This window comes from Artemia franciscana, unplaced genomic scaffold (assembly GCF_032884065.1).
Source record: "Artemia franciscana unplaced genomic scaffold, ASM3288406v1 Scaffold_1816, whole genome shotgun sequence".
Taxonomy (NCBI): domain Eukaryota; kingdom Metazoa; phylum Arthropoda; class Branchiopoda; order Anostraca; family Artemiidae; genus Artemia; species Artemia franciscana.
Genome location: NW_027062971.1, coordinates 1 through 59,353, shown reverse-complemented (window position 1 = coordinate 59,353; position 59,353 = coordinate 1). Strand labels below are relative to the sequence as shown.

The 59,353-nt window shown below is 32.6% G+C and overlaps 1 protein-coding gene across 2 annotated transcripts; it reads left to right on the top strand.

The window, feature by feature from the left end:
- The first annotated feature begins 13,253 nt into the window (after positions 1-13,253).
- On the top strand, positions 13,254-58,599 carry LOC136042711 (uncharacterized). 2 transcript variants are annotated; one of them, XM_065727674.1, is made up of 3 exons: positions 13,254-13,689; positions 32,966-33,224; positions 57,569-58,599. In XM_065727674.1, exons 1-3 carry the CDS (start codon positions 13,360-13,362, stop codon positions 57,616-57,618), a joined length of 639 nt encoding a protein of 212 aa, XP_065583746.1. In that variant the 5' UTR covers positions 13,254-13,359; the 3' UTR covers positions 57,619-58,599. The 2 variants fall into 2 exon arrangements, with proteins under 2 accessions (XP_065583746.1, XP_065583745.1); XM_065727673.1 differs by lacking the exon at positions 57,569-58,599 and adding an exon at positions 53,478-54,114.
- The last annotated feature ends 754 nt before the right edge of the window (positions 58,600-59,353 follow it).

The following is a 59,353-nucleotide window of genomic DNA, read 5'->3' as shown; positions in this document are numbered from 1 at the left end:
GCTGTATGTCGTCATGAAGTTGTTTATTGACTGACGTCATGTTTGTCAAGTGACGAAATTACAGACCGGGACACCGGGACACAAATGACGACCGGGACACCGGGACACAGGGAATATAAATAACGACCGGGACACTCAAAGACAAATTACAGACTGGGACACCGGGACACAAATAACGACCCGGACAAAGGAAATATAAATGACGACCGGGACACTCAAAGAGAAATTACAGACTGGGACACCGGGACACAAATAACGACCGGGACACAGGGACACAACTTTAACGTGGACGCCGAGGGGCACAGGGAGGATATATAAATGGCGACTGGGACACAGGGAATGTTGGCGCGAAGCGCCCCCACCAACTAGGTGTTGGAGTGGCGAGTTAGTTAAAAACATATATATATATATATATATATATATATATATATATATATATATATATATATATATATATATATATATATATATATATATATATATATATATATATATATATATATATATACATATTTATCCTATGAGGGAACATGATTACGATTTAGTGGGGATGTGAATGGCCAAGAGATTAAGTGATATTTAAAATTTAAAAGGTGGTAGTGCTGCGGGTGTTGATGGTATACCAATTAGGTTATTTAAGAATTTAATGATGCCGATAATTCCATTTTGATGCCGATAATTGTTCTTCTTTGTAATAAGGTTTTAACGCTAGGGCAATGGCCAAGCGATTGGAAGACATCATTGTTTATACCACTTTTTAAGAGAGGAAACCCGAAGGCTCAAGAAAATTATCGTTTAATTGCACTTGTCCCTGCTTTAAGTAAGGTTTTGGAGAAAATATTAGATACCAGGCTTTCCAATTGGTTAAATAAAAATAAATAGTACATGAGGAACAAGGAGGTTTCGGGACAGGGTATGGGACGATAGATAGTGTGTTTATTTTAAAGGCATTAATAGATAAATATGGAAAGGGTAAAACTAGTATTTATGTGGGATTTCTGGATCTCCATAAGGCTTTTGATAGTGTCGATGGAGAGTTATTGAATGATGCCATTCTAAATATTGACCTTCCCAATTCATTTGTTAGATTGATAATGAGCGTGTATACTTGTGTGAGTGGAATCATACAAGTTGGTAATAGGTTTTCGAAGCTTTTTGATATCAAGCGGGGAGTAAAACAGGGCAGCACTCTTTCACCTAAGTTGTTTAATATTTTATTAATCATGTTGTTAACTTTCTAGAGAATAGAATGGCTCCAAAAGTTAGCCTAGGGACTCAAAAAATATTTCTCTTATTATTTGAAGATGATATTACTTTGGTGGTTAATAAACCGCAAGATCTACAGACACTTTTGAATATCATAGAAGAATATTTGCAGAAAAAATAATTAAGGTGGAATACTGAAAAGAGCAAATTTGTTATTTTTAAAAAAGGAGTGTTGGGGACGATGAAAAATATACATTTAAATTTAATAATAAGGAACTAATTATAAGTAAAAGAATAAAATATTTAGGTTTTATCTTATCGGTAAATGGAAGCCTAATGAGTCATGTTGATGAAATAATTAAGAGAGGTAGAGTGACCATGTCAGCAATATTTAGAAACCCGACGATAATGGAAATTAAAAACCTAAAAATGCATAAAAGAATATTTAACACAAAAATTTTACCCGTGATAGAATATGGAGCAGAGATATGGGGTGGATAAACGGTGCAGCAACTGGAGTCCCTTCAGCTCCAGCACTATAAAAGAGTGTTTGTCTACATCAGACAACTCATTCACAGATTCTGAAAGTTGACATGGGCCTGTTTTCTTTAAAACTACGTAGGTATATTCTAATGCTTCAAATGCTTAGATTCTGGTTGAAGTTTACCAAGAGTAATGAAGATAGACTAGTAAGAGCGAAATGTGAACAGATGTTGAAAAGCGGTTTAAGAACCTCGTGGCAATCCCAAATTAAATTCATACTAGAAAAAGCAGGAGTGCCTTATATATGGAATAATGGTCTTTGTTCTAGTTATATACCAACATATTTAGAAAGCCAGGTACGATTTATATTAGAGAGTCAGGAAATTCAGTATTTGCAAGGGCTAGCTTTAGATTCTACAACCCTGCAACATTATAATCAGGCAAAACCTAGTTTTGCAGAGGAAGTTTATTTTAAATTTATTTTACCGGCTATGGTTCTACGTCGTTGGATTCGGCTTAGGGCGAATTGTCTTAAAATCCAGAACAGACAAAAACGTTCGACAAAAATAAAATGATAGTTGGTCCTAATAGGCGGTATGTTTGTCCCCTTTTTAAAGATGAAGATGAAGACTTGGATCATTTTCTCCGGAAAAGCCCAGTGATCTTGGATCTACGGGAAATTTATTTGCATGGGATTAATTTGATGCTTCCGGGTATTCTGCAAAACAGTAACCGAACCATAATAATTCGAGTGGGAGTGTATATAGATAAATCCTTAATAAGAAGAAAAAGTTTTATATGACTATTTTCTTTTGTTATTAGATTAGGCATTTTTCGCGTGGAATTCTGTTTTTGTTCGTGTTTGTAATACGTACTGTTGTTTAATTTCCTTGCTTGTTTGTTATTTATTTATATTTTAGTGTGTATGTGGCCCATGGGTTTTTGAAATACACTTATCTATATATATATATATATATATATATATATATATATATATATATATATATATATATATATATGTTATGTAAATCATATCATTACATGATATCATTCCTCTTATATAAGATAACTGAGTTTTCAAATTTGATCAGTTATTCATACGACAAAATTTCCGTAGGAAGGTCCAACAAACCAAAATTTGCTGTTGCACTTACTATAAAAGACGATTCCATGGAATCAACACCTAAGCCATCAAACGTCATAAGATGCGAAAATTGAGAACCTAAACCATTAGTTGTGACAATACCGACACGGGAACCTAAAGCCAAGGCCATTGCTAAAGTGTCTGAAGTAATCAAAATCCAAAAATACGTCAAAGATGAAAATGAAGAGCAAAGACACACGCGGTTAGAAAATAAACGAAAATTGGAATTAGAACGTTTCAAAACGAAAACTGAAGATCAAAGACACACGCGGTTACAAGAACAACGGCGAATTAATCTTACTTATCTACAGCATGTGGTTCAAAACAGCGTGCATACAACCAAAGAGTTCATAAACTCATTAAATGTTAGATATAAATCTTTCGGGCCCTTCAACGTTACTTTTTTTACTGTGGAGCCTTCTGTTTTCCAGGGAAAAAATTATAAATCCATGGTTATTTATTTCGCGATTGCTTCTTACATGGTCAAATTGAAACGTCACCATCTCAATTTCCAAATAGATTGGTTTGCCTTTTTTAAGACGTTACTTGCTGTCATAAGTGTCACTACGTACTTATTTGAAAATTGAACTGTTATTCAGCTCTAGCCTCATTAAACTCGACGATTATAGATTCATAAAGGGTTGGAATATATTTAGCTTTCAGAGTAGCTGCAAAATATTACCGCAGTGTAAATTTAGTGGCATATTCATCACAAACTGCTGATAGAGTGGGGCTTGTATGGCGATTCTTTTTTTTTCTAGTCCTACCCCCCACAAATTTTCCTTTCCATGTAAAAATACTGCTGGGTAAATAAAAACATTTTCAAATAATATCTAAATGTACCTCTATAGCCTAAAAGATTACAATACAGATACTGTTATTTAAAACGGATAATATTTAATGTAGAATTCCATTTACTCAAAATATTTAATTAATACAGATAAAATTATTCAGTATTATAGAAATAATTGTCTGCGATTTTATTTGTATCATAATAATGATGTTATTTTTGTTTAATTCCACATTAAATTTAATTAAGTATCTGTTGTAATATCGAAAATAGTGACGCGAATAATATAGATAATGTCACACTTTTTACCAATATTATATGCCTAATAAAAGAATAGTAATAATGAGGGTAATACTGTAGAAATATGGATTAATACTGTGAAAATATAAATTAAGTTAGTCAGTATAGTTATTAGTCACATTGCACAATTATTAGACGCAGAATGAAGGAGTCAGATTTGGATTGTCGACGGTGTTTCCCATTTGCTGTCAGGATATAACTTTGGATGAGTTTGGAGCCCTTGTAGTAGAAACTGCAACTGACTTTCGTCTTTGGTAATGTTTCCTAATGTTTCTTTGGTAATAGGCGCTGGATTCAGGATCCTTTGTCTGAGAGGACAAATTCTTCAATTTGGGACGGGGGTCAGTGACGTGACCCTGTAAGCTTAGCCAGAGTTGACCCAGCTCTAAATGGGTACCTGGAGAAATTTGTGGAAGGTAAACAGGAAGGGTGTGCGAAAGCACAGGAAGGTTTGCCCCCGACCCCCCATTGCACTTCCTGGCTGAAGGGCCAAGAAATGGATATCAGCACCGCTGGTACGGACTGTAAAGTCTAATGCCATATCTTTTACCTTACCTTTTTTTTCCTATTAGTTCCTGAGCAAGAGCCAACCCCTTTCGGTATGAAAATTAACAACACTGATTGACGAAACTTTCTCTGCTGCTGGGATGTAGTCTTCTTGTTCTGCCCGTGCGTCCGGGTCTATGTCAAGGAAATTATATGGAGCATCCATCGTTTGAAACTGGGCCATGGACTTTGCTGAGTCCATAAAATATTCATGAAATATTGCAGGAAAATATTTCAAATTTCTTTCCTTTGAATGTTTTGTTTTTTTAAGTCCGCAGATATTTTCTTTGTATATTCATTCACAGGCTGTTTTTCTTCAACGAGTTTTACTGCTTCCACCTTTTGTTTCTTTGTTTCATAATCTATGGAATCATCGAAAAACACCATACCTACTATTTCTGGAGATAGATACCACAAATAGTTGGCCATCTTCATGGATGTCATTCTGGAAATTGCTGAATTGATTCCCAAATAGTCCAACAGAGATATTAACAATTAATAACAATTGTATGGTACTCTAGCGGTCTTAGAGCTGTCATCCACGCTCTTACATAAGCAAGTGACACGAAGATATAAACATCTTGCAAACCCTTTTCTTCTTTTTTATTCAACCAAATTGCCCTCTGAACATCCAGATTTTCAGACTGTGTATAATCTTCGACAGCCACCGTGCATTGTGTGTAGCCCCAGGTGCAATGAATCGAATTCCCTTCTCTGTAACCGTGCGCAGAAAGATTATAACTAGTTCCAAAAATTCTCTATAATCATCCCTTGGTTGACTTTCTCTAAGGTGACCCTCAGCAAACTTAGTGGTACTGTCCTTTATACCTTGAACTGACGTAGATACAGCATCGCTTGACATTCCTGTTGCAAACCTGGATTGAGTAAAAAACATCCAGTACTTTTGAAAACGAGTGAATATTGGAACTTGAGGAGTAGATGTTGATTCAAGACAAACTTGATATACAGCACTGATGAGTATCTTCATGAGTTGATGCCTACATGCAAGGGAAAAAATCTTCATACCAATCTTCTGTTCCAATAGAACACAAGCTCCAGCCAGTCGACCAGTGTTGGAGCTAGCTGTGTCAAAGCACATTGCACAGATGTTTTCTATGATGCCCAATTCTTCTATTGTATGTTATACAGGTGATGCTTGGGCTTTACCTGTACCACTGGTCTTTTTCGCAACTGTCAATAGCCGGGAGACCCCTTTTCCTGAAACTATGACGGGTAGCCATCAACTTGCTCCTTACTTGTTAAGTGAGCGATGAGCTTGCCATCCCAGTGAACTATTAATGGTACGTTACCTTGAAACTCGGCTTTCAAAGCAGATGACTGTACGGACGAGTGTTTCATTCTTAATTAACGAATTGAATCATGATTAAGAGCTAGTTTAGTTATTTTATGTCCCAAACTTTTGGAAGTTTCACTAATGACAAACATTTCTTTACGGTCGGACATTTTGGTTCTGTCTAGGGTTGCTGTAAGTTGCGGAGTTATAACTACTTTTCTACCTCACTGTCTTTGTGTTATTTTGTATTTATACTATGTATTATTTTATCGGCACAAACTATGAAAGCCGCAACTCAATTTTCTAGTGACCAAAGTCAGAATTGCCCCCCCCCCTAATTCTTCAATAAATATCCAAACACCTATAAATTCCTGAACACCTGTTTTTTTAAGATTTGCCGTTGGGTTTCAACCTGCAAGCAACTTTGATAACCATGTTCCTTTGCGAAATGAATAGATAGATCAGGACAATTTTGCCTGTGATGAGCTTGTATATTCGGTGAATGACTTTTAAGAAAGTTTTGTCATTGTAGATGCAATTTCTCATATAATTGTGAACTGCTCTGTTTTCTATCTGCGATACAATTACGAATAGGATTACAGAAACTGAAATCACTAAAACTATTGCTGAATTTTACGGCCTGAATAATTTGGTAACTACAAAAAATTTCCTCTGTGAATTTAGTTTGAATCCCGTGAAGACAGTAGCGACATATAGCAATGCTGCATTAGTTACTGCTACAAAAGAAGTTATAAAGAAAGGTAGAATTCTCTACAAGAAAAAAGTTGCTCGATTTTACACTAAAAAAATTAAAATAATTAGAATCAAACATTGAAGGTTGGGCTGCTGAATCAGTGTGGTCGATAAGACCAGTTTTTTCTATCACGCGGTGTCTATGGAAAAAGAGATAGGTCGTATTATTTTCTAGAATGAGTTACAGTTATTTAGAATCCATGAGAAATTGCCAGATAATTTGAAAAGATCTCTTATTAGGATTCGTGATAGTGTCACCTATGATTTGATTTTTGTTTACACGTTAAACTCTCATAGAGGCTGGGATACCTCCGATGTAACAAATTTCTTAAGACGAAATAATGAATTTTAATTAAGGTCTGTTTTAGTTCTTTCAGGGGGTTACTAAGTCTTGCGATTTATTTGTAATTTATTAAAAAGTAAACCTCCAATTCGAGGTTCCGGTGTCATGAATGGTCTACGTCTTAACGTAATTGTAAAAGAGGTAAACTTACTTTTTGTTTCAATGCACGTTTAATTATTTATCTCATGTTTAGAGTTCGTTAGTAAAGTAATTCATTAGGGTTCATCGAGATGTTTTAGGATTTGAAACATTGGTAATAAAAATAAGCCATATTTCTAAGATTGCGATTGAATATTCTCCCTAGCCCCAGGTAAGGTTAGAAAGAGAGTGTTTAAAGTTACTGACTGGAGGTGCCTTACCCCTCAAAAGATTTATTTACATATACAGTTTTGTGGCACAGACCGTGATAACTAAATACCGTGAAGGCCAAATCGTGCTGTACACACAACCCAAATGTTAGTGCATTAATCACCCCTACGCTGGTCATGGCTGTAGCTATTCAAAAGCACGAATCAGAAAGGGAATAACTCAGAGTTTGCGCAATACACATATTTCTGACCTGAAGTGAATGATTAAACACTTTCCTAATGCTGTCATTTCTCAAGTCGTTTTATCCAAATCCTAACAACAACTAGGAAAGTATTCCCCGAAAGTCGGTTTAGGACAACTTTAAACTGTTTGATATGCAGCGACTATGGAACATACTTTCATGAACAGTCTGCCGGAATTGAAAATTCCGAATGGACCAAAAGTTGGCTATGCCAAGACTATTTCGTGGAAAAGGATAGTTTAAACAGGATAGTCCAAAAGAGGTAATTACTTTTGCTGATACTTGTTCTAGTCTGCCCCGGACTCCCCCACGTCGTCTATCCGGCTGTAGCCTAGCAAACATTTTGACGGAAATCCAATCATCCACTCTAGCTCCGTTAACTCCAAATCTTCCGAGCAATAATGATCAGCTCAAAGTCAACAAATCTAATACCTCCTGCCTGACAGAAACCACTACTTTTGGTGCTTGCTGTTCCAACCAATCTTCGGACTTGCACTCCTTTCGCTTTTGTCAATGAGACATAAATTGGAATTATTGAGCATAGAAATTTTAGCAATCATAGACCTTAGGTCATGTCTAAGTGAAACCCCATCCATAGTCGTCCAATATTAATAAGGATCAAAATCAGGAAGTAATCTCAAATAATATCTCATACATTAATATGTAATAGTATGGGAGTCACTAACGAATAATATTGCCATATCAAAGCCAAACGAAACTTATAGACAAATTTTCGTAACAGCGGATAATAGTACTGATAACCCGAAATATAAATTAAAATTAAACGAGAAAATACAAATTGTAGGAGGAATGACGTCTCAAGTTTTAGTGACGTCATAAACAAGGGAGGGCAATAACAAAACAATAAATGCCGTAATGTTAGGATACACCCGAAAGGAGCATCCCTCAATTTTAGCGGAAAATCAAATCATTACAATTTAGAAAGATATTGCATATTGGGAATAATTAAGTCTAATTAGCAATTAGGAAAAGCTAAATAAAACAGCATTAGGTGGGACAGGAAATATTTCAAATACAGATATAGAATCACTAGGCAGTCCAGAAAAAAGAATAAATTTTACAAGCCAAGAACAAATTTTACCGAAATCAAAAACCAAAAGATTTTCACAAAGCAGATTTTTCAGCTTTCACATAAGCCGATTTTTAGAAACAATTTAATTTGGAACACTTACCGGAAAATATTCGAACGCAGGTGGGATATATTTTTGGGACTATGAATGCGCTTTTGCAAGATACAAAGCTGATTAAGGCTTAACAGGCCTGATAATACAAAAAATCCATACACAAGGCCCTTCAGTAAGAAATCCCCTGATAAAACCCCTTACCACTAAAAACTATGGCTTGATAAGCATACCAAGGAAAGAGATGAATAAGGAGTCGTTAAAGGAAGAGTTAGGGAGTGGATTTTTCTAAGTCAGAAGGAAAAACAATACATGGAGAAGCTGCCTAGACTTGGTGTGCTAGATGCCGTTACGATAAAAGATTTTTGGAAATTACCACAAACGGATAGGATATAATATTCGCTTGAAGAATCCAAATACTTTACTAGTTTTGACCTAATAGCAGGATATTATTTCAAAGTTCAAAGTGGAAATAACTAAATTAGGATACTTTACGAACATTATAAGATAAGTGAGTTCTTTTTTGAAGTGAATTATTTGACATTTCGCAATAATTTACTTGGAATTATTTTTGATTTATAATTTAGACCTATATTTCATAATTAATTCAGTGACTTTTCTGAACAATTGGCTTGGCAGATTGATCTATAAGATTTTGGCAAAGTAACCCAAATTGGTAATTTGGCAAGTAACCCAAGTAATCCTTTGCAAGATGAAAAGTGATAAGCTCGTTTCGAGTTCAGTAATGAATTTTTTGTCGAGGGCAAAATTCTGTTGGTAGTGTTTCAACTGATATTGCAAAGACGGCCACTGATTTCTTCAATGATGATATGATATTTGAAGTAAAGAAATTGTTGTGGGGAGCTTGCTGTTTTCTCTATTCGGCTGACTGACCACCAAAAACGGACGGATCATTATATGGATATTCTGAAGGTGCTTGAAAAGTATGACGAGAAAAAGATGGACATGTCACGATTCGTTGTATTTGAACCCAACGAAGCACCGATTATCCCTGGTAATTTAAGGGCTGGTTTCACACGTAGGGTTAATAGCAACGCTTGAAATTAGCTAATTTTATCACTATCAATCATGCTACTGCCCAGATGCAGAACTTCAATAGCCCAAAAATGTTAGTGCAGTCTAAACCTACGTATGCCGTGGTATTACAGAACCCGCCTAAAGCACTGTACGATCCGAGTAAGTGGAAGGACTTCTTAAATAGCCTATGTGACCCTTCATGCACAGGTATAGCTGAAATAAGACCAGGAAAGGATTCCTAGGGAATTGCATTAAGGCTAAGCGTATCGGTTAAATTAGATCCTTTATGCTTCTATTTTTGAGTAGGCAGGACCTTCAAAGCGTAGTTGCCTCCTGCGTTAGCATCGATTATGAGCGAATCCCAGTAGTGAGATACTATCCTCTCCCGCCAAGTTGCTGTGAACGTCAGGAGTAAGGCCACATTGCCCCCAGTTGCACAGTGATTGCTCGTTGCTACCACTGAGGAAAGATGGATCAACCAGTAGCAAAGATTCATCTTGTCAGAACAAATACTGCTCCGCACTTTGCGGCTCTTTGGACCACCCATGCTACACTTATATTTGCTCGGTAGCCCCGAAAACACTCTTTGCTAAATGAGTTTCGAGCTTCATGTGATATCTTGAACCATTACTTGCAGTTTCTCAGCAAAGATCCCCTTAATTTTTACACTTATCATTCTGCTGATGAGATTTGCCCAAATGAATACTTTATCACGACTGTCCGTAAAATTTATTGAAATCTGATTCGTCATTGGTTACTTATTCACACGAGGTGCGATCTTCTAGTGTTGGCTGACCTAGTGATGGTATAGCTGTGTATATGACAAATCATTTGAACCCCATTCTGGTTAGAGATTGTGATTATTATGTTGCTGTAAAAATTAAGAACCTTTTATCTTCCGACTGATAACCGTAATGATAGATCTGAACTACTTTTTGATGAGGCTTGTTGAGAGCTTTCAGGTTTAATAGCAGATTTTGAACCCCAAAATCTAAACGTTAAATTGGCAGGTGATCTCGACCTTAACATATTTGATCAGTCAAGTGGACGTGCTATTAGGTTAGGTATAACCTAACCTAACCTAACCCAACCCCCCCATTGCACTTCCTGGTTGAAGGGCCAAGAAACGGAGATCAGCACTGCCGGTACGGACTGTAAAGTCTAATGCCGTATCCTTTACCTTTACCTTTACCACTCATAAAGGGGTGATTTGATAAAGCATACGTATGAAAATGATACAGATTTTACTTATATACACAATTCAGGGCAAACGTCGGCACTCGTTTTCATACTTTGTTCTGATAATGTTATATGGCTTTCGAAGACAACGGTAATTGCTGATTTCCAGTGTTCGGATCCTTTGCCACTAAGAAATTCTCTTGTTTAACCCATTAATCTTCCGGATGCGCCCAATCCAGCTAGTACTAATAATAGGCATATTGTTACCGATTGGAGTAAAATTGATATTTTAGCTTTCCAGTGTCTTAGTGATAATATTTGCAGAAGATTAAAGTTCTGTACCAGCTATTGAGTGATATTTGATGTTAATGATAAAGATATGCAAGTGTTACTCAACATTTATCATGCGGATATTGTGCATGCTTTACGTGTAGCTGAAAAGCATAGTGTTCCAACACGTCGGGTGCAAGCTTATACGGAAAAAGATGAATGGTCAGAAAATTTGGAGCTAGTAGAGGCCTGCCAGAAATCTAAATTCTGGTTAGTTCTGTGGAATGAATGTGGAAATCCTCGTATTGGTGCTTCGAATCAGGTCCTTCTGTACACAAAAACAGTTTTCCTGAATACTCTTAAAAAACACCAGGCTAGTTATATTAATAAATTATCGGTACGTGCTGTCAGTAATCTGAATTTGGTTTGGCGTACACTTAAGAAGACAGAAAAAAAAACGATCTTGTCATAGCGATTTAATATCGATGGGTGATTGGTATGGATATTTTAGTTGCGAGTTTGGACCACCTGATCAGCCTACTGAAGAGAAATTTGAGAATATTCTTGATAAGTGCCTTTCGAATCCTACAAAGAAATTGGGTTTTGTAGTATTACCGTCGATCCTGTCTTCCTGTATATTGAAAGTGAAGAAAAGGAAATCAAGGGGTATTGATTAAATTTGTGGTAATCATCTACAGGGGTGTTCGTCTCTTCTTCTTGAGCAGATAACTTTATTATTTCAAATGATTTTTTTCCTTGGGATTAGTTCCAGATTTATTTTCTGTCGGTATAATTACCCCGGTCATTAAGAACGGAAAACCCGCCGATATTTGTAGTTCATATCGGCTAATAACTGTGTTGCCTATTCTATGTAATAACCTTGAGTTACTGGTGGCTCATGGTATTACTATAAAGTGTTATGCACCAAAGTTTCAGTTTGGTTTCAAAAAAGGCGTAGGGCGTGAGCACGCACACTGCTTTATTCCAAAACTAATAACCCATGCCCATGAAAATGATAAAAATCTTGTATTATCTGGTCATAAAGTGACTATAACGCTTACTCTAGTATTCACGCCCATATCCTAGAATTTGATTGTTTTAGAGGAGTTAGATCGTCTGTGATTAGAGTGACATGAGTACAGAAAAAAACACGAATGAAGTTGGTGTCACTGGAAGCTAGCAAATATGGAGTGATCTAAATCCCTACTGTTCTCTGGATCTGAAGTATATATATATATATATATATATATATATATATATATATATATATATATATATATATATATATATATATATATATATATATATATATATACATATATATATATATATATATATATATATATATATATATATATATATATATATATATATTGGCCTTTGACCTTGTTGAATGGCACCGTTAGTCTAATTATGGAAAAAAAATCCTACCAAAAGTAAAAATGAATAATAATGAAAAATTCAGCGAGAGTCTACATTAATTGGCCAATATATATGCAAACTGGTTGGTTAGGTTAGGTTTATTCCTATTCAAAATAGGAAATCATATCTTTAAATTTATAAAGAGGTTAATTCACTACCTTTCAGATGAGTAAAACCTTGAGTTTTACCAGGATGAAAATTTGAGAACAAAATTTGAAGAAGAGTTGATTAAAGAGTTTGCGAGTTGATAATTCGATGATACTTGAAGCTAGAAAGAAACATTTTAACTGAATAACTTGTATAGTGGGGGATAAAGTTTCTAAAATAAAGTAAGAACAGCAGCGAAGAATATTTGGAAAGATTTAAATCTGGTAAAATGGAAGATTTTCGTTTACTTTGTTTTCTATTGAAAAATGTAACAAGTATCAACAAATAGTGAGGAGGTAAAGAAAGCCTTGAAAGAGGCAAATTACAGGTTAGGATGAAAATCACAAGGAATATAGAAGATTAAACAAGAAAGTAATATTTCATAAAATTTTATTAGCTCAGTATATGATGATTAGATTGCCTGAGGTGGCCTCTGAATATGATTCGTCGTTATTTGAAGCAATATTATAATATGTCAGAGGTAGTTAGTTATTCTTATTTTTCTTCTTATTGGGCCAAAAATCTTTTGATAAAGTTTGTCAGCATTACCAATATACTAGATTTGTAAATCAGTATATATATATCAAAGACTGGCTTTACAGTAGTTGTCAGTCAAGATCTTTATATTTCAAGATTAATAAGTGCTGATCACTCAGTTATTCTATTTCTTTGGAAATGTTATGTCAATGTATTAAATATAGTCATATACCTGTCATGTTTCCTGGATAACCACAGATTAAAAAAAATATATTATGAAGAAACGGGAAAAGGATTTATTTTTTCTTACAATAACTATTATTCTTCTCTGCTTGTTATTTTCAATGAAAGTCAAAAAAGGCTTAAACTGTCTTTCTTTTGATGATATGATTCTAAGAAAAGTGAGCATGGACGATGAGTGCTTAGTTGACTACATACGGAAGTTCAAATTATTTAATCCATCAACGTTACCATATAATTTCACATCTAGAACAGAAATTTATAACATTCACTTTGTTAAACAAAGCCCTTTTCAAAGCCTTAAAAAGGATAGGGATGCCCCTTGGATCGAAGCTCTCATTGCTGTAGAAACTTTTGTGCCAAAGGTATTATTTGAATCTAAATCTTAAGTATATAGGAAGTATATTAAATTTTTTCTATCACGGCTTAGGCTTTCTTAGATTGAAATATAAATCTGAAATTTAATTTATTAATATATTTTAACTTGTGAGTGCTACGATGTGGTTCGTGAAATTTGTCAAAGAAAAACTGTGGTAAGAATTACATCTGTGTACTGATAGCAGTATAGTAGAAGTATTTTCTGCCCATTCTGACTCTATTCAATTTACAACATTTTTAGTCCATATTACATCATTTTAATGTCAATTATCGCTCATTTTCACAATTTTCCATCTCTACATTTAACATGACAACAGGTTCTTGAAAATCAAATTTGGTCTTATTCTTATGCTTATCATAATTACAATATGGGCTATTGACACCACCCCATTAATCTAACCCCCTTTTTAATTGAATTCACATCATTTTAAACTAAATTTTCCAACATTCGTATAATTTCTGATCCTTAGCAAGAAGATCGGAACAAGTTTGTGAAACAAGAATTTGATTAGTTGCAAAATAAGGGTTTAATTATAATTCTTTATTTAATATACTACCAATAAAATATAAAAATTATGTATTTAATGGATAGTTTGATATCAGTGTCTAAATAATCTACTTTATATTTACTTTTGCTTTCAATAGCCTTTGAAATCATACCTGAATGTTAACTTTAAATTTTTTTCAAGATCAGGTGCTATAGAATTAAATTGCTTAGGGTTATATAGAACAACCATTTCAACTTTCAAAGCAATAGTAATAACTTTACTAGTTATTACTGAGTTTATTTTCAAATGTAGTTGTTACACGTTTCATTTTTGTAATCTTGTATTCAATTCCTATGTCTAAATCATCATTCCTAATAGTTCGCTTATATTTTTCCATTTTCATTTCGCTTCAAAAGTTCTCCATTATTAATTGTCAATTCTTTTAAACAAATTTCCAAATCAAAAATAATTTAAAAAATTTGCTATCAATAACTCCCATGATTGCTTTTATTTCTGAAAACATAACGCAGTAAATGTCATATGGATAAGCAGGTACTAGATCCAATAAAAGTTTAATTTCGATATAAGCTCTTGATAGACTTTGATAAATATTCGATTCTTGCTTTGAAACATTTAAACCATATAAAGAATATACTATTTTAAAATCATTGCAACTTTCAATTGTTCAAATATCAACATTTTTTTTATATCTTAGCTGCAAAAATCGTTGATAACACATTTAATAAAATTCAATAGCATCATTGAAATAAGATTTAAAATCTTCCTGTGAATATTTATAACCATTTTCTCTCAATTCAATTCCATTAGTGTTCATATGGTCAAATGCAATTTTGCATAGCCTATAACTGTTAAATTTTCAGATTTTTGTAAGACAACAACAATTCTAATTGCATTATAGTGCCCTCAATGTTAACTCTTTATTCATTTTATTACTCTTTTATAGGTTGTAAACGCTTCTCATCTTAATTGAAATGAGCTGCCTTTTTCTAATCTCGGTTTTATTTTTTCCACCTTATTCATTAATATGGCTTCTAATTGAGTCTCTATGAGTAAAATTGTATGTAACACTGATAATATCCATGATAAATGCATTACATCTACTTTAAAATTTTGAGCTCCAATGTTATAATCACATTGAGAAAATCATTTCTTTTTAATATAATTTGATGTGTAGCGTGCCTAAGAAAACACGATTGATATCTTGACAAAATCCAAATAATCTTGATAATGGTAAATGCATACTAGACACGTAATTTACTTTTGTTTTATTAAATCTTTTGAATAGACAACTATTAAAAACGTTATCTCGTTTTGTTGTAATGGTCCCAAAACCTCCTGCAACAGGTGTAAAAGAGCTTTCAAACTCATTTTTTAAATTACAGAATATATTCAATATTCTAATTATTCAGATCCATCAATATGGCACACATTCATCAGTTATACTCATAGCGCGTAAATTTATTTGTTTTGATTCATGGGAAGATATTGCCTTTTTATAGGAATCTCACAGAGTAGCATTCCAGGTTCTGATTTTGGAGCAAAAATCCAGATCCCAAGAGGAAGCGTATTCCCATTTACCATTAAACCTTCGACTAATGAGAATTGAAAAGATATTTTATCAACATTTCTTGTAGTATTAGGAACTTTAGTACTTTCATCATACTAACTACTTAGTTCAGCTTCATTTTCAAATCCTAAAATAAAACATAAATCACTATTAAACCGAAATTTATAATTCTCTTTTAATATAATAGCAAATTTAAATGTTGCTAGATTGGATGATATACTTATTCGGCATCGATATAAGGAAAATTGAATTAACGAGTTAAGAAATAATTAAAACTCTCTACACCATGCAACCTATTGGAATTAACAACTTTAACCCATTCCTCCTTATGTTTTCCCCAGTATTCAAACATATTGTTTTAAATTGATCACTAATATTGTACCATGAGTACCAAAGTGCGCACTGAGTTAAACTTATTTCATCATCAGTTTTCAATCTAACATGACCGGACTAATTATATAAGACAGTCTAGTTTCACATCTTTTACCACTAATAATAATTGAAACCATCTATTAGAAAAGCATTTTTTTCATAAGACTTAAATTCTAAGACAGGTATTTGTAAATAGTATTATAGTCATGTTTCTTAATAATTTTAGCTTTGAATAATGAATTGAGCATCTCAATAGCTTCATTTTCTACTTCATCCGATGTATTTCTAGCAGCTCTGCTACCTAGCAAACTATATAGTTTTTCAATAATATATTAGCAGTCATGTAAATCTCAGTTCCTTTCTGAGGTAGTTTAGCATCAAAGTTATCTTCAATAGCTATTAACCTTTTTCTGTAGATTTTTACGAACTGAGACTATTTTTTCTAATATACTAGATGTCACACCTTTCATCATTACTTCGTATTCTTGATTAAGTTTTTCTGATTTATTTATTACCTCTATTAAATATTGATAATTGTCAAAATAAAAACTAGGCATTTCAAAATAGGATCCCTTAAGATTAAAGTTCTTATTGATTTCTATCAAAAGCTCATTGTCAATCTCAGAATCGACATTAGCAATGAAATTTGGCCAATTCAGGGATGAAATAGCTTGACTTGAGTCAGTTTGATTGATTACTTTTTAACTATTGCGTCGATGAAAAATTCATCCAATCGTTTGAATAGTTGTTTTAAATTTATGTCATCTTCGTATAATTTATCAGTAATCATATTTGTATTATCATCTTCTTCTTCAATGATTGTAGGACCCAAAACTTTTTAGCATAGTCAAGAAATAAATCTTGCTCTAAGGAACATTCCTGAATTGTTTCTCTTTGTATCTCTCTACTTTTCACTATACTCGCTAATAATATATTCAACTTTATACGATCCATTTTATAGAATGAAAGTTTAATTTAAAAACTTTCGAGAGTTCATTTTGTAAAAACCACCGATAATGAGCTCACCAGTTTTGTCTGACAGTTCTTAGGTCTTAGGGGCTGTATGTTTCACCGCAGCTGTTTTAAACATTTCAGTAGTATAATTTGGTAGGTAACGTTCATCAAAAACAACCTTACTTTTATTAATTCAAACCATATCACCAATATTGAATTTATTTATGCATTGTTATTGAACTTGGAGATCTAGAAATAAATTGGCATAGATTTTGTTTTTGTTTCATTTTTTATTCGCTTTTATTGGTTTAATTTTAAAGGATCAACCATAAGTATTGTTTTATTTGTCAACAAAGAAAATACATCTTTCCAGGGTTTTGTTTGTTATGAGTAAAATATTTCCATAACTTTTCCTTGATTATTTTATTAAATTGTTCAACAGTTTGAGTTTTCAATTCACTTTCAAATGAGAACCAATGAATTTCATGAATCTTAAAAATACGGCTAGACGGCATAATAGTAAAACATTATACTTGCATGTTAAAAAATTGAAAGGGAGTAGCCAATCTGGACTTGTCCCCGTTAGAGATAAAAATGGGGCCACAATTAGTGATAAAGAAAAAGTTAAAGAAAGATGGGTGGATAATTTTGAGAATGTGCTAAACCGAGATACAGTTGCAGGTAAAGATATAGATGAAAATGAAAAAGTTTGTGATACCTTGGATGTGAAGGAAGATTTGTTTAGTGAGGAAGAATTAGCGACAGTACTAAAAGGGATTAAGAAATAATAAGGCCCCAGGTGCTGATAGTATGATTAATGAGTTTCTTAAATATGGTGGCTCTGAGGTTAGGAATAAGCTACTGAAGATTATTAACATGATTTTTGAAAAAGGGAAAGTACCCAATGATTTTAGGAAAACCTTAATTAAACTATTGTATAAGAAAGGTGACAAGAGTGAGTGTCCTAATTATCGAGGCATTAGTCTGGTCTCTGTAGGTAGCAAATTACTGAGTAATATGATGCTTTTTAGACTGAGACATGCAGTAGACAAAGTTTTAAGGGAAGAACAATGCGGCTTTAGAAAAGGTAGAGGATGTGTCGACCATGTTTTCACTCTTAGGTTAATAATTGAGAAATCCCTTCGTTGTCCAACACCTTTTGTCCTCAGTTTTATCGATTGTGAGCAAGCTTTCAATTCTGTTGATAGAACAGCGTTAACAAAGGTCTTATCGTTATATGGTATACCAGAAAAATACGTTAAAGTGATTTGCGCTATGTACGAGAATAATGCTGCTGCGGTTAAGGTAGTAAATGAGGTTAGTAACTGGTTTTATAATTAGCTCAGGAGTTAACCAGGGTTGTGTTCTATCCCCCTTTATTTGAATCATTTTGATGGACTTTGTCTTAAGGAGCACCGGAAAGGCAATTGGAGACCATGGAATCAAATGGGGAGGAAGAACGCTCCTGGACTTAGATTATGCTGATGATTTAAGCATACTAGACTAAACTGTGAGCAAAATAAATGAATTTTTAGAGGTTTTACGAGTTTATGGTGCTAAAATAGGCTTGAAAATTAATGTTAAGAAGACTAAGTCACTAAAGCTAGGAATAAGCGAAGATGAACAGGTGACATTAGGTAACGAAAGGATTGATCAGGTTGGGAGCTTCAGTTACCTTGGTAGTATTATTAGTCAAGATGGTGGGAGCAGTGAAGATGTTAAAAGTAGAATAGCGAAGGCTCAGGGTGTTTTTTCACAGTTAAAAAAAGCTTGGAAGAATAGAAAGATAATTCTAAAAACCTAGATTAGAATATTGGAAGCTACAGTGATGACAGTGGTCAAATTTGGCTCTGAAACATGGGCACTCCGAAAAGCAGATGAAAATTTACTAGATGTTTTCCAGAGAAATTGCCTACGGATTGTTCTTGGTACCCGGCTGACTGACCGTATTCCAAACAGTAGGTTGTACGAAAAGTGTGGTTCAATCCCGCTTTCTAGGGCTATAATGAAAGAAAGGTTTTGATGGCTAGGCCACGTTCTACGGATGAAGGATGACAGATTACCGAAGATTGTCTTTTTGGCCAACCGTCTGGGGCTACACGGAAAGCAGGTCGTCCTTGTCTGGGCTTTGAGGATGTCATAAATAAAGATTTAAAGGAAATGGGAACTTCCTGGGAGGGTGTAAAGAGGGAGGCTTTAAATAGATTAGGTTGGAGGAGGAGCGTGCGTAGTTATGTTGGCCTCAAGCGGCTTGGTGCTGCAGTGAGTTAGTAGTAGTAGTAGTAGTAGTAGTAGTAGTAGTAGTAGTGTGAATACTTGAATGTTTTTGATATGAAATTCTTTACCTTTATCCGTTTGCAGTTTTTAGTTTTTCCATTTTTAAATACACCTGTATAAGCATTAATATTTTCTATGCACGTTTTATCCTTTACAGAAATACACCAATAATATTTACTAAAACAATCGATGACTGTAAGAGCATAATGAAAGTTACTAGGTTCACTTTTAAACTTATGATTATCAACCAAATCTTCTTCCCACTGTTCATCGATACTATGAACAGTAGACACGTCAATTTTCAATTTATGATAAACTTGATAGTTTAAAGAATAACTGTTTTGATTTTAAAACACGCCTTTGATTTTAGTTTTTGATACAGTAAAACCATGTTCTTTTAATTTTCTTTGTAAATCATCAATTCATGAAAAGTTTGGATAAGAGAGTTCTAAAAGTTTGTTTTCTACGCTACTCTTGCCAGTACGAATACCGCTTCCTTTTATCCAGGGTTTTTGCACATTGCTTTCTTTTTTTTAATTTTTTTTTCTTGCAACCACAAAATGTACGAATGCCTTTAATCATTTGTACTTCATTTCTTTTTGAAACTTTTCGAGTTAAAGACTTGGTTGCAGTAATCTGTTTATATTACATATTCAATGGTAACCAAAAGTAAAGAGAAAAAAAGAACAAAAAGCTATATTACTATAATATCTAATATGAATAAAAAGTAAAATTAGAAAATGAAATCAAAGAAAAGAATAAAATTATTTCGGATTTGAAACTTAATATTTTTGTTTATTTTTAATATTGAAAATAATTAAATAACTTAAGAATTTTTAAATTGAACTTAATTTAAAAATTAATAGTGTGCTTGGAAAGTAAGTTAAAAATCTCAGTTTAGCTCTGGCCCACATCCTCTGACTATCTCATATTACCGGCAACCTTGTTTACCTCAAATACTGGTGACAACTGACTAGTGGTAGTGCTGTTCAGTGTCTGTTCAACTGACTAGTTTGAACAATAGAGCTCTAAAACTTTATTTTCTACGCTACTCTTGCCAGTACGAGTACCACTTCCTTTTATCCAGGGCTTTCACTCATTGCTTTGTTTTTTTAATTTTTTGATTTTTTTTCGGATTTGAAACTTAATAGTTTTTTTAATTTTTAATGATGAAAATAATTAAAAACTTAAGAATTTTTAAATTGAACTTAATTTGAAAATTAATAGTGTACGAATTAAAATTATTACTGAACTTATGAAATTTTTAAAATCACAACAGATTTCAGCTACTAGAAGTTCTAATGAAGTGAAGAATAAAGTAAAAAGTTATTTTAATAATCAAATAGAAGTCAATAAAAACGATATTGACAAAATTTAATAATCCATTCAAGACGAAACTGGTAGACAGGGTGTTAAAACAGAACGGAATATTGGCAATACGAATTTATTTATAATAAAAAAAACATGGAAGTTTCAGGTATGCCAGAGTATATGTTTAAAGAAAAAGGACACGATAATAATCCAAGTATTAAATGGATTAGAAAAATTCAATTACTGTTAATATTTCAACGAGTTCAAATAAAACTGATTTTCGACCGCTTTTTGACTCTCTTGTTAGAGATTAAAAAAATGGAATGAATTATAGAGATAGTTACAGAGCTCAATTTACAACATGTGTAATATTTTATTCTCAGAAGAATAATGAAGAACTCGAACCTAATCATTATCTTAGCTACTCTGAGAATTTTATAAAACATGATAATATCGAACAAAGTCATGTAAATAGTAATCACAGGAATATACACATTAGTCATAGAGAATACACCTGATCAGGCTTAAAATTTGAAAAAGGCAATGGAATTGATTATCGAATGACAAGATTACCAAATTATATGGTAGGTACTTATAAAAAATGGCCTGAATTTTTAAAAAAATAAAAAAGCTTGAATTATTATACAAAATAATGACAGTAGATCCTTCTTTGGTCGATAATCATGTATCTTCACCGAGCAAATGAAAGACACGCTGATAGAAAATAAAAACGAAGACCCTTGAAAACTAGTTCGACTTTGAACGGTTTACTAATCTTCCAATGCTTATTGAAGATATTTGTAAATATGAAAATATATAATAATAAAAAAATGATTTGTTTGAAACAAGTGAAAATAAATTAGTTAGAGCTCTTTTTTCCAAATTTAACATCTATGGAAAAACAGCTATATGTGTAATTCATATACACTATTTTGATAATCGCTCTGTCTTAATAAAAGATTGAAGTAGATTATTGACAACTCAAATTACAAAAATACTTTGAAAATTTATCTTTCCACCTACTAAGGAAGACATTTCACAGATGAGCAAGAGTTTGAAAAACATTATAAAAAGGGAAACTGTGAAAACATTGACATCATTATATCAAAAACAGGATCTAAATTTGAACTTGAAATCTAGCTAAACAAAACAAAGCACCTGACTGTATTATTGCTGATTTTGAAACGCATTATGAAGCGCATTTTGCAATGATTATTTTTTCTATTTTGGATAAAGTAGAATAATGATTGAAGGTTAATCAATTCTGAAGTAGCAAATAAACCAAATCCCCCCTCCCTAAACACACCTCTGTATCTCCCATTAAAATACTATGTAGAATTATGCATTAGAACATATAAGGCAAAAGTAAAAATGAGTGTAATAAATCACGAGCTGGTGTTTCATCTGCTTATTAAGGTCATGATTTTCTGTTTGAAAAAATTAGTGAAAGTAGTAGGTCATAAATCAACGTTCACTTTTTTTTAATAAATTACACTGCAAAATAAACTGAATGATATTTTCATTCCAAGGAACTTCACCATTTTGTAGGGTTCTAAAAACAAATACCACTTCCTTGTGATAAACATTTGCTACTTCTTTGATCCATCCCCCATTTTCAAAATTTTTTTCTACTAGGGACTTCTACTAGGTCATAAGATTATTCATAAGGCAAATTTAATATGTTTTTATATTGAAGTATGGGGGTTGGGCAAATAAAACTATAAAAGAATATAGCCACCAAAATCACTTAAATAAAAAAAATATGCACATGTCTTATTTTCCTTTGCCCATGCTTCGTTTTTTGTGAATATAATTTAATTTAATAAATCCAAAAAATTTCCTTCGAGAAGAAAGAGAAGCAAGACATAAGCCCTTAAATGACGAGAAACTTAATATAGGTAAAGATGATCAGGGCTACCTCGTATATCAGATTATTTCACTTTGACCTAGTTTTTCAGAGCTTTTATATTTGAATGTTGTAATAAAACAAGCAATTCCAATGTCAATTGAGACAAGTCAAAACAATGACTGTATTTTACCCGGAGGGTCATTATACCCATATTTTCGCCCTTGCGATTAGGACTGAATATTTAAATGTTCTGGTGTTCCTAATATAAAACTAAAGGCAGCAAGTTATAGAATTCAAACAACTAAGTGATTAAGTGAAAAATTCAGTGAAAAATTACGTGTTATATCTAATTACTTATTAAACCTTAAAACTTAAATGATTCTTTTTTATACCTTTTGTATGAAAAATATTAATTTAGAAAGCCTAGTAAAAAACAGAAAATAAGCAAATACATATTATAGTTCATAAATCTTGGTTCCGGAGAAGCTAAAAACATTTAATATGGAAAAGATTGCCAGCTGGTTTTCTATACTTTCTCCTCATAATTGGCTGGACCTAATTCTATATTATATTTCCTTATACTTTTTTTTGGTCTTAAATTATCAACGTATTTCATTTTTAAGTTTAATATCAATTTAATGAACTTCTCCACAAAACAAGTTTTTAAAGAAAAGTAAGCAATTTTGAGAAACCAAAAATGAAAAGAAATATGATCAAATAGTCTAACAGGCGATAAATTTTCACGTATCAAAGTCAATAAATAAATTAAAAGAAATTACAATAAATCATCGATATTTAAGAACTAGGTGGATGAACGTAAGAACAAAGCTTGGCAAAACCAAAGGTTTTTTTTCTAACTTCACGCTTGAACGTAGGGAATCAGTAGTGACAAGAGAATAGAGACGATACCACCACTAAAGTGACATTACCATAAAAAATCAGTTGATTTAGGCTGTTCTACTTGGAGAGTAAGTTAAAAATCTCAGTTTCACTCAGGCCTACATCCTCTGACTATCTCATATTACCGGCAACCTTGTTTACCTCGAATTCTGGTTACAACTGAATAGTGGTAGTGCTAGAGCAGGGAACAATTCAAAAATGCAGTTATAAGGGGTAATTTAACCTAATAAAAAATGAATACTTAAATTACCTTACCTTAAATGGAAAGTCTCCACGTAAATTGTTTAACTTTATTGAATATTATTAATACACTTCATAAATGTGAACGTCCCTATTTACTTTTGACTGAATATAATGTTTTAATTGTTGGTAATATTTTGAGGTGTTATTTTCTTTTAGATTGGCGGGTCTATTAATAAAGGTTAGGTCTTTTTCAGGTAGATTTTATGACATTGCCCAATTATATCAATTAATAGGATTTTAATACATTAAATAATTTGAAGATTGCGTTAGATTGAATTTTTTCATACATTCATTTTTTGTTTTGGCAAATCTTTTCATACACTAAGATGTGCCTCCTCTTATTCCTTTTTCAACAAAGGTATAAATATCTTCGTCAGAAAATAATAGAATTTCAGCTTTAAAGTGATTGAGAAAAGCTTCCCCTGTTAGTCCTGGTGTTGAGAAGAAGTGTAGTCAATCTAGTTTATGATTGTTTAAACATATGTTTCCAAGATTTTCAACAATATCTGATAAAATCAAAACATCACTTATTAGGTATAATTTAGTGTAATATAGAAGATTTTACATTTATATAATTTCCGAATAAATTTTACTCTTATATTTTAATCTTCGGAAATATTTTTCTCTTTAAATCTAGAATAAAACTAGTCTATTGAAGGTAATTTTGTATCATTTATTTTTCATAGCAATCAATAAATTCATAGAAATATATTCGATTCTTAATTATTTCTTCAAATTCTTTAGTATTTTGAAATATATAAAAAATATACTTGAAATTTTTTCTTATATTATTGCAATTTTCTTACATTGACATTTAGCTAAATTTTCATAACATCGTTCAAACGAAAAAGTCATAAAATGGTGTGAATCTATGAAATAGACGTATTTAGTTTCATCAACAGTTATTGCTTTGTTAAATGATATAAGACTCTCCGCTGAATTCAAAATGCCGTTGTTAGGGACTAAGAAACAAATTTTCTAAGAAACAAATTGGAGTCTTTTTTTAGATATTGCGCATTACAATAGGGATATTTAGGAATTTTAAGGTTTGTATTACATTCTGCATGAGTAAATCCACGTATATCACCAGTCTTATGGTCGTATAATTAAAATTATACTTTAATATTTCCTTTTCACAAATATAACATATTTTAATAGTTGTATTCTTCCATTTTTCTCTTACTTACTCTTGTGTATAAAAGAACAACATACATGGAATTAATAATTGAATGGGCTTTGCTCTACTACTTTGATTGTCTTTTCACCTTACTTCCGATTAAATCCATATGTTTCCAAGATTTTCAACAATATCTGATAAAATCAAAACATCACTTAGTAGGTATAATTTAGTGTAATATAAAAGATTATACATTTATATAATTTCCGAATAAATTTTACTCTTATATTTTAATCTTCAGAAATATTTTTCCCTTTAAATCTAGAATAAAACTAGTCTATTGAAGGTGATTTCGTATCATTTATTTTTCATAGCAATCAATAAATTCATAGAAATGTATTCGATTCTTAATTATTTCTTCGAATTCTTCAGTATTTTGAAATATATAAAAAATATACTTGAAATTTTTTCTTATATTATTGTAATTTTCTGTTATTGCTTTTTTCAACAGGAATTAAAAAATTATTTTTTTGCTAGATGGGGAGGATATTGCAGGCTCCTAATAAGTAGTGCAGTTAATAGGCAAGAAAATATCAGTCATTTTATTTTTCAACGATAACCCGAATACTGTATGGGCAAATGAAATTCCTTCTTACAATTTATGACATTTATATTCTTTGTTTTTTTGCCTTATAACTTTAAGGCATAATTTTACATAGTATTTTACCAAACTTCACAAGTCTGTAAAAAAAGAGAATATTTGTAGCTCCGGAACTGATTATCATTAAATCTCTATAGAAATCAGCACCTAGAATACAAAAAGTTTCAAAATGTAGAATAAATGTAAAATGTAAGAAACCCTTTAGCCCATGGAGAGGGGTTGAAAATTAGAGTCCCCTAGCAAAGAGTGCAGTTTCTGGGATTTTTTTTTTTATTTTTCTACTTTTTCAATTACTTCTTTAATATATTTATGAATTTTTTATTTTAGTTTTTATTGTAAATTTATAACAAAAATATACTTATTTATAATTTTCTACTTAGTCATATTTTTGCAAACAGAAATCCAAATATTTTAAGAGCAAATGAGATATTGTAATATTTGAATTTTTATGTAATATTTGAATTTGGATGTGAAAAATTTGTGAGGGGACAGAAGTTTGGACGTTCAGAAACCAGATTCTTATGCCCTGATCTTCTTATCATTCATGAAATAAAGTTCATATCAACACAGCCAAAGGCATATAAAGATGGTGTATACCCCAAAATTTGATTTTACCAGTAAGAGACTTGATGTGTATCATGATCATAAAATCCTTATCCAGCTGGTCCATTTTCTTTTCCATAGATCTTCTCGCCCCAAAATCCCCAATTATCAGGTTCATTCTTTTTCTTCTGCTTACATTTTCCCATCTGTCTGGTCAATTCTTTTTTTTATTGTATGTCATTTGAAACGACATATCCTATCCAGCAGCCCCATTTCTTTGGTAGCCTTATTAACCCTGACCCCAAGTTCTCTGTAAAAGGTACAATCAAATTTTCCTGCAAACATATTCCATTTGACCTTTATTCATAAGGGAAAATCCCAGCCACTATCTGACTTTTAAGTTGTTTTTTATTTTTCCCAAGGTACAAATATATTATATTTTAATAACATTTACAAAAATCTCTTATAAAATATGCTCTTACAATAATATAAGCCAGATCGTTGTATTCCTAGAACGGAGACTTTCAGGAAAACATTTTTAACCAAGTTTATCTATAGCTTCTATAGAACACATTTTTGACATTATTGAAGCCTTCAATATGAGTCGCATGATGTTTTGATATTTTTGAGGATGAACTGACTACAGAGCAAAGGGGTTGGTATTATTCTGTTTCAAACCTCTGATTAAGGTGCATCAGCAATTGTTTTGGCCAAAACCTTCAACAAAGATATTGTTTGTTTCTTTGACTCTACATGTGGTGATTCCTTTATAGCAAATTTCAAAGCACCTACAACCAATAATCAACATATAGACAACAATGCGAACTTCTACTTTTTAATAAAAAAAATTGGATGAATATTCGGATTCACAAAGATGCCTTCACAAAGAGTAACCATTCATCTTTCCCTCTAAAAATAAAATTTAAGGATGGTTCCAATAGCTTTCTCCCTGCCAAAAGTAAAAAGATTTAGTTTTAATTCCACGCAATTTGAAAAGTCTGCTTTAACTGAAACGCAATATTTACATGAAGGCTATACTATGTAATAAAGTTGGACGGGGAGAGGCAGAATCAATTTACGTTTCTCTTAAGAAAAAACACTTTTAAGGACATCTAAAATGATACAAAATTCCATTTTTCGTGAATTAGCGATAATCTGGGGGCTAGCATGGAAGGAATTAAAATAAACTTGGGATTTGCTTAATAAAATCCAAATGAAGAAAAAACGCAAGTATTTAACTTGTCCGGCGTATTGTATTCTATAACGAAGGCAAGAAAGTTCAAAATTAGTTTTATAATCCAAACTGAAAACATTTCTCAAATTTTAAGATAAAGTTTATATTTAAAACAATTTTTTTCACAAATCGATAAGACCACTGAAAAGTATTCTGCAAATAGTTTTGTTTTAACCAATACAGCCACTGAAGACCTGAAATTGCATCTAGCACTCGCACACTATAAGCATTACAATGGCCAAAAATTGTCTCAAATCACAAAACCCTTAAGGAAAAAAACACATTATCATTCTTAAATTCAACTAGAAAAATGACCATCATAAGTGGGTTATTTTAGCTAGTGACAACCAAACTTCGAGGGCATGATACCAATAAGAAATAGCTTCTAGCTTTGAACTTGGTGGGGATTAAAGGGGGAATCTTTCTTACCGATTCCTTCAAATACTTTGTGGGGAAGTGGCCCATTAAGACCAAAGGCATTAAGGTGTGGAGGTATGAATATCCTAGTTTGGGATTTAGTGTTCTTTAGTATGATACTACTGAAAAAAATATACCCGATATGTCACTACCGAACGTCAACGGGGAATGTTATATTTTTTGTATATGTAAGAAAAAATACACTTTTTCCCAATAGTAAATTTTAGAAGGCTTTTGCCACACCGAAAAAGTGGTACTATGTTTTTTATATTTGCTGCCTGGATAAATCAAAAATATTATCTTTAATAATTTTTGTAAAGAGTTTCAATAACATTTTAGATTTCCACAGATTTTGAAGCTATAAGTGAAGAAACAGGGTGATACTAAGGATCTTACAAGCCAGCAGATTTTGTCTATGCTGAAGTCAATACAATTAATAGTTAGATAAGTACAAGGAATGTCCTAAGGTCTTCTTGCAATATTGACGGCTCAAATGAACTATTAAAAGACATATAAGCCTTTCTAGATGAAATATATAAAACAAACAAAAGAAATGATAATAATTGATGATGATAAGGAGAAACTCGACTTTAAAGTTTATTGAATCTGTGAAAAACCTCTAAACGAAGAAACAAAAACTATTTGAGAGTGTACTCTAAGAGATCTAATACCTATTAAATGAAGTCTCAGAGGTATGGCTCACAGTCTTTGTAATTCCGTGTTAAACAGCAAACCTTAAGTGGTATTGGATTTCATAATCTTTCTTATGACATTAAGCATCTTTTGTTAGCGTTTTCAAATATTGAAAGTAGAAGCTTTGAATTCAAACGTATTACCAACACCGATAAGAAATATTTGCACTTAAAGTTTTTGTGGATGAAAGATTAAGAAAGAAGATATAGCTTACATTTTTTTTGTTCCTAATTTCTTTCCAAAATCCCTTATAAGTCTTGCTTAAGCATAAAGAAGTAAAAATACCTTAATTTTCCCAATATTAAGACACAGATTGTGTCGAATACATTTTCAATCTTGAAAATTTTAAATTATTTGAAAGGTGAATTATTTGAATAAACCATTATTGAAAGGTTAAAATTTGAAAGGTGCCTGAGTTTTCAAACAGCTTTGGTCCTCAGTCTTATAGATTGAGAGCACATGTTCGATTCTATTGATAAGAGAGCTTTTGCAAAGGTCTTATCCTTGTATCATATACCAGACTGATACATTAAAGTGATTAGTGCTATATGCAAGAATAAAACTGCTACAGTTAAAGTGAAATGAAGTCAGTAGCTGGTGTTATTAAAAAAGGAGTTAAGCTAGGTTGTGTTTTATACCCCTTTACATGGATCATTTTGCGGATTTAGCAAGTTCTAAAGTGTGGAACATGTTTCAAAAACAGCTGAGATGTAGGAGCTCCCTTGGGTCTTTAAAAAATAATTTAAAGATATATTTAGTTAAAGGTCAATAAGTGACAGATAAAAAAAGAAAGATAAATTAAATTAGATGAAGTTTAGACTTTTTAGTATATTTAAATTCTTTTAGTATATTCAGGTGAGGTTTTTGTACGTACAGGGAGGGAGGGGGGAACCCTATGATTAAGATTAAAAAAATTACATTGAGGAGGCGTCTAGTTGTGTCGAAGAGTAAAGTAGGAGCCGTACTGCGTGTTAGTGAAGAATCTCTTATGTTTATGGGTCTCAACGTGAGTTTTGTCACAGAGCAATGTACTTTAAGTTTTGTTATTTCCTTTTTTTTCAATCAAACCTGATTGAATCTTGAACCTTGAAAGTATAATTAAGGCACACATTTCCTTCAGAATAAGATTTGTCTTCCCTACTCACCAAGTTGTTTTTCCATGCACTTATTTTAATAAGTTATAAAGGTCTAAGGAAAATGCAATGCATTCAAAACAGGCATTATACATCGACTTGGTTCGAGAACCATTATTTGATGAGGACTACATTTTACTAGTACAGTTTGAAAAATATTTAACTATGACAACTCCAAAAAAGTACATAAATTTATATTACCTTTGGTGTAGCTACCTTAACAATTTTTTTTACGGAGTATGGTGCTATGATCTTGGATCTGTAAAAACTTGAACCAAATTGTAATTTAAGCACCCCTCCTTGGTAATTGATATAGTGTTAAAAACAAGCTGCAACCAAGAAAAATTGAATTGACACAAATAATGAAACATGTTTAATTTAAATATATTTAAATTATCTCTGGGGGGGGGGGGCTAGATTTCCACAATGATAGGTATTTAAAGTGTAACCCTAAAGATAAAGAAAATCCAACTATGTACTCTTCCTATAAGAAAATGCATTATATACACAATTTCTGCCTCTGTTTATTATTCCCATGGGGGGTTACAGCTTCCTAAACCCTTTCGAACATCACGACTTTAAGACCTTTGAAGAAAAAGGAGAACACGACTACTTTATGGAAGTAAGAGGGGACATGGAAAATTCTCTCTTATTTTAAGATTTCTCACTCAAAGGCCCGGGGGGATGAATACAATTTTATGACTTATCTTCCTTTAATCAAACGACATGTGGAAGATGTGAAAATTTCCTGGACATCTACAGAAAAATTAATCGCTTCCTTAAACTATAAAAAAATATTTAAAAAAATATAAACTTTATGTGGATCCTAAATCTTGATTTCTGAAACGAAACATTCCAAAAGGTTTTTAGATCAAAAACAACTCCTATATTAAATCCCATTTTTCAACTTATGAGGACAAAAGACCTAAAAACATGGTCAAAGACTAAACGCCTTAGACCATCTTTTTAGGTCTTTTGTACTCAGTAAAATAAATATTATTGGGTTACCATCCTATTGTATTTGAAAAATGGAAAGTGGTAGGAAACCAATTTTGTATGTTTCACAAGTTCTTCCATAGAGAGAAAGTAACCATTGAAAAGATATTTACTAAAGTTGTAGTTTTTCCACCTCTGACTCTTTCCGATATACAAGCAAGTTTTAATTATTATTTTGATATATTACTTCAAATTGTTTTCAGGTGTACACTCTTTTGGAAAAGAAACTACATTCACTATGTCTCTGACTTTTTTTAAACAAACAATAAAGGTTTAAAATATGAGTCAACAAAAATCATGGTTTTAGTGAGTTCCCAATATTGTTTACTAATAAAATATTGACTCTTGGAGGCACCTATTTTAGAAACACTTGTAGAAGAACCTTGTAAATCTCTATCCCTCTTTTTGTTATTTCTATTTTGTAGTGACAGTTCTAAATAATTTTTCAAAAGAATATCCAAATTTTCAAATTGGGTGAATTTTATATAACCATAATTTTTCGTTTTTTTGGGCAATAGTCACGATGTGAGATATGAATTTTGTTTTTAAGTTAGCAACAGTGTTATTTTATATTAAAAAACAGGAAACAAACGCCAAAATAGTTGTCATGCAATTCAAAAACAACTTTTAATGAGACTCTGGGCTCCTCTGTTTTTGTGATTTCATACAAACCTCACATTGCCCACAGGACTTTTATGATATGAAGTTAACCGTCACTTCATATTGCTTTTTAGCCTTCGGTACCTCTTTACCTATAAAAGCAAAACCATAAGAAAACAATTAATTAGTCTTGAAGAGTTTTCAATGTCACAAGTGAACAACCCTCCAATTAATATTTTACGACTATGCTTAACATTTGGTGTATTTTTCATTTATGCAACGTCTTTATTTCTTTTTTGAAGTTTGAATCTCTTTTGATTCAAACTTGAGACAGAATCACCAGTGTCAACGTTCGTTCTAAATTGATTCAAACAGTTTTGGAAGTGAAACAGTATATGTTACTCCCAGCCTAAATTCCTTTTATAACTAATCAATAGTTTAAAAAAAAATTATTTTAGTTATAGTTGCCATTAAATTAATTTTAAACAATATTTGAAACATTATTATTGAAATTGTATTGCTAAAATTTTTAATGATCAGTAGAAAAATATACTATCAGAAAATTTTTCAAAGACATGTTCAAAGCTCTATTACTCCCCCCTCACTATTTTTTCCAATTTCATTTTTGTTGTCAATGTATTTATTTTCCACGTTTGATCCATATTAGATTAAACTCCTTATGACCGAATTAATCTCCTTATGACCGAAAAGGCATGCTGCTATAATCGGTGTTTCTAAAGTTTTAACTTGAATAAGATGGCATGTCATTCGTGGAAGCTTGAGTAATTTAAATATACTATTTTTATTAGACTAACCTATTCCTTAGGAGCGTATATTTGAATCGTTCCCCGTACTAGCAGTGCCACTGGTCTGTTATCCACTGTAATAAGGGTAAAAAAGGCTACCGGTAAAATTAGATGGTACAAAAGGTGAACAAAAGCGAAACTTAGGCTTATGATTTTGACTCAAAGTATAGCAACTTAAATCAATTGGGTTTTATGTGGTAGTGTCCCTGTAACTGTCCAGATCATCTATATTCCCACGTCACAACAGATGTCTCACGTTCGAGCCTTGACTTAGAAAGAGCCCTTTGGTCTGTCCGAGAGTTGCTCTTATATTCGCCGCTTGGTTAAAACCTTTGAACCCTCTTCTCCTAAACGTATCTTTTAAGAAAATATTTAAGTAATGTAGGCATTCCTTCTTCTATTATGCTTCCTTAAAACGCTTCTAAATTACATTTTGGCAAGAAAATTAAATTATAGAACGGTTAGAAAAAAGTGTGAAAAGCCTTAATTTTTAGCCCAAAATTTATAAGATAAATTACATCCATAAACAAACAGATACACAATTGAGAGATCTACAAGTTTACCCGTTACATTTTGTATACAAGAAAATTGTTGTTCTGTGTTTCTCATGTATATAGAACGTATGCTGTATTTGGATAGGAATTGATAGACTTTGGTCCAATCTTATAGGTTGAACCATATTAGTATAGTTTACATAAGATACTGATCTGCATTTAAATGTATTTATAATTTCATGTAAATTTGTTTCTTATCATATTCTTCACTATATTTATAACATATTTCTTCTTTGAGAGTTTTATAGATATTACTGTACCCGGCATATATCAACTAACACAAATTTGAAACAAGAGTAACGAATTAAGCTTTTTTTTATTCTTTTTAAGTGTACCTCCGGAGGGCCAACCACATGTCTCTTCTTTTCAGTGTGATTGCTTAAGATTGCAATGATGTAGTTATACTTTCAGGTCTGCCAGGCTCTGTATGAGTGCTGTAGTTTTATATTTAGAAAATTCTTATTTTCGAAATTTGAAGCTCATAAAAACTCCAATACCGTGTTTTTAAGCATTTGAAATTATTTCAGATAGGTCAAAGAATATTTTTGGAATGTGGTGCTTTAGATGGAGTAACATTTTCGACAACGTTGCACTTGGAAAGATATTTGAACTGGACCGGTTTGCTTATTGAGGCTGACGCACGTTTTTACAATGATATGAAGCTCGTTCATCGAAAAGCTTATGGAGTCCATGCTTGTGCGAGCCTATATAATCATCCTTCATATGCATTGTTTAAACCTTCACCAATATTTTTTCCAGTAAATAAAAATGGAAGAAACATAACGGGTACGTAAAACAAGTAATAGGTAACTAAATACTAGTAAAATTAGTGGAGTTCAAAAAATTAGAATTTCAGGTCAACAAAATTTTGATAACACTACCCTGGAGCATTGAGAAGTCTTCCTTACAGTTTTGACCCATTTATGTAATTTTGTGGCCGGGAAGGTCAGTGTGCTATTTCTAAAAAAACTATATAGCCAAATTTGAGGCTGAGCCCTTGCTTGGATGGGGCTGGACTTGTAATATTTATGTTCTTTTTCACCTATCGTCTAAACACAGATAATTTTATACTATGGTGTCCAGCTAGGTTCGATACAACCACCCTGGGAAAAAATAAAAATTTTCCTTAGACTTTGTGACCTTTATTGATCGACTACAAGGCAATTTTCGAATATATTGGTTCTCAATGTCGCTCATCTCCTATACAATAGGAAATTAAAGCTTCCTCTTCTTGATGTCATTGCATTACAATAGTATCAATAAAACCATCATAGGAAAATACAAATCCTTCTGTAAAGCTGTGACCTATTTAGATCGTTTTTGTCAAACAGTTCGTGGTAACGAACTGTAGTAAGGAGCGACCCGGCTCAATAGTAACCAAAACTCTAAAAAATTGAATTTTGATATCAATAGCTACATAAAAAGAATCGCATTTTAATGCTAATTTTAAATATATAAGTCTCATCAAGTTTAGTCTTACCCATTAAAAGTTACGAGCCTGAGAAAATTTGCCTTATTTAGGAAAATAGGGGGAAACACCCCCTAAAAGTTGTAGGATCTTAACGAAAATGACATCATCAGATTCAGCGTATCAGAGAACCCTACTGTAGAAGTTTCAAGCTCCTACCTCCAAAAATGTGGAATTTTGTATTTTTTTGCCAGACAAATCACGTGTGTGTGTTTATTTGTTTTTGTTTTTTTTTCTTTTCCCCAGGGGTCATCGTATCGACCAAGTGGTCCTAGAATGTCGTAAGAGGGCTCATTCTAACGGAAATGAAAAGTTCTAGTGCCCTTTTTAAGTGACCAAAAAAATTGGAGGGCATCTAGGCCCCCTCCCACGCTCATTTTTTTCCCAAAGTCAACAGATCAAAATTTTGAGATAGCCATTTTGTTCAGCATAGTCGAAAACCTTAATAAATATTTCTTTGGGGATGACTTACTCCCCCACAATCCCTGGGGGAGGGGCTGCAAGTTACAAACTTTGACCAGTGTTTACATATAGTAATGGTTATTGGGAAGTGTACAGACGTTTTCAGGGGGATTTTATTTTGTTGGGGGGTGGGGCTGAGGAGAGGGAGCTATGTTTGAGGATCTTTCCTTGGAGGAATCTGTCATGGGGGAAGAAAAATTCAATGACAAGGGCGCAGGATTCTCTAGCAATACTATAAGAAAACAATGAAAAATAAACATGAAAACGTTTTTTTCAAATGAAAGGAAGAAGTAGGATTGAAACTTAAAACGAACAGAGATAATTACGTATATGAGGGGTTCTAAAATTACTTTAGCACAAAGAGCGAGGTATTTAGGAGGAGATAAATACCTTGCTCTTTATGCTAAAGTATTTTTAGTAATTTCAACTATTTATTCTACGGCCTTTCTGATTCAGGGGTCATTCTTAATGAGTTGGGACAAAACTTACGATTTAGTGTAAAGAGCGAGGTATTAACGAGGGTACAAACCCCCTCGTACACATCATAAAAATATAAGGTTATGAAAGTTTGTTACGTAAGTTAATTCTTAAGTTACGTATATTTTTTACTAATAAAAACGTTCGTTAAAAATTAAAAGTTCTAGTTGCCTTTTTAAGTAACCGAAAAATTGGAGGACAACAAGACCTCCTTCCCCACCCCTTATTTCTCAAAATCGTCTGATCAAAACTAAGAGAAAGCCATTTAGCCAAAAAAAGAATTAATATACAAATTTCATTTTAATAATTTATGTGTGGAGAGCCAAAACCAAACATGCATTAATTCAAAAACGTTCAGAAATTAAAAAAAAAAACTAATTTTTTTAGCTGAAAGTAAGGAGCGACATTAAAACTTAAAACGAACAGAAATTACTCCGGATATGAAATGAATTGTCCCCTTCGCAATCGCTCACTCTTTACGCTAAAGTTTGACTCTTTCCTACAACTCTACTTTTTAGAACAATTAAAAGCTTTAGCGTAAAGAGCGAGGGATTGCGAAGGGGACAACTCATTTCATATCCGGAGTAATTTCTGTTCGTTTTAAGTGTTAATGTCGCTCCTTACTTTCAGCTAAAAAAAAATAGTTTTTTTTTTAATATCAATAAATGTCAATGTGCCATTTAAAAGCAAATACCATTCGGCTGATTTCAAGGCTTGTCTTGGTATGGCAACTTAACGGATTTGTATATATTGATTTTTTCTGTTACTTATCTTCTATTCACCGACTAGGTGAGCCTTTTTTTGATGTTAGCAAGCCCTCATATGTTTGATAGTTCCAGCCTGGGATGACTGAAAATTATTACTTAATTTTAACCTTTTTGAATTGACTACAGATCAAGCTTTTATACATAAAAGGTCAGAGTCTCTTGTCTTGCAAGGACATACAATGTGAGCCTCCTCTTTTGGAAGTCAATGGGTCACCATTGGCTCGATAAAACCTTCCTGGGAATATTCAACCTTTTTTTAAGTTGTATTCTATTTAGATCGTTTTTGTGGACAAAAACTTCATTTTGTCAGTTCTAAGAAAAAAAATATAGCCGATTTTGAGGCTGCAACCTGGCAATCCTAAGCAATAGGCTTGTATATATTGAATCTTTTTGTCACTTGTTTTTCGTCATCTTGCAATTACAAAAATCGAGTCTCTTCTTGACGTCACGGAATCGCTATACGTTCTATCCAGACATCCTGAGTAATGTGCATTAGGAAGAAATGCACATACCAGTTGAAAAAGAAAAAAATTGTGGCCGATTTTGATGCCCAGCCCGGCAGTCTCCACATGGAATTTTTATATCTATTTGATTTTCGTTGTAAGGAGAAACTTCCATGTGAGTCACCTTCGTTTATTACTTTTTTCTTTGGAAAACTAAAGATACTCCAAGGAATAAATATAATGTCGAAGGGTAAATAATAATGAACGGTTGGGTAATTTATGGTATCTTTGTAGATTTGACTGGGTTTTTTGCCAAATTTTGTTTTAGTAAAAAATTATGATGCCATTGTTCTTCTAACGTAATATTTCATTCTTCGTCATATTCATTTTTGACATGTTCTGATTTTGCTGACATTAGTGTTCTAAGAAGAAATTATTTGTTTTTAACTTCATTTTGAAAGTTGTGATTCTTGCAATCTCAATATTAAATAAAAAATTATTTTTTTAAACTGCAAGTAAGGAGCTACATTTAAACTTAAAACGAACAGAAATTGTTCCTTATATAAAAGTGGATTTCCCCTTCTCGTCGCCTCCCTCTCTACTCTAAAGTCTTACGCTTTGTCACAACTCTACTTTTTTAAACAATAAAAAAACTTAAACGTAAAGAGCACTTCATTGGCCTATGATACATATACCAAATACGTTATTCCACATTTTTGTAGATAGGAGCTTGAAAAATCTGAAGTAGGGCTCCCCCAGTAGTAGTAGGTGCATCCCATTTGTTAAAGTTTTGTTTACTATTGAGCCGGATCTCTCCTTACTACAATTCGTTAGCAAGAACTGTTTGATATATATATATATATATATATATATATATATATATATATATATATATATATATATATATATATATATATATATATATATATATATATATATAAGAGAAATCACCAATGCAACAGCACAAACACATTAAAAAAAGAGAAAAAAAAGGGAGACAGAAGGAGAAAAGAAAGACTGTTTTCCTAAATTAGTGATTAATATAGACAAGCACTTGAATGAGGCCTTAACCCTACTCATCCATACAATCACATAAGTCAATAAGCATAACCATATACAATCAACCATAAAGAATAATCCATGGACAGGCAGTCATGTTGTCAATAAGTATAAGTCGTCATTTACCAAACAATAAAAACAGTAAAGACAAATAATTCAGAGGCAACAACCCAACACAAGGGCTCATCAGGAGAATTCATTTGTCTATAGGGTTTCGGCACTTTAAATTCTCTACACAGTCAAGTGTTGTACCTACCACAGAATACCTATGGTATCCCCGTGTCAGGTATAACCCCAAAAATTATGCCTATGAAAAAAAAAACAAAAAAAAACAAGCAAATGTAGAACTACCAAGTATCACCAAAAAAAGCTTATCCTGTTAATATAATCCTCTGTTTAGCAGCAATAGGTAAACTAAAGGTGATAAATTTAACCAAATCACAAATATTAACTCTCTGCGGAAAACCTGAATGAACTAAAACAATTACAAATTTCATCAGTACCATTTTGTAATTTTTGAAAAATCCACTCTTTTAGATACACAATTCACAAAATAGATGGCACTGCATCAACTTTTCGTGAACTTACAAAATTCACCAAAACTTTCCCTAAGTATTTCCAGATAATTCTTTTGGTATTTATTTAAAAGTTCGTTATAATGAAAACTATTTTTTTTTAATTTCCAAGTTAATTTATTTGCAGAAAAACCTCTTTTACATCTATTTTTAAAATCGATATAATTACTACAAATCCATGCATATCGAAGTAACTGTGAGAAAAATGCCGAATATGTGATATTTGAGTGCATATTACTTTCAGGGAATGGGAATTAATCACTTTAAAATCGAAATCATCCATTTTATTATACATTTTAAAACTTAATTTATTATTATCAGAAATATTAATATTTAAATCTAAGAAATGATCTTCAAGACCAGCGCAATAACTAGGTTCAAGGGTTAGCTCTGAAGGATATATATTTTTAGAAATATCAATGAAATGCTTACAATTTAAGATAAAGCTATCATCTAAATATATTTTATTATTTGACAAAACATGTTTTAAATTATTTTGATTATTCTTATCCGTCATATAATTATATTCTAGTTGACTTAAAAACAAGTCAGCTATAAATGGGCTGGCATTCCCCCAATGGGAATTCCCACGATTCGCTTGTGCAAATTACCATTAAATCTTATATAAGTATTATATGAAACAAATTCCAATAACTCAAAGCGAACAGAAATTACTCTGTATATGGAAGGGGCTGTTCCCTCCTCAAAGCACTGCTCTTGGCTCTGAATAGTTTGATGTATATATATATATATATATATATATATATATATATATATATATATATATATATATATATATATATATAATTATATATATATATATATAATATATATATATATATATATATATATATATATATATATATATATATATATATATATATATATATATATACATATATAAATATGTATATATTTATATATATATATATATATAAATATATAAATATATTTATATTTAATATATAAATATATTTCGGCCGTCCTGGCCGAGTGGGTTGGTGCGCTGGATTTGGGATCCCTTGTCTGAGAGGACGCGGGTTCGAATCCCAGTGTACCCAATTCTTCAGTTTGGGACGGAGGTCAGTGGCGTGACTCTGTAAGCTTAGCCAGAGTCGACCCAGCTCTAAATGGGTACCTGGAGAAATCTGGGGAAGGTAAACAGGAAGGGTGTGCGAAAGCACAGGATGGCTGGCCCCCAACCCCCCATTGCACTTCCTGGCTGAAGGGCCAAGAAACGGAGATCAGCACCGCCGGTACGGACTGTAAAGTCTAATGCCGTATCCTTTACCTTTACTTTTTTTTATAAATATACATATATATATATATATATATATATATATATATATATATATATATATATATATATATATATATATATATATATATATATATATATATATAAACAAGTTTTTTTAACTGAAATTAAGGATCGATATTAAAACTCAAAACGAACAGAAATTACTCCGTATATGGAAGGGGCTGTTCTCTCTTCTAAGCACTACTCTTTGCGCTAAAGTTTGACTCATTCTCTCAAATCTTCTTTTTAAAACAGTGAAAAACTTTAGCGTAAAGAGCGGTGTATTGAGGGGGGAACAGCCTCTTTCATATACGGAGCAATTTCTGTACGTTTTAAGTATTAATGTCGCTCCTTACTTTCAGTTAAAAAAAATATTTTTATTTAATTTGTGAACGTTTGTGAATTAATACATGTTTTGATTTTGGCTCTCGGCACATGAGTACTTAGAACAAAATTTGCATATTTTATTTTTGGCTAAATGGCTTTTTCTTAGGTTTGATTGGACGATTTTGATAATAAAGGAGCGGGGGAGGAGGCTTAGCTGCCTTTCAATCTTTTGTTTAATTGAAAAGGCAACTAGAACTTTTATTTTCTTATGAACATTTTCATTAGTAAGAAATATACGTAACTTCCAAATTACTTTATGTAACGAATTTCTATATTCGTATGTTTTTTCATTACGTATATGAGGGGCTTTTCCCCTCTTTAATACCGTGCTGCTTAAACTAAAGCTCAAATTTTGTCCCAATTTCTTAAGAATGGCCCCTGAATCACAAAAGCCGTAGAAGAAATAGTTAAAATTACTAAAATTATTTTAGGGTAAAGAACAGGTATTTAGGAGGAGCTAAACCCCTCAAATATGTAATAATTTCTGTTTGTTTCCTTTTAATGCTGATTCTTATTTTGAGTTGAAAAAACTTTTTCAGATTTATCTTTTCATTGTTTTGTGTTTTAAACAACATTAGAAAATAATATGCCTCATTCATGGAAATTCTCCCCTCCCATGACAAATTCATCCATGTAAAGATCCCCCCACGTAACCCCCTCTCCTCAACCCTCTCTCTATCCAAACAATATTCCTTTGAAAACATTTGTACATTTCCCGGTAACCATTACTATATGCAAAAATTGGTCAAAGTTTGTAACTTTTAACCCTTTTCCCGGGGACTGTGAGCAAGTAAGTCGTCCCCAAAGACATGGTTATTGGGTTTTTCGACTATGTTGATCAAAATGGCTGTCTCAGAATTTTGAGCCGTTAACTGGCTCAAAGAGGTCGTTAACTATGTCGACCTCTGGGTCGACAAGGTCACCCATGGGGAAAAAACAAATAAACACACACCCGTGATCGGTCTTCTGGAAAAAAATACGAAAATCGACATTTTTTACATAGGAGCTTGAAAATTCTGAAGTATGGCTCTCTATAATTCGTTGAATTCGATGGAGTAATTTTCGTTAAGATTCTATGACTTTTACGGGGTGTTTTCCCATATTTTTCAATATAAGGCAAATTTTCTCAGGTAGGTAACTTTTGATAAGTGAGACTTAATTTGATGAAGCTTATATATTTAAAATCAGCATAAAAGTCCAATTCTTTTGATGCATCTATTAGTCGCCCCCTATCTTCGCGCCCCCCAAGCCCCCCCCCGCACTTAAGTCGCTACGCGCCATATTAGTTACGCACCAATGTAGTTGTGTCCCTGCGTCCCACCTGTGAATATATATATATATATATATATATATATATATATATATATATATATATATATATATATATATATATATATATATATATATATATATATATATATATATATATATATATATATATATATGTTTTTAACTACGTAAAACTCGCGAATATACAACATTCTTCGCTGTCCCATTGTCTGTGCATATAAATAGATTGTCAGGTGTACTGACTCTTTAACATGCAACATATAATTGTCTGGGAAAAACAATCCATATCCAGATCTGTACCTCATTATTATAATGATTGCCCTTGAGCTTTGCTGATGGCGATTGCTAATCGAACATTCCCTTTGTCCCCGTCGTCAATTATATATCCCCCTGTGCCCCCCGGCGTCCCTCTTGTATTTTTGTCCCTGTGTCCCGGTTGTCATTTATATTCCCTGTGTCCCGGTCGTCATTTGAGTCCCGGTGTCCCAGTCTGTAATTTTTCTTCATGTATCCCGCGCGTCATTTATATTTCCTGTGTCCCGGTGTCCCGTTCGTCATTTGTGTCCCGTTGTCCCGGTCTGCAATTTCTCTTCGAACATTCCCTGTGTCCCAGTCGTCATTTATATATCCCCCCTGTGCCCCCGGCGTTCCCTTTGTAGTTTTTCTCTTTGAGTGTCCCGGTCGTCATATATATTCCCTGTGTCCCGGTGTATGACGACATACAGCTCAATCCTTATAATGACGTCAGTCGACAAACATGACATCAGTCGACAGACACACAGACAAACAACTTATTTATATATATATATATATATATATATATATATATATATATATATATATATATATATATATATATATATATCATGAAAAGAAAAATCACCAATGCAACAGCACAAAAAAAAAAAAAAAAAAAAAAAAAAGAGAGACAAAGGAGAAAAGGAAGACTGTTTTCCTAAATTAGTGATTAATATAGACCAGCACTTGAATGAGGCCTTAATTCTACTCATCCATACAATCACATAGGTCAAACAGCATAGCCACACACAATCAACCATAAAGAATAATCCATGGACAGGCAGTCATGTCGTCAATAAGTATTAGTCGTCATTTACCAAACAATAGAAAAAATAATATAGACAAATAATTCAGAGGCAACACCCAACTTAAGGGCTCATCAGGAGAATACAATGGCCTATATAGGGTTTCGCCACTCTAAATTCTCTACCCAGCACAGTGTTGTGGCTACCACAGAATATCCATGGCATCCCCGCGTCAGGTATCACCCCCAAAGTACATGCCTATGAAAAAAAAAACAGCAAATGTAAAACAACCAAGTAAAACCAAAACAAGCTTATCCTGTTAATATAACTGTCAAGTTATCCTGTTAATAACTTGAGATGTTACAGCTTGGATATGATTTTTGAGTTATTAGAATTTGTTTTATACAATACTTATATAAGATTTGGGGGTGATTTGTACAAGCAAATTGTGGGAATTCCCATGGGGGGGAATGCCAGCCCATTTATAGCTGACTTGTTTTTAAGTCAACTAGAATATAAATATATGATGGATAAAAATAATCCAATTAATTTAAAACATGCTTTGTCAAATAATAAAAGATATTTAGATGATATTTTGGTCTTAAATTGTAAGGATTTCATTGATATTTCTAAAAATATATATCCATCAGAGCTTATTCTTGAGCCTAGTCATGGCGCTGGTCATGAAGATCATTTCTTAGATTTAAATATTAATATTTGTGATAATAATAAATTAAGTTTTAAAATGTATAATAAAACGGATGATTTTGATTTTAAAGTGATTAGTTTCCCATTCCCTGAAAGTAATATACACTCAAATATCACATATTCAGCATTTTTCTCACAGTTACTTCGTTATGCAAGGATTTGTAGTAATTATATTGATTTTAAAAATAGATGTAAAATCTTAAGCCAAAAATTGATATCAAGAGGTTCTTCTGCAAATAAATTAACTTGGCAATTTAAAAAATTTAGTTTTCATTATAACGAACTTTTAAATAAATATCAAAAGAATTATCTAGAAATACTTAAAGAAATTTTCAACTAATTTCGGAGGTTCGAGAAATGTTGTCGCAGCGCCATTTATTTTGAATTGTGTTTCTAATTGAGCGGATTTTCTTAAAAATTAGCCACATGGTAAAGATGAATTCTATAATTGTTTAGTTTATTCAGGTTTTTTGCAATGTGTTAATATTTTGTGATTTGGTAAAAATTTATAATATTTAGTTTACCTATTGTTGCTAAAGGGAGGGATATATTAACAGGATAAGCTTGTTTTGGTTTTACTTGATTGTTTTACATTTGCTGTTTTTTTTTCATAGGCATGTATTTTGGGGGTGGTACCTGACGCGGGGATGCCATGGATATTCTGTGGTAGCCAAAACACTGTGCTGGGTAGAGAATTTAGAGTGGCGAAACCCTATATAGGCCAGTGTATTCTCCTGATGAGCCCTTATGTTGGGTGTTGCCTCTGAATTATTTGTCTATATTATTTTTTCTATTGTTTGGTAAATGACGACTTATACTTATTGACGACATGACTGCCTGTCCATGGATTATTCTTTATGGTTGATTGTGTGTGGCTATGCTGTTTGACCTATGTGATTGTATGAATGAGTAGGGTTAAGGCCTTATTCAAGTGCTGGTCTATATTAATCACTAATTTAGGAAAACAGTCTTCCTTTTCTCCTTCTGTCTCTCTTTTTTTTGTGTTTGTGCTGTTGCATTGGTGATTTCTCTTTTCATGATATTTATATATATATATATATATATATATATATATATATATATATATATATATATATATATATATATATATATATATATATATATATATATATATATATATATATATATATATATGTCTTCGTTTGTCTGTCTATGTCTGTCTATCATTTGTCTTCTAACTGCAGATAATTTGCAATCTTTTCATACTAAAGTCCATTCAAAGATAGTTTATTATTAAAGCAAGTCCGATTTCTAAAAACGATAACTACTAAGATTCTGACATTTTTTTCATTTAAAATTTCTAAATTGTTATAATCTCTTGTTAAAATTTGTACAAACATTTTTCTGACCACCAGGTTTTTTTTCTTTACACAATTTAATTTTTTTTTCTGTTTGTATCCCTTCAAAAAATTGACTGTTTATGCAATCCATAGCTTAGTTAAGTTTATTATCATCTACTATTTATATGTATAAGAGTCAAGTTGGCCTCAGAGAACATAATTTTTCAAACTATAAGGAAAGAAGATTTAGACGTTGGAATGGAATACACGATTACAGGAATGAAATGAAAACAACTAAATAAGTAAAGAAACGCGTTATCATTATTGATCTTAAGATGAAAGGGTTGATCTATTTACATCTAAACGTTCTGATTTTAAGGCATTTAATCTTGAAAAGAAATTTAAAAAATAAGAAAAAGGTTTGATTTTAACAGCTATTGAAAGAATAAATAAAGACTATATAAATCATTTAGATATTGATTTCGAACTATCAACTAAGTATTAATTACATTAAACTATTACCTTTGGCATTATAGGAAAAATGGAATACAGTTAAACTCTTATTTCACAAGACCTGTTCCTATTGTAAGGTTCAGGATGGGAAATTATACAAATAACACAAATCTTCATTTAAAATGATGTGAACTCAATTAAAAATGGGTAAATTTAGGGGGATGATCTAGGTGGGGTCTAAAACATGTGTTCATATAGTCAAAAAGTGTAAGAATGAGACCAAATTTGATTTCCTAGGACATGTTTTCATTTTAGATATAGGGATGAAAATATTCAAAATGTGCAATAATTCATGTTTAAATTATGCGAAATGGACTGAAAATGATGTAAAATGATGGGATAATCTAGGTGAAGCAGAATTAGCACTTACTATGCTACTTAAATGATGATTCTCTATTTTGACAAAAGATTACAATTCAATAACCTTAAAAAAGAAAACCAAAAGTTTGAAGCTCAGTACATATCGTTGTAAGGAATCGGACTGACTTCAATAATCAAATATCTTTTAATAAACTTGTGTATGAAAAGACATTAAATTAAGGAAAAAGCGCAACTGGTTATTACGTTAAGATTTTTATATATCTTAACAAGGGATTAAAACATTTCAAAACCTTAAAAAAGAAAATCAAAAGTTTGAAGCTTAGTAGAAATCGTTGTCAGGACATTGGACTTGCATTAATACTCAATATTTTTGAAGGGAAACAATGTGCAAAGACACTAAATCGTGTAAAGATCAAAAATTGGTGGTCACAAAACACACTCACACACACACGAATAGACACAAACATTCACACTAACACACATGCAAACATTCACACACACACACACACACAAACACACACACACACACACACACACACACACACACACACACACACACACACACACACACACACACACACACACAGACACATACACACACACACAAACACACACACACACAAACACACACACAAAAACAAACACACACACACACAACCACACACAAACAAACAAAAATACACATACACACAAATATATATATTCATATATATATATATATATATATATATATATATATATATATATATATATTTATATATATATATACTGGATCTGTAATACCAGTAATATAAATTACTGGATCTGAATCAAAACTGGCTGTTGAAGTTCCCAAAAATCTTGATGGACACAAGAAAGCACAAATACGAGTCGTTAAAATACCTGAACAGCTTGAAAGATCCACAAAAGGTGCTGAAGCTGAGATTTCACAATTTAAAGAGACTTCATATCGAAAAAGTGGGGAACGCTGGAAAGGATGAAAAATCCAATGATACCATTGACAAATATTAATAAACTTAATGAAAAAGTTCTTATTCCTTAATTCTGAGGTGTTTTTTATTTCGATATAACCTGCAAAGTATAATAAAGAAAAAATAATGTTGTGTAATCAACTATGACTGTATGGGGCAGCATGGGATATATTTGACACGTTATTTCAATGATCCAAAGCACTCATTTGGAAAATTTCAATGCTCTTTTGGAATATAACCAAGAACTGAAATATTCACCTACTTAAAGACCTCAGATAAGCATATTGCCTAACATGCTACTCTGTTCCAAAGATGTGAAATGTGGTCATTTTTGCGTTGATTACATAATAAGAAGATTTAAGGAAATAGATCCACATTATTTATTTAAAGTTAATTTTCAAATATAAATGGAAGAAGAACAAGACTAGATATTATTTGTTTATCATGGAAATTTTAAATATTATGAAAATGCTAGTAGTTTTTTCTTGCTATCCAAATTTGTATTCACTGCGTCAATTTTCTCTTCTCTTTATGTTTTACCCCCTTCTTTTTTAAGTTTTGGGACAGTTCTCATTGAAATACATGAAAAAATAAAATTGCTTATTCATTCTATTTAAAGTTTATGGCTGTTTAATATAAGGTGAATTGATTTATTAGAGAAATTATTAAACGAGTAAACCAATTAAGCAAAACCTTGCAGTTTTTCCTCGTGAAAAAAAATAAAACAAGTAAAATTATATTACGTGAAGTCTATAAAGTTCAAGACATAAATAAAACCCTCCTTACTTTCTGAACTCTATTCTTCAAAACTTTAAAAGTGCGAACCATCTTTTCCTAAAGCTATACACGCGACATGTTACTCATATGCCATCATGTTACTCATATTAGTTACTATTACTACTATTACTTACTCATGTTACTACAATGTTACTCATATGTATCATAGGCCTATGAATTATGGCTATTTAATATCAGGTGAAGTCAAATTTTCAGTTAAAAAACTTGTTTATATATATATATATATATATATATATATATATATATATATATATATATATATATATATATATATATCTATATATATATACATATACATATATATATATATATATATATATATATATATATATATATACATATATATATATATATAATATATATATATATATATATATATATATATATATATATATATATATATATATATATATATATATATATATATATATATATATATATATATATATATATATATATATAAACAGAAAAGAGAAAGAGAGAGGGAGAGAGAGGGAGAGAAAGAGAGAGATAGAGAGGTCTAATACAATAGAAAATGTATCTTATCAAAATTTAGAGATTGTCAGTTGGTTTAGCATATTCAACAAATCAGAAAAGAATTAGGGTCAGTATGTCTCTCCCTTTTCTCGGGGAACAGTTGTAGCTTATGTCCAGGGTGGTATATAAGATTTGTCAATCTAACCTCTGAGAGGGTTCATATTATCAGAAATTGAAAGTTCTAAATCCATTTTTAAGAGACAAAAGTAATCAGATGGCAACTATCCCTTCCCCTGGCAACCCTTTTTCCCTTCTCGACTCCAACAAATTTTATTATAAAGCCATTTAGTTCAAAATAGACCAAAAATTATATAACGAAGACTCCATGGATAAAACAACATACCAGAGCCTGGGGGCAAGTGTTGTAAATTATGTCACACGGGCATATAAGGCTCTTGTTGAATTAATGATGCTTGAAACTTTGGGTGGGGTTCATTTGATTGTAAATCAGAATTTCAAATGTCCTTTTTATGAGTCAGAAGGGGTCATTACTTGCCCCCCCCCCTTCCAAAGGTCCCTTTTTCCCAAAGTTTATTTGATGAAAATTTTAAGACAACCATTTTGTTCAAAATAGTTTAAAAATAAAATAAAAAAAGAATCAGGGATAAACACAACCACCTAAAGACCGGGAAAAGTATTGTAAGCTATTCCCGGATGGCAGATAGACTTTTATGTAAGGGTGGCTTCCATAAGCATTAGAGGTGGGTCATTTGCCTGGAAATTTATGTTTCTATTTTACTTTTTAAGAGTCATAAAAGAGTGATTATCTCACCCCATTCTCCCCAATTGCACCCGATCAAAATTTTGAGATAGCCATTTTGTTTAAAATAGTCTAGTAATCTAATGACCCAATATTGGGTTCAATACACCCTTCCCCAAAACAACCCTAGGGAATGGCTTTAACTTTTACCCCTATAGCATGTAAAGCTTTAATAGAAAAGGTGGTTGTATAAACTTAACTGAAGTGCTGGTTCCTTTTTTATGAGTCAACTGATCAGATGGCGACAAATCCCGCCATCTAACTCAAGGTTATATGGCTCCAGTTTTTCCCCAGGGGTGCTTCTTATGAAAGGGATAGTTGCAACTAGACTTCGATAAGCTTTGAATAACTAAACTTCTAATGGCCTCCTTTGATTGGAAATCACAAATTATAGTGCAATTTTTAGGAGTCAAAAGTAGTTGGAGGGCAAATAGCCCCCAAGCTGTTTTTCTATTAGTGCATCCGATAAAAATATTAATCCTATTTCAGGGACTAGACAAAAAAATACAGGGTGGACACAATCCCCTAGGGAATCAGGAGTAGTCCCTATAAGTTTTGGTATTGGGGAATATATGGTTCTCATGGAAGGGTTACACATACAAAAGATCTAGCATACTATTTAAGAGTCAAAAGAGATCGGACGTCAACTAGCCCTCCGTGTTTTTTTTTCTCCAGACCCACCCGATTAATATTTTGAGATAGACATGCTATTAAATATAGTTCGAATATCAGATGAAAAAACTCCAGGATCGACTCAACACCCCAGAACCCATTGGGAAGGGTTTTAAGTTTAACCCCAGGGTCAAATATGGTTTTTGGAGATAGGGTTTAGGGGGCATATATGGTGGCCATATAAAGTTCAGAGGTAGCTCATTGGATTGGAAATTGATTTACCTTTTTAAAAGACAAAAAAGATCACAGATATCAAACTCCCCTCCTCCCACCCTTCCCGAATTCTCGTTTTCTTAAATGCTTCCGATGGATTTGAGATAACCATTTTCTTTGAAATACTCCAACGATCAACTGTCTAAGATTTCAGTGTTAAAATGCTCCTCCCCCTTGGGCCAAGGGAACAAAGGGTTGTAACTTGTACTCCTGGGATATATTAGGTTTTATGGAAGAGTTGGTCATTTAAACTTTAGAGCAGAATTAAAGTTCTAGCTCCTTTTCTAAGATTCAAAAGTGATCCGATGCCAACTAGCCACTCCCCCACACCACCAGCCCTCTTTTCCCAAAATTTGTCCAGACCAATTATTTATATAGCTCTATATTTATATATTAGATATTTTATATTCAGACGAATTATTTATATAGAACCAAAAATCATATAGCAAAAACTACAGTGATAACCCCTCTTCCCCTCCCAGAGCCCAGGGACAAGTGTTTTAAGTTTTGCCTTTGGGACATATGAAGTTGTTATGGAAGGGATAGTAGTATAAACTTCAGATGGTTTTCATTAGATTACAAATTGAAATTCACAGTGCCCCTTGTAAGAGCCAAAAGTGATCAAAGTGCTACAGCCGCCCCCCCCCCAAAGACCCATTTCCCCCAAAGATACCTGATCAAAATTTCGAGACATCCATTTTGTTCAAAATAGTTTTTCAACACAAAATAATTGAAATTCCGGGTTTGAAAAAACGCCCTAAGCCCAGTGGGCAATTGTTGTGAAGTATACAACAGAAGAATTCGAGGTTTCTATGTAAGGAGTGGTCGAATAAACCTTAGGAGTGGTTCTTTTGATTGGAAATTGAAAGTTCTACTTATATTCATTTGAAAGGGAAGACAGAGCTCTGAGAGTCAAAAGTGAAGGGAGGAGATATACCCCCATTGAACATACCCTATTTTCCCAAGCCGTATTCAATCAAATTTTGAGATAGTCAATTTTTAAAAAGTCTAACAATCAGATTACAAAAGCTTCAGTGTCAGTAAAATCCACCCAAGAGCCCAAACGAAGGATTATGCCTTTAAGTTCTGCCTGTAGGCACAAAAAATTATCATGGAAGAGGTAAACGACGGAGGAGGCTCGAATAACAAGAAATTTAAAGTTGCAGTTCCCTTTTTGAGAGTCAAAAGTAATCTAATGGCAACTAGTTCCTCTTTTCAACCAACTTTCAGTTCCTTAAATGATCCTGATCAAAGTTTTGAGATTTTCCTTTTGTCCAAAATTGACCAAAGAGTATAGAGTAAAAACATTGGGTTTACACAGCTCCCTAGAACCCAAGATAATATAAGGTCATCACGGAAGGAATTATTGTATAATTTCGTTGGGGGCTCAGTCTATTGGAAATAAAAGTTCTCATTTCCTTTTTACGAGGAAAAATAGAAACGAAGGCAAATAGCCCTCCTTCCATTTTTTTTTTACCTTGAATCCATCTGATCGAATTTCTTAGATAGTAATTTTGTTAAATTTAGTCAAAATATTGGAAAAAAAACCCCAGGGTCAACACAAACACAAGGCAAGTGTTGTATGTTATATCCAAAGGGCATATAGGGTTTTTATGCGAAGGTTTTGAAAGTATCTCAAAGATCAGATAAGCGAAACTACCAACCTAACTAAAAAAAAACTTATGAAAAATATTTCGAAACTTAAGTGAGCTGCCCCTTGGTCTTTTCTGCATGGTCCCCCACCCTTACAAAAAAAATAAATAGTTTAACTAAATTTTGCTTTAAAAACTATGGCAACTCACTCCTTCCCCTCCTTGGTCTTGACCTCCCCTAAAAATAACTTTTTTTGTTCATTCTAAGCATGATTTGTATATTAAATATAGGGTTTACTCGTTTTAAGATTTATTTATTCATTTATTTTAGTACCTACTGTATTTATTTGCTATTATTTATTGCTATTCTATAGTTTAACTCTATTATTTAATTTTTGTGTGTTTGGGGTTACATTCATTCAGTAATAATAACCTTTGTTTTTTTTCAGTGTGAGTTATTGTATGCTTCTATTTCTTCTTATCATAAATATAATATGGCATTTACTTTTCTTTAGAAATCTACTTTTTTGGAACGTTTTTTTTTTGTTTTGATTAAAAAAACTATAGATTTCTTTGACTAATAAACAGCAGATGACTAGTTTATTGTATATTGGTGAGTTTGAAAGGGTTTTGTGAAATATTTTTTTTTGCTTCGAGAAATTCTGATGGCGTTGTTCTTCCAAGATGACATTTCTTTCTTCATCACAAATAAATAATATTTTTCTTTTAATATTTCATTTCATTTTGATTTCACCTGTCACTTGTCTTCTACTAGCGTAATTTTTTTTCTTTACACAATTTTTGATACGTTCCAATTATCTCTTTCTCGCTATTGCTTGTAATTCCTGCTACCAGTTTTTAATTTTCTAAGGTATGGTAAAAATTGATTACCCTATCAATGTAAAACCGGCAATCAAATCATCATCGCTCTTATTTTCAATTTGTTTAGTTCATTTTATCGGTGTTTGATAATAGCCTGGACAATCAAATTTGGCAAGCCCAATTCAACGGGCTAGGTTAAAGGGTATTGAGAAATGTTATAAGTAATGACATACAAAAAGGAAGAATAAAGAAATATATGGTTAGAGTACTTGCGTCAGTGACAATTACTACGATTGAACACAAAAATTAGGAAACATCCGGACTTTGAGCCGCAAATATCCGGCTCAAAGTCAAGCGCAAGCAAAAATTAAAACAAGTCAAAAACTAAAGTGGAGAGCAAAGAATTATGCAGTTACAAGCCTTTGACAATGAGGATTATAAAAAAACTAAAATAAAATGCAGAAAACCATGATGTACGCTGTAAAAAGATATGCCATAGCGAGAACAGAGAAGTATGCGGTTAGAAGTAAGAATTGCAAGTGATTAAATAGCCGGTGGTAACGAGCTGCAGCAAGAAGCGACCCGGCTCAACGGTAACCAAATCTCTAGGAAGTAGCAATTTCAATACCATTAGTTACATCAAAAGAATAGCATTTTTATGCTGATCTTAAATATATAAGTTTCATCAAATTTAGTATTACCCATCAAAAGTTACGAGCTGGAGAAAATTTGTCTTATTTTAGAAAATAGAGAGAAACAATCCCTAAAAATTTGAATAAAATTAAATCTTAACAAAAATCACATCATCAAAGTCAAGGTATTAGAAAACCCTACTTTAGAAGTTTCAAGCTCCTATCTACAAAAATGTGGAATTTTTTTATTGTTTGAGAGAAGACAGAAAAGAGATGCGTGTTTATTTATTTTTTTTTTGATTTGTTTTGATTGTATTGTCCCAATGATCCTAAATGTTGTGAGAAAGCTCATTCTAACGAAAATTACAAGCTCTAGTGCTCTTTTTAAATGACCAAACATTAGAAGGCATCTAGGCCCCCTCCCACACTCATTTTTCCCAAAGTCACTGGATCAAAATTCTGAGATAACCATTTTGTTAAGAATAGTCGAAAGACCTAATAATTAAGTCTTTCGGCACTAATTGATCCCCGAAAGTCGTCGGTGGACGGGCTGCCAGTCACAAACTTTCACAATTATTTACATATACTAAGGCTTATTGAGAATTACAAGAACGTTTTCAGGGGGACTTTTTCGTGTTGAAGGCAAGAGTAGGGGGTGAGGTAGGAATTCCTATGGGAAGATCTCTTCATGGAAAGCTCTTTCATGATGGAAGAGAATTTTCAAGGAGGGGCTGCAGGATTTTTCAGAATAATTAAAAAAAGAACAATGTGAAAATAAAAAAAAAATCAGCCAGAGGTAAAGAGCAGCAATAATACCTAAAAATTACAAAATTTGTTCCGTAAATAAGGGGTTCATCTCCTCCAAAATGTCTCGCTCTTTACACTAAAGTATTTTTTTTTTAATTTAGACTATTTATTCTACAGCCTTTGTGATTCAGTGGTAATTCTTAAGGAATTTCGACAGAATTCCAGCTTTAGTGTAAAGAGCGATATATTGATTAGGGGGAGAATCCCCTCATATACGTAATAAGAATAGACAAATATAGAAATTCTTTACGTAAGTTGATTTGTAAGTTGCGTATATTTATTACTAATAAAAACAGTCATAAAAAAATAAAAAGCTCTAGTTGCCTTTTTAAGTAACCATAATTTCGACCACCCCTTTTTATCAAAATCGTCCAACCAAATCTATGAGAAAGCGATTTAGCCAAAAAAAAATAAAATTCAAATTTTGTTTAAACCTTTCATTTGTGATGAACCAAAATCAAAACATGCATTAATTCACAAACGTTCAGGAATTAAAAAAAACAAGTTTTTAGAGCCAGGCGTTGAGGAGGTGAAAACCCCTTTAATATTCGGATTTATTTCTGTTGGTTATAAGTTTTAATGTTGCTCCTTACTCGCACTTAAAATAACTTGTTTTTTTTTATTTCATAACGAGAAAGAAAATATCAGAACGTATCAAAAAGGAAGTTAAGAACTTAGAAGTCTGCTGTTAGAAGACAAGCGAGAGTGAAAATCAAAACAAGTTTAATGTGAAAGTGAAAAAGAAAAAAATATTAGGCTAGAAGAACAAAACTCTCACAATCTTCGACACAAACAAAATGTAGCGCAAAATACATTACAAACCTACATAGATGCCGCAAAACTACGGTATTGCAGATTATATGTTATTGCAAAACTTCAATGGTGTATCTATTCCTTGAGAGACCATCCATTTTCCAGAAGAGAGACTAGCAAAAATCGATTTATTTCGAGGTTGGTACTTTCAATGATAATTAATCTCAAAAAGCCTGCCAAATGCCGACTGTCAGGGCTCAGACTTTGAATTGGATGCATAATGTTTTTTAACTGGCAAATTGGCATTTCTGGCCACAAAAGTGATCTAAATATTTCAAAACTTTAAAGAAGAATTTTTATTTTTCTAGGGCGGATCTATGGTGAAACTTTGATTTCATATGGAGAGATAAATTGTCTGTGGCTAGAAGACGAGGGACTTTGATAATCGATTTATACAAGTCTTCAACGTAGCCATGCAGGACTTCACCTCCAAATTGGCTAAATATTCGTTTTGTTAAAATTGGAAGATTGATCTTTCTAGCCAAAAAAAGAATCTAAATAAGTTTCAACATAAAGAACATTTTTGTCTTTTGGCCAGGGTGATTGTATTAGTCTATGTTGACGCAATGACATCAGCAGGAGGCACATATTGTCTCTGTCTAGAAGACAAGTGATAATGAGAATACTCACATAGAAACCTGGCACGTAACCGTACCAATAGTACGGTGGCTTTACTGCTGTGTTCTTTAGATGGCAGGCTTCAATATACGGATTCTCATTATCACTTGTCTTCTATCAGCAGATATTATGAGTTTTTCTTGATTTTATTACGTTATAACATATAAGAGAAATCCACCATTAGAAAAAAACTGTTTCTTAATGATGTGACCTATTTAATTTTTTTGTGTCCAAAAATGTCAATTAGCTAGTTTTGAGAAGAAAAGAACTATGTAACAGATTCCGAGGCCATGCTCTGTCATTGCTACGCAATAAACCCGTCAATATTGATTCTCATTGTCATTTATCATGTAATTGCAGACATTGTGAAGGTTTATCAGGCCATGGAGGTTCAGGAGTCAGCTACGTTTAGTTTTTGACAAAATAATATTAATAATGTTTTCTTTTAGATTTTATATTGAATTCATACTTATATGGATTCTCATTGTCGCTTGTCTTCTAACAGCAGACATTTTTAGTTTTTTTAACGATTTTATTACATCATCATCGATTTGAAAAATCCACCCTTGGAAATTCAAACTGTTTCTTAAAGTTGTGACCTATTTTAAATTGGTTTTGTGTTCAGAAATGACCATTTGCCAGTTTTAAGAAGAAAATCAACTATATAACCGATATTGATTGTACGCAATATGAACCTCTTTTTGATAACTTGGTGTCACCGTAAGTTAGATACAATCACCAAGGGAAAAGTATAATTCTTCCTTAAAGTTGTGACGTTTTTAGACCATTTTATGTTGCCAGAAAAGTCAATATGCCAGTTCAGAAAAAAAGATATACAATCGACTTCAAAACAGCACCCGTGCTGGTTTCGGACCCCTTATGTTTTCATGGGAGGAATTGTTATTATAACATGGAGGATCAGGGGTCAGCTACCTCTGGATTTTTGATAAAATATCATTAATTAGTTTCCTATTCGGAAAAGAGCTCAGGCTTATCTGATGTTTAAAATACTCCAGAAACCGTCGTAGAATAAACTTATGTGCCCCGAGGGAATAATATACAATACTTTCCCCAGGCTCTAGGAGGTAATATTGACCCTGGAGGTCTCGTTATATGATCTTCTGACTTATTTTAACAAAATACATATTTTAAAAAATTCTACCGGATGGATTTTAGGTGAAGAATTCAGGGGTCTAGTTGCCATCTGTACCTTTTTGACTCTTAAGAAGCGAGATATAACTGTCTGTTTACAATAGAATGAGCACCCCCCCCAGTATTTATACGACCATATCTTCCATTAAAACCTTATATACCCCAGGATTATAATTCCAGATACTTGCCCCATTATTTGGTGGGTAGGTTATAAGTCTTGGAACTTTTATTATATGATGTTTGGCCTACTTTTATTTGGAGAAAAGAGGGCTGTTGAAAGGGCTAGATGTCATTTGATACCTTGTGAATCTCACAAGGTATTCCCAAGGTGTTCATTTTCCATTTCTAATCATTTGAGTTTCCTCCCAAAGTTCTCCTCCTTCTTAACAGTCTTATCTTCCCTGGAGCGCGAGTTACAATACTTCCTACAGGCTCCGGTGGGAGTTATGGATTACTCCTAATTTTTTTATTCTATTTTCAATGGACAAAATTTCAAACAAAATAATTATTTCAAAAGCTTTGTTTGAATTATGTTTGGGGGAAAGGAGATTTTGTGTTAGAGTGTGGGGGGTTAGATGCTTTTTGATGACTTTTAACTTGACAGGTAACTGTAAATTCCAGTTTACGATCAATTAGCCACCTGTGAAGTTTTTTTTGCGACCGTGGTTCTATAAAATGACCATATAGAAAATTCAATCAGACATATTTGGGGGAAAAGAGCATTGGAGGGGGGAAGGTGATTGGCTAGTTGCCTAAACGTTACTTTTGACTTTTAAAAGGGACTTAGAGCTTTGAATTTCTATTAATTTGAGCCCCTCCGAAGTTTATACCACCCCCTTTCCATAAGAACCTCATATATCCTCGGTACATAATTTGTAACTCTTCTCCTTGAATTTGGCAGGGGGCATTTTGACCCCCAAGTTCTATTGTTTGATTGGTTGGCTATTTCAAAGAAAATAGCTCTGAAATTGATCAGATGAATTTCAGGAAAACAAGGTGGGTGGGGAAGAGTGGATGACACATGCCCTCCGATCACTTTTGTATCTTTAAAAGTATCTAAAAATTTCAATTTAAAACCAAATAAGCTACCTCTGAACTTCTTACGACCACCCTTTACATGACAACCTCATGTTTCCCTGAGGCGTAAGTTAAAATACTTACCCCTGGATTTTGGGGGGGGGGCTGTGTTTACCCTAGATATTTTGGTATCTCTTGTTTCAACTTCCTTTGCAAAATGAAAATCTTAATATTTTTATTTGATGGTTTTGGGGAGAAAAGTGTGTCTTTGGGGGGGGGGGTGTATTTGCCCTCTGATCCCTCTAGTGTCTCCTGATGAAAAAGTAAAATAGAAACTTTAATGTGCAGTCAAAGGTGCAACCTCTGAAATTTATCCAAGCACCTCTTCCATAAGACCTTACTTACCCCCAGGGCTAGTCACAACGCCTGCCCCCGGGCCCTTGGGAGTTATGTCGACACTTAATTTTTATTATTTGATCCTTGAAATATTTAGAGACCTATTATCGGATTAATTTGTAGAATATAGGGGATGAAGGGATTTTTTCCCTCCCATTACTTCTGATTTATAATATGGCACTAAAATTCCGATATCTGTTCGAATAAGACCCCTCCGATGTTTGTAAGACCATGCCTTCCGTATGAAATGCCTCTAAAAAACTTACAGCAGTGGAGCTATGTGACCTTAGGGCTGGTGGAGGGAGGCCTGTTGCCATAATACAGGTTTTTGACTCTTAATGAGGGAACTAGACTTTCAATTTTTAATCTCTAGTATATAGCCACTCCTTTCGCAAAAATCACAGAAACCCCCGGCCCCATATTTTACAGAGCTTCACCCAGGCTCTATTAGGGTTATGTTGGCTCCTAAGCTTTTTTTATTTGATCCTTGGACTATTTCAAACAAAATAGCTATCTCAAAATTTTGATCCGATGCATTTGAGGAAAAGAGTGCATGCCTATGTGGAGGGGAGGGGAGGGGGGTAAATGCCCTCCAATAACTCTTGATGACTCCTAAGAAGATAAAAGTTTTTGTTATTTTACGTTAAATTATTTTGAGTAAAATATATATCTCAAAATTTTGGTTGGATTAATATTGAAAAAAAATCTTTTTCCTTTGATCACTTTAGACTATCAGCATAATAAATTCCTATTTACAATTGAATGAGCTCCCTCCAAAAGGAGTGAGGGAGACAGCGAGGGCGACATAGTCACTATACCTTTCCTCCTTAATGATTTAAGTTGTATGGCAACCCCCTCAAGACACGGATGAGCGTCATTGGGAGTGATATCAGGTGTCTGTTACAGAATAGGAGTGGAGGGTGGTGCAATCTTGCATGACTTTACCCCAGGATTTCTTTGAATTTTATATAATAGGTTTTGGGATGTTACATAATAAAACATGTTAGAGTCCACTAGATGGTAGGGTTTTATAACCCAATTTACTTCAATAGCTTTTTTAAAACGTTTGAAGATGTTTCAAGAAATTTTTAAAAACTTTTTTTCAATATGTTTTCAAGACGCTTAAAGACGATTAAAATTTTTTTTGAAGACATTTTTCTTGCAACCATTTTTCAAGACATTTTAAAACATTTTTTTTTCATGATTATTTTTCAAGACGTTTCAAGACATTTCAAGACGCTTCAAGACATTTCAAGACAGTTTTAAGACATTGTTCTTCTGGATATTTTTCAAGAAGTTTCACAGACAGAGAGACATTTTTCGTCAAGACATTATTTAAGATGTTTCAAAACATTTCAAGATATTATCATGACATTTGTTATGACATTTCTTCTTCATGGCGTTTTTCTTCAAAATTTCTTTAGTCTCTATGTAATAGGGGAATATTTGCTTATCTTAAGTAAGACGCATACACGCTTGACATATACACTTGGGGTTCCCGCATTTAGCTTAGGAGAGCACACAAGTGGATGCTACGAAATAACATTGCATACTTGGCTGCTATGTAATGACAGTGCTTACGTGAGATGTTACGTAAGGACGGTGAACACGCGGGATGGGACATTTAATAAACGCAGGTGTTACGTAATGGTGGTCACATACATGAAATCCTACGTAACGACAGCGTACACGTGTGGTGTTACATGATACTTCGAGATATTTCGGTTTCTTTTTCTCTCTGGGATTTCTTTTTCTTGCAAGGTGTTATTCTCAGGAACCTTTATATCCCAATGATTTTTGCCCCCATTAGGATACGAGGGCAATTTCCATCAAATGGAATTACGCCCTAGACAGCTGGACTTGCAATTTATTTTCTAATATTATGTTTTATGAAATAAATTTTTCGAAATAACCATTTACGTGTACTATAATGTGCCAACCAATGATGTATATTTTTTTCTGAAAGGTACTAAGGTCAAACCAAATTCAAGCTATTACTTACCTTGGAGACTGAATTGGTACATTGCTCAAGGTTTTGCGTGAATTTGCTATGATGGCACCCTCAACAAAGTTCGTAGTGCATATGGAAGGCTTGTCTCAAACGAGACAAGATTTTCTAGTCCAGTTATATAATATCTATATAACCGGAAAAGTTGTTCCGGTTATTTTTTAGTCGTCATATTCTAGTCCGGTTATATAATCTATTTGTTCGGCCACATTTTGTGTACATATCTTTGGTTTGGAAATGTTTCCCTTAGACAGATTAAATAAAAAAACAAGTTTTTTGAAATGAAAGTAAGGAGCGACATTAAACTTAAAACGAACAGAAATTACTCGGTATATGAAAGGGGCTTTCCCTCCTCAACGCCCCGCTCTTTACGCTAAAGTCTTTTATTGTTTTAAAAGTAGAGTTGCGAGAAAGAATCAAACTTTAGTGCAAGGAGCGGGGTGTCGAGGAGGAAAAGCCCCTCTCATACAGGGAGTAATTTCTGTTCGTTTTAAGTTTTAATCTCGCTCCTTACTTTCATTTCAAAAAACTTGTTTTTTATTTAATTCTGAAAGTTTTTGAATCAATACATGTCTGAATTTTGCTCTCCGTACATAAACTGTTACAATGAAATTTGCATATTAATTCTTTTTTTGGCTAAATGGCTTTCTGTTAGTTTTGATCAGAGTAATTTGAGAATAAGGGGTGGGGAAGGAGGCCTAGTTGCCCTCCAATTTTTCGGTTACATAGAAAGGCAACTAGAACTTTTAATTTTTAACGAACGTTTTTATTAGTAAAAAATATGCGTAACTTAAGAATTAACTTACGTAACAAACTTTTATATTCTTATATTTTTGATTATATATATGAGGGGGTTTGTCCTTTCGTTAATACTCGCTTTTCAAACTAAATCATAAGTTTTGTCCCAATTCTTTAAGAATGGCCCCTGAATCAGAAAGGCCGTAGAATAAATAGTTGAAATTACTAAAAATAATTTAGCATAAAGAGCGAAGT

Excerpts from the sequence above, each read along its gene's own strand:
- LOC136042711 (XM_065727673.1), top strand. The coding sequence starts at position 13,360 with ATGAAGAAACGGGAAAAGGATTTATTTTTTCTTACAATAACTATTATT. Across the intron at positions 13,690-32,965 it reads TAGAAACTTTTGTGCCAAAG|ATAGGTCAAAGAATATTTTT; the intron begins GTATTATTTGAA and ends AAATTATTTCAG. Across the intron at positions 33,225-53,477 it reads AAATGGAAGAAACATAACGG|GGCGGATCTATGGTGAAACT; the intron begins GTACGTAAAACA and ends TTATTTTTCTAG.